The 69654-nt window shown below is 51.3% G+C and overlaps 2 protein-coding genes across 4 annotated transcripts; both read left to right on the forward strand.

The window, feature by feature from the left end:
• Positions 1 to 5302: 5302 nt before the first annotated feature.
• On the forward strand, positions 5303 to 47839 carry SRRM4 (serine/arginine repetitive matrix 4). 3 transcript variants are annotated; one of them, XM_069871283.1, is made up of 13 exons: positions 5303 to 5442; positions 24971 to 25114; positions 27474 to 27557; positions 27860 to 27931; positions 29414 to 29440; positions 30149 to 30199; positions 33303 to 33401; positions 34386 to 34548; positions 42370 to 42707; positions 44287 to 44508; positions 44772 to 44882; positions 46438 to 46581; positions 47185 to 47839. In XM_069871283.1, exons 1-13 carry the CDS (start codon positions 5312 to 5314, stop codon positions 47447 to 47449), a joined length of 1851 nt encoding a protein of 616 aa, XP_069727384.1. In that variant the 5' UTR covers positions 5303 to 5311; the 3' UTR covers positions 47450 to 47839. The 3 variants fall into 3 exon arrangements, with proteins under 3 accessions (XP_069727384.1, XP_069727386.1, XP_069727385.1); XM_069871285.1 differs by having other exon boundaries at positions 44311 to 44508; XM_069871284.1 differs by having other exon boundaries at positions 34392 to 34548.
• An 8313-nt stretch (positions 47840 to 56152) lies between these two features.
• Positions 56153 to 60184, forward strand: HSPB8 (heat shock protein family B (small) member 8). The gene is given in 4 exon segments (XM_069871297.1): positions 56153 to 56952; positions 56955 to 57044; positions 58199 to 58262; positions 59433 to 60184. Coding segments are annotated over 4 exon segments (600 nt in total). The 5' UTR covers positions 56153 to 56666; the 3' UTR covers positions 59593 to 60184.
• The last annotated feature ends 9470 nt before the right edge of the window (positions 60185 to 69654 follow it).

Genomic DNA, 69654 nt, shown 5'->3' on the forward strand with positions numbered 1-69654 from the left:
CAGGGCTGGGCAGCTTTGGTAGGTGAGCAGGGAGGAAAAAGCACTTATGCAGGAGTGGGTGTGTGAACAGGTGAGCTGTAGACCCCTCTCCTGCTGATGGAGAAGCCAACTGCCTCTGCCGAGGCCAGTGCAGAAAGCCAGGGTTGGAGACCTTCATGGGAGCATCTGGTCCTGCTGCTGTGGGTGGCCTTGGGGAGGGGGATCCAGTGAGTTGGCAGGTCCATATGATCCATCTGGAGATGATGGAGAGGTGTTCTTGGGATTGCTGTGAGGCAGCTGTGGCCTGGGGGTGACTTTCTGCATCATGAGCCAACACTGATGGAGGGGATGTAGGCACTCTCATCCTTCGTTGCCTCAAACCATCCATATCCCCCTAATATCAGCTCCCTCCATCCTGCTTCCCGCAGCCCCTTGGTGCCATGGCCAACATCCCAAAGCTTTTCAGCCAGGCGCTGATGGATGGTCCCTGCCAGCAGTGGATGCACCCCAGTGCCTGTGGCCTCGGTGCTCTTCAAGGAAGGCTGCAGCTCTGCTCCCCAGTCTCTCTCTTATTCATCATCTGGAGAGGCACAATGCAGGGTCCGGAGAGAAGGGACAGGGTGGCCACTGTCACCATCCCCTTACAGCTGCCCTAGGGCTGTGGGTGTTCCTGGGTTTCCAGTGGGTGAAAACATCTCTTCCATCGGCAGAGAGAGGAAGGACAGAAAAAAAAAAAAGATATCTTTGGGAAGTGCTTGTCCTTGGATAAACCAGGGCATGGGGATGGGCAGAGGGGAGACCTCAGATGCCAGGCTCTGCCCAGGGCTGCACAGGTTGTGGGGCTGGCTGGGAGCCTTTCAGCAGGGAGAAAAGAGCCATAAAACAGGTATTTCCCATGAGAAAGACGATGAATGCGCTCTCACAATGATTTGACTCTTCAAAATGCATTTACTGAGATAAAGATTCTTTGTTAGTGGCACAGGGCTGCTCAGTTACCCACCACCCTCTGAGGGCTTTCTCCAACTCAGCACACAGTGCTGCACGTTGCCCCACGTCTGTTGACGCTTCCCTGCCCCACAGCCTGCTCAGTGCCACTTTTCCTGGGAAAACCAGCTCCAATCCAGCCCCACTGAGCATCTCCCAGCCTCTCTGCCCAGGCTGAACCCGCTCAGCATCCATCTGCACCTGCCACGACATCCAAAGCAGAGCCGTGCATCACCTTGCAAGTTCACATCTGAGTTGCAAATATTATTTTAAGCAAGGAGCCCTTCTTCCTTCTCCTCTTCCTTTCTCCCTGGCTGAAGCAGGAAGAGGTTGCAGCAGGCAGCCGTGTTGTAGCCTTCGGTGGAGAATCTCCCTCCTGCCAGGCAGGGCTGGCTTAGTCAAGGGAATAATTGGTAGGTGCTTCTGAAGTGTCACGAATAGAGGGCACTTGTAGCCTTTGTTTATTGACTCTTGAGTGATAATGAATACTTGCAAAGATAATTATTGATTTTCTGCATTTGCAGTAAACCTATTTGGCTGGGGAATGGGTGGAGGTGGGAATGGGGCGGTTTGGGCAAAACCAGGCTTGGGCTCTTCCCACTGGGCATAAGATGATAGTAGTAAAAACCATAAATTAACATTGATAAAAAGAAATATTTGTGCAGCTCCAGGACAAACCTGGCTTCCTTCTCTCTAGAAGGGGGAATAGATTAAAATTTAATCCTAGTTAAACACATTTTCTTCTTTCCCTCCCCTCGGGTACATCTTGAGCATACACAGCTTCACCCTGCTGATCATTTCTTCCCTTGGCCCAAGAGCTCGTTCTCCTTGACAGTGGCTGAACGCCTACAGTAGGCGTTCACCCAGAGCAGGGACTGCCCTTTTTTCTCCATCACCCCAAAAATCAAAGCCTGGGGGTGGGAGGGCATGGGGAGATTGGTTTCTTTAAATGTAGGAGAGGGTAAAGCAGGAGAAAGCAGGGCTGGGGATCCTGAGCATCCTCACCTGCTTCTGAGCCACGTGGGTCCCTCTTAGGTTTCTTAGGGGTTTTGGCCCAAGTAGGGGCTTTGAGGGGTGGGGTGTGCTGTGTGTTTGGTTCTGTGGTGCGGGTGGTTGCAGGGCTGGGTGCAGTGAGTGGTGCTGGGCTGCTTCAGGGAGAGCCTTGTGCACAGCCCCCCTCCCTGTGCAGGGGAGGGGGAAGCCCAGAAGACCACGACCACCCCAAGAGTGCGGGACAGGGAGGACAGTGTGGCTCCGTGGCACCGTCCCCATGGCCCTTCACAGGGGAACCACCCTGGGTTTAGAGAAACGTTGCCAGTGCTGTGGGCTAACAGACACTCTAGAAATGTAAGAAATAATTTCTGCTCATGATATAGTGCTTTTTCTGGGTATCTTGTAATGCTTTTCCAGGCTGTTTATTTATGAGGCAATTTATTACAGCGCAGTTATTCTATAGCTGGGAAGTCTATTCCTAGGAGCCTCCGTTAACTGAGCCAATTGCTTAATTGGCTCACTGATGTCTCCACAAGGTATGCCAGGAGAGAGGGTTCTTGTAACGATCGCAGCCTTCCTCCTGCCCACACACCACCCGTGCTGCTAATTTAATAGTGCAAACATTTATTATTCCTTTTATTTGGTAGTTAATTTTGGGGCGTTTAGAGCTGTGCCAGGATCGCAGGTGGAAGAGGGCAAAGCATCCTGGTTGCAGCTGGGGGGTAGTTGGGCTCATCCTGCAAAGCCCGGGGGGGATGCAGGTGCTGATGCTTTGCAGTGTATTTGGTTAATGAGACAGAAGCAGACAACTGAGGCTGATGGTGCCGGCAGGGCTTCTGTCTGACCCCAGCCCTGTGCTTGAGTCCTTCGCCAACAAAATGGAACAAGACCAGTGCACGTACATACTTACACTGGATCCCTCTTTGAGTCTAAGGGGCTCTGAAGGGAAATGGGCTCCTAAAAAATAGGCTGTGTATTCTGGGAAGGGCTGCAAAGACCAGAGGAAACCCAAGCTTGGATTTGCGGAGGCGGTGAGTGCTTTCACGGGAGAAGGGTGCTGGGGTGAGTGGCAGCACCCGCTGCTGCTGGCTGTGCCGAGGGTGGTAGGTGCTGCTGGGGATGCTGTCTGCAACCACCCCCCCAGCTGTGTTCTTACAGCTCTAGACCTCTCAAGCCTTTTCCCTTCTTGCTCAGCCCCACCGTTTGCTGGCCATGGCTGTCCCTGGTGGGTCCCCGCTGATGTCTCCTGGCCATGGTGCGTGTAACGTGCCCGAGGCTCTAGCAGAGCTGTAGCTTACAGCTGGTCTTTCCCAGCCCCAGCGCAGCGCCCGATGCCTCTGGGTGGTTTACTGGGAGGAGCAGCCTCCAGCGAGCATCTCTCTGCCATGCATGAGCGTTGCCCTTCCCAGTCAGGCTTTTTTAGGCGACGTCTGGCAGATCTGACTGCGTTTCTATAAAGCCGTGCTGGATCCATGCCCGCTTCCACTGCTGCTGCTTCCCCAGCCTCTGTCTCCAGCCGTTCACGGCCTCGCAGCACAAAGCCCGTTGCTGCTGGCCGGCGCGTGCCACCGAGGCTCTCGTGTTGCAGCTCTCAGCACGGGGACACGGCTCACGGCCCCCGTCCCCGGGTACTGGTGTGGCAGAGCCCTGGCACCAGGGAGCAGAAAGCAAAAAGGGGGCAGGGAAGGAGGATTTTGACAGACAATGCTGTCAGAACGAGCTTGCTACTAATTTTGTATTTATTGCAAGAAGCTGATCAAGTTTCTCTGTGATTTTCATTCTTTCTCTGCTCCCACTGTCTATTGTTCCTGGCTCTATTATCCCCCCATCGCTTACATAAATGTATCGTGCGGGTTTCTAAGGCACAGTGGAGGGAGACTCATTAATCCAAGGTCACCGGCTTTTACTTGCGCTCCAAAGCATCTGGTAGAAGAAGAATTTTCTCCTAAAGACATTTTTATTGTCCTCAGTGCAGAGGCTAAAGGCAATAGCACCACTGCACTTGTGCCGCCCTAGCCCTTCTCTTCCCCCTCTTCATGCGCCTGGTCATGGTGGGTCAAATCCTGCCCTGTGAGGCAAGGTCTTATTTTCTGAGCTGGTTAGGACCCTGTCACTAGGGTCAAGAAGCAACACGACCTGTCCTTGCAACTCCACCAGCACTCATAAAATGAGAAGAGGAGAAAAAAGTGGTTTTTTTCCAAAATCTCCTCCTCATATAAAATCCCAGCATGGACCAGTTACAGAGTGGTCTCCACAGCCTCCTGCTGCTTTCTCCATTGACCATCTGAGCTGGTGAACTCTGGACGCTCACTCTTTCTTTACCTGTGTCCAGTAATCAGTTGGGAGTGGCAAACACAGTGGCTACTGGTAGCCTGTTGGGGCTCGGGGACTCGTGGGTGCCCAGGCTGGTGCTGCGGCATCCACGATCCAGCAGCGAGCTGGAAGTGGTTCCTTGGCAGGGGAACGTCTGGGGGACCATGGTGATGGGTCTGTAGAGTGGGAGCCACCCGAGACATCTAGAAACGAGCTGGAAGTGGTTCCTTGGCTGGAGAAGGTCTGAGGGATGACGGTGATGGGTCTGTAGAGTGGGAAGCAACCAAGAAATCCAGAAGCAAGTGGTTCCTTGGCTGGGGATAGTCTGGGGGACTCTGGTGAAGGGTGTGTAGGGTGAGAGCCATCTGAGACATCCAGAAACAAGCTGGAAGTGGTTCCTTGGCTGGGGAAGGTCTGGGGGACCCTGGAGATGGATCTGTAGAGTGGGAGCCACCTGAGGCATCCAGAAACAAGCTGGAAGTGGTTCCTTGGCTGGGGAACGTCTGGAGGACCATGGTGATGGGTCTGTAGAGTGGGAGCCACCCGAGACATCTAGAAACGAGCTGGAAGTGGTTCCTTGGCTGGAGAAGGTCTGAGGGATGACGGCGATGGGTCTGTAGAGTGGGAAGCAACCAAGAAATCCAGAAGCAAGTGGTTCCTTGCCTGGAGATGGTCTGGGGGACCCTGGTGATGGGTGTGTAGGGTGAGAGCCATCTGAGACATCCAGAAACAAGCAGTTCTTCGGCTGGGGAAGGTAACAATGAGGATGGAGTGAAGAAGGTCCAGGGGACCGTGGCGATGTGTCTGTAGAGCAGGAGCCCCCCGAGCCCCCCAGGAGGCCCCCGAGCCGCCCGTGTTTCCCGCAGGGAAGCCGGCCCCCCCGGGCGCTGCCCCCTCCTCCCGGCGGGGTGCGGGGTCCCGGGCTGCGGGAGGCGGGGCCGGGGAGGGGCCCGGGCGCTTCTCCCCGCCCCAGCGGCACAAAAGGGGCCGCGGAGGCTGCCGGCGGCCGGGGCGGAGCGGGGATGTAGCGCCGGAGCCGGGGATGGCCAGCGTGCAGCAAGGGGAGAAGCAGCTCTTCGAGAAGTTCTGGAGAGGCACCTTCAAAGCCGTGGCCACGCCGCGCCCCGAGAGCATCATCGTTGCCAGCATCACAGCCCGCAAGCCGGTACCCAGGTAAGGGCTGGCAGGGCTTGGGGGAGCCCAGGGGAGCCCCGTTATCCCGCCTCCCACCCCCGGTTTGCACCCCCCAGCAGGAGGGGCTCCTCCCCGCACCCCTACTTAGGGGATGGAGGTGCTGTAGGTGCTCCCCGTGCCCGGCCCAGGGGGCTCTTGGCTGGCTGTCCCCCTCCTCGGGCGGATGCTGCGTTATGGGGGGCAGCGGGTGCAGTAAACTTTGGCTCGGTGATGCTTGGAGCTTGGGCAGCTGCGTGGCTGCTGAACCCCCAGGTCTCAAGGGTCTGCATGCCTGGTACCTGCCTGCCCTGACCCTCCTGCTCCCAGGGAGGTTGTTCCCCTCCTGTTTGCCAGTGGCAGAGTAATGGTCAAAACCGCTGGAGGGGTCGCCTTGTACCCCCCGAGCTGCTCAGCTGGGCTATGGCATGGATGAGGATCAGTGTGGCTTCCTCATAATGAAGTCTCTAATTTAGACCAGGTTTTGTTTTGCTGACTGTCTCAATAGTGGTTAAAAATATCCTCTTTGCACTGTTTTTGTAAGGAATGAAGGCTTATGCTGGTTCTTCTCTCTCTTTGCTCCGTATTTCCACTGCTGGCTGCTTCCTACCTGTGTGAGGAGCAACCCAAAGTTTCATGAAGGTGATGGACGGGTAGAGGAGAGGGGCTCGGTGTTAGCGGACTGGGTGTCAGGGGCTTAGCCCGTACTAAAGAGCAGAGAGCTTGCAGGGAGTGAGTTGTTTCAGATGCTGCCTGTGCCAGTGGAGGCTGTGAGCCACATCAGTGACAGGGACACGGGTCCTGCTGCTCCTGCAATGGGGATTCGCTTCTGCCCTGCAGCCCAGCTGCCTGAGCCTGAATTTTTTTAGGTAATTGTAGGTAGGTAATTGTGAAAGGCACAGCTTAGGCTTTCAAAGAAGAGCAAATCTAGTTTCCATGGGCAGCATTTGCAGGGCTTCAGCCTTTGTGAGTGAGAGGAACCACCACCGTAGGTTTCTTTTCTGCTCCATCAGGCTACCGTTGGCACCCAAAGGGGCCATCAGTGGCTGAGTGAAAGCTTGCACTCACTTTCTTCTCCTTGAATGCGCCTGAGTGAGCCGTGCTGCTTAAATATCTCACAGTCAGAGATGTAATACAGCAACAAATTAGGACATTGGGAAATACAGCAAGCCCAAGTACCAGGGATGATGCATAGCTCTGAGCAATTTGCATTGCTGTGGACATCCCAGCCGAGCTGAGGACTGTGGCTGGAAATGTTTGCAGCTCCATTAAAAAGTTAACAAATGCGTGCACCTCTATTTTGCTGGGGATGCTAGTTCTGGCAGGAGGGGAACTGTCTGTGTAGGGCAAAATGGACCCGCCAGCTCAGCTTTGCTGCGTTAGGTACCTTGTCACCGGCAGATCCTGTGCGAAAGGGTCCCCAGGCTGGGATGTACTCTGCACAGCCGGCTGTGATGCTGCTGGCTCCCTACATCAGTGTAGCCCAGCTCCCTTTGTCTCCTTGCAGTGTGTGCCACCAGCTGGGACCCAGGATATTCCCTGCGGTGCAGCCATCTGCACTGGTGCCCTCGCTACAGGTGTCGAGTGGGGTCAGCCTGACGGGGCTCTCCCTTGGGTCTGTGGGGTGTTTGTGCTCACCCCTGTGCCTCAGAAGGGCTACGCTGCCTGAGGAGCTGAAGCTGAAGGCTGAGGGAGCAGGGGACCACAGCCCATGGCTCCTTTCCTAAAGGTTGCCAGCTTGGCTAGCATCACCTGGGGCTCTGCTGGGAGCCTGAGGCTGTTGTCTTGGCAGGATTGCATCCATGAGATGTAAGATTTCACATCCCCAGGGCACTTGTAGTGGGTCCCCATCAGGCAATGTCCTCAGCACCCTGAGCCGGTGCTCGGTTTGTAGCCCAGCCAGAGCCAGGCTTCTGCTCCCCAACCACCAGAACAGCCCTGAGGCTTGTGGCAGCTCCTTTTGCAGCCGTCTCTGTGCCCGGCTCCAGTCTGGGTTTGTTTTTCCTGAAGGTTTTGCTGCGCCGCTGCTCAGATCGGTCTCTCTTCTGTGACGATGCTCCTGGCTGATTTAAGAGCAAACGACTGCGGTGCCAGCGATCGGAGCGCACAAGAGTGGAGACGGGGAGACCAGTTAGCCAAATGAAAAATTAAGATGACCATCTGGATTTCTGTTTTCTCCCACACTTGACAGCTGCTCCTCTGCAAATACTGCGGATCTCTGCCCTGGATCCAGCCCTGCACTTCCCCCAGCAGTGGAGGCAACAGCGTGGTTTCTAGGCCAGTGCTGTCCACCTCCCCATCAGTTTTGTGGGCCAAGCCTGTGCCCTTGGGGGGTGCCAAGGGGTTCAGCTGTGGCGTGGGTGTCCTGCCAGGAGCCCCCATTGTGGGCAGAGCCGAAATCCATCCCCACAGCTAAGGATTCAGTCCTGTGTCCTTGCGGGGCATCAGAGGGCTTCCTGGGGCAGAAGGTGATATTTCTTTTTTTTTTTGCTTTTTTTCCTTCCAGCGACTCTTCCTTGCGCCCCATCCCTCGCCATCATCCTGCTTCTGGTCACAGAGATAAAGCCTCTTTCATCTAAATTCCCAGAAGGTTCGGAGGGTTAGAGCTCTGCTAAACCCAGGGTTCATCCTGGAACAAAAGAATACATTAATCTGTTCCCTCCCATTTGCCTGGGCTGGGGGCCGTGTGCTCTGGCCCCCATGCAGCTCTATGCCCGGAGCAGGGTTCTGCCAAAGTAAATGGATTATTGACCAGTTTGCAGTGTGAAAGGAAAATACGAGGTGATGGGGAAAGGGGCTTTTCCAATTAACATTTCTCCATGTAGGGCTCAGCGGGGTTTTGCTGTGCAGCTTGGTGCTGTGCTTTTGTGGTTAGGGGCTAGCAACCCAGAGGTGTGGGGAGGCTGGGCAGGGCTGGAGCTTTGCCAGGCAGTTGCTCCGGCGCGTAGAAAATCCTGGGGTGGTTTGAAGGACTTCGGTGCTGAGAGGGTTGAGCTTGGGGTTAGGGACACCCCACCCTGCCCCAAGTGCCCTGAGCTGAGCCAGGGTGCCCTCACTCCCTCCCCTTGGTGTATGAGGATGCTGTGGTTCCCACCCGATGGCAGCTGTGAGGGACTTTGGCTCTCATGAACTGAAAATCTCTAAACCTTATGTGCTGGAAAGGTGCCACCAATCTCAGCCCAGCCTTTGGGGACAGGTATCATGCTGCGACCTGAAGATATGCAGGACCCCGTTTCTTCCTTCTCGACAGGGTTTTTGCCTGGGTCTCTTCCCTGGCTGTGACCTCAGCCGCGGTGTGGGAGTTGGGAGCCCCTTTACGCTTGGCAGTTTGACTTATCCCAGTGCTGCTGGGTATTTAATTCGCATCTGTCTGCCAGGGAGCCTGCGGGTGCCAGGGACAGCCAGGCCAGGAGATGCTTCAGGGTCCCCCTGGGACCTGGAGACAGTCTAGGGGCTCATGGGATGCTTTTTTGGGGTGTTTGGGTCCTTGCTCCCATACCACCAGCCATGACAGTGTGGCACAGGCTGTCCAGCACCCCCAAAATCACCCAAAATCCACTTCTATGTGGAAAGCGAGGGCGCTGCTGAAGTTGGGGGTGCTGGTATCGGCTCCTGGGGAAGCCGGTGATGCTGGGTGAAAGCAGGCTTCTGCATCCCTCCCTGCCAGATGGCCTAAGTGGGTCACATCAGGGCAGTGCAGTGGATTTGTTCTTTAACCCTTAATCCCCCGGGGATGTGCTGTGCACAGAGAGGGAAGGAGGGCTGTGTTGCTGAAGTGGGATTAAGTTCAGTTTTGCTGCCTGCTTTACCATTGCAGGCGATCTCAGAGGTGGGTCTGGGTTTTGTGTGTCTCCCCAGCTGTGCTGGGGCTGGGCAGGAGCCGCTGTGGCACATCAGTGCTGGGAGGTGACAGCATCTTGGGGGTGCACATACCCACAGGTAGGGCAGGAGGCAGCTGTAATTTCCCTGTGGTCTTTACAATGACTTTGGGCCCAGCAGAGAGTCTCTGATGGGCTGGGGACCAGCTCTTTTTCATTCTGACCTCTGCCTTTTTGGTAGCCCCAAGCCCCTTTTGTCCCCTGCAGGCTGGCAGCTCCCCAGCATTGGAGTGTGCTGCTCAGGAGGAAGCCCCGCTGACAGCCTCGCTGTGCCCGTGGCCCCCGGCTCTTGTTAATCCTCCCCCTTGTTAGTCGGACATCTGCTCTGCGGGAAGAGGCGGTGGCAGGGCTGGCCGCGCCAGCCGCCTGGCTGCCATCTGCTCCCTCTCGCTCCCAATGAGCCCAAGCGCTAATGAGCCCATGGCCCCAGCCCAAGCAGGGGGGAGAGGGGCTTGAAAAGGAAAGCGGAGGGGGAGAAGAAAAGCCCCTTCCTGGCAGGGGCTGTCAATAGAGAGGCTTTTGTCTGCCCCTGCCCTCCAGCTCCAGCTGGATGGCGTGGAAGGAGGAAGAGTTAATTAGACAGCTCAGGAGCTGCTGGGAGGCTGGGGTAGCCATAAGTGGGGAAGACCTGAGGATACCCACGGAACCCCCTCCCTGCTGCTCACAGAGCCTTCATCTTCCTCCTTCACCCCAGCCCCATCCATCTGCCTCTCCACTGAACTGATACTGGGGACCATGTCTCTGTTGGCCTCCCTGGTGGAGCGGGGAACACTTCTGTCCCCAGGGTGGTGGCCCCACAGGCATTTCAGGGGATGGATGTTCCTGCCAGGGTTGCTTGGGATGCAGTGAGTGCCCAGTAATGAGGGTGGGCTCAGAACCCATGGGTGCCTTAGCCAAGCGAGCTATGCCACAGCATGGGAAGGTGTACAGGTACCTAAGGATTTAGGGAAAAGGCCTTTGGAAATCTCTGTAGGAACCCCAGTCTCATGGATGGGTCTTTCTTAGAGCCACCGGCATACCCCCAAAAGTACCACTTCACCCCACTGTGGTCACCACATGGTGTTTTGTCACCTTTGCCTAAAAGCTTCCAAGAGGAGCCGTGGGGCTGAGGGTCATCCCCAGACCAGCGCTGCAGGGACTGGAAACCTGATGGGCAGCAGGAAACTGTGGTTTTGAGGACAGGCAATTTCTGACCTGTGAAAGTTCACTTTAGAGCTTTTCTGAGCTCTGCTCAGGGCCCAAATCTGGCCCCATGTCTCTAATTCCCAAGCTTCCCAGCAAGAACATGGGCAGAACCTGGTGTTGCTGTTGAGAATGAAGGTCCACAGCACCTTGTGGGGAAACACGGGGTGCAGCTCTCCCTGAATCTGGGTCTTGGCTGCTGCCTCCATCGCTGGGGGAGTCTGTGGTGCCCATGCAGTGCCAGGAGAAGCACCACATCCCATCTCCTCTCCTCATCCTCCTCTTCAGATGAGGAATGAAATCGGGTGGAAGAAAGCAAAATAGGGGAAAAAGTCCACTGGCTGGGGAATTGTTTTGTAGAAATACTTGATTTCACCCTTGAACAAAGCTGTCTGCAGATGCTCTCCCGGCTGCCCAGGAGTCTCCACGTCTGCAGATGCTGCAGGGGCTCAGCCGTGGATGCCAGATTTGTGAGTGCAGCCCCACTGGAGCCTGACATCTCATGGGGCTGTGCTGACCATGGGGGTCCTGTCCCTGCTGGGCTCAGTGCCGTTCCAGTGCTTGGGTGAGGCTGCTTCATAGAAATATCAAAGTGCAGAGCATGCAAAATGTGGCAGTTTAGGGTCTTGTGGGGCCAGGGTCCATCCGTGCTTGGTACAGGGAGAGCTGGCAGATGCCCCTGTAGCAGCTCCAGCCAGCCCCTGACCCTGCCCATCTCCCATCCCTGGTGAGACAGGGGAGCAGGGCCCTTAAACCTTGTGTCCCCATGCAAGTGTTCACATCCCTCCCTCAAAGTCTGACTAATAAATATTTAGGGCTGCGATGACCCTGGTGCCAGGGATTGCTAAGGAGCTTCTGGTCTTGTGGCTGCTCTCATCCCCTTGCCATCACTTTTTTGCATCTGCTTTCCAGGGCAGCTGGTCCTGCTGCTGCTTGGCCCCAGAAAAGTGCTCTACAGACCCCACTCTTGCTGCATGTGGGGGTCTCCACTCTCTCCTGGGGTCCCTAGGCACAGGGGATTTCTCCTTCCAGAGGGCCATGGCTGGAGCTGAGCCCTCCTCTGCTCAGCCCTATCCTTATCCCTTCCCACGCCTCTGTTTCTTGCAGCTGGACCCTTCTATCCATACCTTTTTCTATAAGATGAACTTATCAACGGCAAACCCCGCATCACTGAAATGAAATAATTTCATGCATGACCACCCTTTCCTTTTCTGTTTTTTTCCCCGTCTTCTCCCTGTGGCAACTGAAACCTCTTCATCATTGCAAAGCGCGACCCAGGCCACCCAAGTCCACCTGCTCTTCAGCTGTTAGAAGGGTGTGGGTCCACTGTACCCCATGGTCCTGCCCTGTCCCACTGGAGACCCACACCTGGCTAGGTTCTCCCACCCCGGCAGTGCCACCAGCTGGAAAATGGGGCTGGGTGTGATGCCCAGATCTGAGTCCTCTGGCATTCCCGGCCAAGGGATGCCAGAGCCCGGAAACCAATTTGCTTTTACAGCCCTGCTTATTGATTTTTTCATAGGTACATGAAAAAGCACAAAGGTCATGATGGCTGAAATCCAGTAGGAGTGGTAGATCCCAACAGCACAGCATCCATAACAGGGCTTTGCTGTGCTCTGGATTTGGTGTATAGCAGGGGAATGTGTGGGCTGGACCATGACCTCTGGCAGCGTGACTGCCCATAGTGCCCGTGTCTTGGTGCCATCATCACCTGGCCAAGGCCACACAACCCTTTGTGGGATGCAGAGTGTTGCAAAACTGGCTTCTCCATCAGCCACTTGAGCCAAAAGCGCTGACAAACACTGGGAGTTTAAAAATAGCAGGTTTTTTTTGCACGTGGCAAGAGCGCTTTCCCTGCCAGCACGGCAGGGACTGCAGGAAGGGCTTAAACAAAAAAAAAAATTAAGAGTATAAACTTCTATTAAAAACTCTGTTGGTGTTCAAGGCCAGCTGAGCTGGGTCCCAGCCTGGAGGCGGTAAGGTTTGGGCTAACTGCTTTGCTGATGACCTGTTTGACGCTTCATGTTTAATTTATATTGTCATTAATGAAAGATGAAGCAGCTGCTGCTGGCCAGGGGCTTCGCTGGGTGAGCAGAGGGATTGGGATCCTGCTGCTTGCGGAGTTCTTTCCTGGCTCCTGCTTCAATGCGCTGGTGTGGGCTGTGAAGATCTTTGTGCTGTTGGATTCTAGGTTCAGATGTCCATCACACATGCAGGTGGCTGAAAATGCTCTGAGGCCCGTGGGCTGTGTTGGGAAAATGGGCTTTATATGCTGCTAACACCAAAATCCAGCAGCGCATCATCATGATGCAGCTCAAACAGCACTTTGGCAATGGGCTGGTTGTATTGAATTTATCTCTGTGCCCGCGTGTGTTGGGGTGTGACTGAAGGAGAGTGGGGTGGGAGGCTGTGCTTTTAGCTACGTTCCTGATGGGATGAAGGGTTAGCTATTTCCCAGCAAGAGAAATATTTTTACATTAAGAGAGATTTCACAGTTAAAGACCACCTGCAGAATTAATCTGTGGGTCAGCTGGAGCTGCCGTATAACCAACCGCCTGCCAAAGTCGTGCATACATAACACCAATGTATAATAACATGTAAATATATAATATAACTTAGTCTCTGCTGCTTCATCATCTGCAGCCAGCGGAGCAGCCCTCCTCGGCGGGGCGGCTGTGGGTCTGGAATACAGAATGCAGGAGGGTGGTTAGAGCTTTGGCCCTCACGGGACGGGGGTAATTCCCTTTGAGGTTGGTGGTTTCAACTATGGGAATCTATTGCCTAGAAAGCATTTGACCCCTTCAAATCCCTCTGCTTTGATCAGAGTGAAGCTGGAGTCATTACGATGGGGAGAAGCAAGGCAAGTGGGTTCAGCACTGCTTCTTCCAAGAGGTTTTTATTTGCCAAATAACTCCAACTCCAAGATCAGGAACATATTGGGGAAAAAAACCCAACCTCAAAGTATCAGAGTGCCTACATTTCACCTGCCCTTCCCTGCTACATGGGTCAGTCTTTGTGTTTATCTGCCTGCCCTGTCCCTCCCTTTGTCTGCCCATCAGCCGCGCATCCGCTGAGTTAATGAAGGACAATGGTGAGGGGCCACTGGAGCAGAAAGGTGGGTGGATAACGCGTGCCAGGGAGAGGAGGATGCAATGTGGTCTGGGTGGGCATCACCAATGGAGGAGGAACAAAGGGAGCTATTGGTTCATCAGAGATTCGAGTACTTTGTAGCCCAGCCTGTCGGAGAGCAGTGGAGCACGTTGGCTGCATCTCCCCCAGGATCCTGGGGCATCCCCAGACAGATAGAAGGGGCAACAGAGTCTATCTGATGCGTGGAAAAGTCATTGACACACTTTTGGACTGGTCCTTGTGCTCTCCCAGATGTTTCCCACACGAGGTTCAGGAGCCAGCACAGGTGAAAAATGTCCTTTGGATGTTTTGGAAGGGTTTCTTTTTGTTGTTTTGGAGAGTCCAGGCTGGCAAACACAGCTGTTTCATGCTCCAGGCACATCCCTGCCCTCGTATATGTTGGGACCATGTGGCTGTGCCTCTGTCCCTGCCCTCATGTGCATGTGGCACATCTCAGCACCTGCAGGGACAGAGCTAAAGGCACCACACCAGCTGCACGTGCCAGTTGCAGGTTTGGCTCCCACTGTCTTTTGCCTCGTGGCAGTAGTTACTAACCCATTGCTCTCAGAGGTTCCCCAGAAGCTTGTTTTCCACCCACAGCCCAAATTTGCCCCATCCTCATCCCTCTGAGAGTGTTTGGATGCTCAAGGGGAGGCGCTCAGCATCGGAGCTGCCACAGTGGGGATGGGGGGGTTAATTTTGCGCTGGAGACTTGTGGGTCAAAGAGCTAGCTGCTGGCTCTGCTGGGCTTCGAATGCCACCCAAGGCACGTTCATCCCTGATTAATGGAAACTGAAAAGCAGGATCCTGAGGACCTGCGGCTCCCCTGCCCCCTCCTCACCGCAGGCTGCTGCTGCCAACCCTCGCCCTGCGCTGCCACTGGGTTTGTCCTGTGTGGAGCAGAGGACAACGGGTCTCACTTTGTCTTTCTGCAGCAGAAAAGCAGGCAGCAAAGCCCATAGCTGCAGCCTGTGCTCTGCTTGCAGAGTCGGTGCTGGGACACGGCCACTGCCCTGCTCCCCCACTTGCCCTCCCCACCGCGTCAGTATTGATCTGACCTGAACTCCCTTTAACGTGCTGTGATTTCTTTCAATTATGCTTTGAGTGAGGCCTCTGTGGCGTTCGATAGAGCTGGCCCCAGCACAGTGCTTGGACCAGGATGGTCCAGAGGGAGATGCTTGGGAACGCTCTTGCATCCCCAACAAGAGCATCCCCCTGTGTCTTATTTTTCCTATGTCCCGCAAGGATAATCCCACATCTTAAAGGTTGCTTCTTGTTCCCTTTGCATTTCCTAGCTCTTGCTATCCCTTGAACTGGTGGATTTTGCTGCCCCAGCCCATAGGACAGATTTGTCGCATTGTTAGCTGGTTTGCTTTCCTAATTTAGATGAGCACCAGACCCGCGTGGTTCCCCCTGCTTTGTGCAGGAGCAGCCCAGCTGCCAACCAGCGCTAAACCAAACCCGAGCGACTCTGATCTCCTCATCCCCAGCAAAGCTGACTTGCTTTCCCCTTTCTCCTTGGTAGCTGTCATCTCCTCGGGGACGTACTTAGCCGAGTCAGGGCTTGGTGTCACATTGTTTCCGGCAAACTAATGGGCAGAGTGCTTGTTTTCAGAGATTGTATAGGGCAGAAATCCTTGCACTTCATCTCCAGCTGCAATTACCGAAGCCAAGTCGATGCGGTTGATGGTAATAGGATGGTAACACTGTCTGAATTTGTATTTAATGCTGATTCCAAGGGTCTATAATTTTCATCAGCACCACATGACTTTTTATAGAACAGAAAAATGTGAGAGCAGTTAATGAGCTGTAATTCTGGAGAGCTTCTGCCTTGATTGGGACTAATTATTTTCTTTATAAAAATAATTAACAATCCACACAACCTATAGAGTGAAAGGCATGTGGCATTAATTAAACCATGCAGTATTTTCAATGCACCTTTATCTCCCCTTTCCCAGCACACCCTGAACAGACGGTTGCGTTGCACTGCAGAAAGCCAAGCTGGGGCAAAGGCTGGGGCAGGGGGAAAAGGGCAGGTCCTGATTGAAAGAGCTGCTTCCAGATCCCACCTCCCCCGCCTTCTGGCCCTGCATGTCCTGCAAAAATACTTATTTGGGTAAGAAAGGCTGTTTTGGTTAGAATAAGGTGATGGTTTTCACGTGTGGGCTGTCCCTGATGGGTGTGGAGGGGACATTGGGGATGTCTCTGCAGTTCTGGCTGAAGAACTGCAGCCAGTGGGACCCCAAGGCAGGGTCAGGGGTCTGTGCTGGGTGCTATCACACTGTAGAGGGATATCCCAAAACTGAGATGCTTCCTTTGCACAGGCTGAGCCCTTGTTCTTCAGCACTCTGAAATCCTGGGATAAGTCCCAGGTAAATGTGCCACTGCACCAATACCATGTGGGTCTGTGCATGCTTAGACACACATTTACATAAAATATAATTGTTAACAAGACTAATTCCTCTATTTTCCAGGAGGTATTCGGAGAACTAATGAATATATTTGCATAATCTTGATTTTGTTTATGAATAATTCTGGATTATCCAAATGTGAATAACACCAGGGCTTTGCCGTTCTAGATGCCTTTCAGCTAAGGATAGTAAAGCATTTTACAAATATTAGTTCAGCCTCACAAAGCCCAGCAAGCAATAAAATTATTATCACACCCAATTAAAGATGCATGTGCTGAAAAGTGAAATGATCCTCTCCAGCCCCTCTTAGCAGGATCTGCCATGGGCCGCAGGAGCCTGAGGAATCTCTTGCCTCCTCCAAACCTTCCCCTCTAGGGAGCATCGAGTCAATAAATATCCTCCTTTTTCTTTCATAGAGTTATTTAAAACAATGTTGAGAGTTGCAGGGTGGTGTGGTTGCTGAGGGGCAAGACCTGGGAGTGGAAAGGGATGTTTCTTTCTGGCTCGGACTCCAAAACCTCCCTGGGTGCTGTGGCACTGAGTGCACCAGTGCCTGCTGTGTGGCAAGGTGGGCATGGCTATACCAGCCTCTGCCTCCTTGGAGCACAGCAGGAGGAGAAAAGGCTCTGTCTTCCATCCCAGAAACTCTCCTTAGCTTAACACCCCCTCCTCACCAGGCTTTCCTGGGCAGCTGGCAAGACCACCAAGGTGTTTTAGCTGACACAGGATGTGTGATATAGGGAGGCAAAGGGCTCAGGAGGTAAAAGACTGCTTGTTGCCCCCCTTCCTGCTTGGAATGCTATAGGCTTGTCTTTCCAGCAGGATGAATGTGTTGCTTAATTCCTTTCTGCAGGAGCTAATTGTGCCCACACATCCCCATGCTGGGACATCTGCTCCTCACGGTGACACTGAGCCCTCCTGGCCCCATGCTGCCCTGGCAGCATCACCCTGGGTTTCGGGGCAGGATGGATGCTCAGGAGACGAGTCCCAGATGGTTGGAGGTCCAGGGACCCCATCACGCCAGACCCCCCAAGCAGTTTCAAGCGGAGTCCTTGGGATATTTGGTCATTAGCTGCAGGCAGGCACACATGCTGGCACATGGGGTGGCTCAGGGAATTGTTTATGAATGGGATGCGATGACCTGAGTGTTTCTGTCCCTAGCCTGGATGGATGGGGTAGCTGTCTTCTCCACACTCTCCCCATCAACAACAGTCATTCCCAGGGCAGCTCTGCAGGCAGGCAGCAGCTGCCTGAACAGGTTGTTTATTTGGAGTTATCTGAGTGTTGGGATTTTCAATGTGTTTTCCCCTCTTCTTCCAGTGGCAATTCAAAGAAAGCAAATAAAGGGAGAGGAGGAAAAAGCTTTATGTGAGTGGCAAAGGGAGCATTGCTGCTCCAAGTGGATCTTCTCCAGCCGCCTTCTCTTTGCTGTCTCCACCATGCCTTATTACTAATTCATTTCTAAAGTGATCTCTCAGCACTCCCAGGAGCGTTGCTTACAATCCCCTATTTGATTAAAATTTAATGAGCTATGTTATTGGCAAATACACTATTTCGCTGCTGTTCGCCATGCTGAATAGCAAGGGTTTTTTGGACAGAGGAGGAAATCGGTGCATCACAGAGAGCACCCGTTACGACTGAGCACTGTGGTCGTGCCCGGCCATCACTTGGTAGCACGAAGGGTGGGTTCCTTGTTAAAGAGTGAGCCCCAGCCTGCTGGGAGGGTAGTGATCTCCACAGACCCTAGATTAACCTATGCATGGGACTGGAATTGTGTGTGCGAGCACGGCCCCATCCGCAGCAGCCAGCACCAAAGCAAGGTTTGAAGCTGGGATGCTGCAGTGGCACAGGGATGCTCCCTGGGTGAAGAGGGTGACACTTTGCACCCCCTTGGGCATGGTAGGTGCTCTCCTGACCACATGGCAGACAGCAGCAAAGTGCTTCTGTTCTGGGACATGCTTCAGTTTATTTTTTTTGTTAAAACCCGCTTAAAACATTAAGTGTTATCTCCTGGTGCTCCTCAGCTTCCAGTGTTGTGTTGGGAAGCGCTCAAGCACAGCTGCTGGGCTCCCTTGTGCTGCCCACACCCTGCCCTTTGCCTGGCAGGGGTTCGTTCACCTTGTGCTGCTCGTGGGAGAGCAATTAATGAGAAATCTGAGCTCAGATACAGGCTCTGTATAGACTGCTTAGGGTTGTCCCCGTGTCTGCTGTCAGCTCTGCCCCCTTCTCAGGGGAGCAATTCCCCCAGGGCAGTTCCAGGCTGCCTGGGAGATGATGGCAGGGATGGGATCTGGGAGGGAAGTTTGCGGCCAACTGGCAGGAGAATGGCCATGGGGCTATGGTTAGTTTTGGTGTAAGCTCTCAGCCCTGGTCCCTGCCATACCAGGAGCCCGGAGTCCCTGAAAACAGCAGTTGGCTGTGCAGGGTTGATGTGCCATGGTGCAGCTCCGGTACTTTCAGCTCTGTTTACAGGCATCAGGGAGAAGCCGAGGCTCCTCCTTTCCTATTCCCTGATTGTGGAGAAAACTGGCTCCTTTACAGGCATGGGAACCTGCAGGGTATTTGTCTAAGGAGGAGGATTGTTCCCCCAAGAGCTAGCTTGGCCTGGCGGCGTGCAGGTGCTGACGAGCATGAAGCACTGTGGGGACCTCCGAGCCGGCAGCGTGGGAGGTACAAGATGCCGAGATGGGGCAGCAGTCCAGGTTTCCTTTAGAAACAATATGACCATATGCCATATTCCTCAGATTTATCTCTGCTGTCGCAGGCAGGCAGTCTGAAAAGCCGTCCAGGATTGCTGGCACAGAGGCAAGGTGACACTGAACCCTGAAAGGCGGCTGTGTGCTCAGGAAGGTGCCCTCAAGGAGGAGGAGATCCAGTTGTGGGGAGCAAGGAGAGGCTGTGCTCACTCTTGTGCCTGATCCTACCTAAGAAAAGTGGTCCATATGAGCATCACTTTCCTCTGTGGAGTTTGATGCTCCAGAGTTAAAGCCTTCCATCCCAGGCTGCGCAACGGGAGCCGCCACTGCTGCCAGCTGGTACCTGGGATGGAGCCCTCCCCACGGGCTGCGACCACACAGTATCCCCAGAGCATCTGGCACTGACCCCACAAGACTACCAGCTTCCCTCTTCCAGCAGGGAAGCTCCTCTGTTCTTATTCAACCGTGCATAGCAAATCAACTGCTGGAAAATAAAGAGCCAAGCTGCTTCTTTTGGCCCGGGATGCAATAAGAAGAATAATCGTTAAGAATGATCGTTAAACGTTTCTAGAGTCCAAGAAGCAAAAGGAGCCACCGCTGCATTTGGACTTGCAGCAGGACACAGGGTTCCCAGGAGCAGGAGGGGGAGACGAGTCACGGCTGGGAAAAATTGGATGAAAAATGTATGTTACAGAATTGTATTTCTCTTCTGTGTTTAAAATGCCTCAAGAAAGCCACGCGCTTTCCTGCAGCTGGTGCCTCTGCTGATGCACGGAAAAAATAGCGGGGAGAAGATTAAAATTGAACTGGCTTGGAGTCTGTGTAATCAGGGAAAATATCTCGGTGATTTGCTATTATAATTTTCAATAACAAACTGCAGGGCTCCTGCTGCACTAATAATAACAGTTTGAATGCGGTGGGGAAAGAACCTGCCATGGGGTGTTTGTGTGTGTGTTTGTGGGAAGCACTTACAGTTTTCCCCATCTCCTAATTTTGAAGAGGTATTTTTAGTGCATATTTCAAAAAGCTTTACGTAAACACATCTGCTGGATTTTGTGCTTGGAAATGTCTTTACAATCTTCTTTTCTGCTCCCTCTCTCGCAGGACAAAGGAATGGTTCAACCATTTTCCTTTTGCAATCAATCGAGCAAAAGCTAGAGGGCAAGTGAGAAAATAAAAGGGTTGTTTTGCCAGAGCCAAGAGGCTTCTTGGCCCAAAGTGGTGGGTTTTAGAAATGTTGTGAGCAGCTCAGCTACCCTCGCCAGGGCCAAGAGCCCAGAGCAAAGGCACGTTGGAGGTGGCCGTGGCTGCAGGGATGAGGGAAAGTGGCGACTCCAACCCACCGCCTGCCCCCTCCTGCCCAGCCAAAACCTCCAGGTAGGAAAAGGAGAGGAAAGATAACTTATTCAATCACATATCCACACACTTTTTATATGCTATTTAGGAGAAGCAGTGGGAACATCCCTGGTGCAAGTGGCTGTGGGCACAGGAGTGGTGTGTCTGCCACGGCCGCCTGTGTGCTTCGTCAGGCTGATGTTCCCAGTGCCCAGGCAAGACATCCATCATTAGTTTAATGCCAGTGAAACATTCACAACTAATAGGCTCATCAGAGATGCTTTAACCTTTTACATTTTCGAGGCTTCATTTGGCTGGGGCCGCTCTTGCCCACTGGGAGCTGTAAAGATGACGGGAACATGGAGCCAGCTAGGGCTGAAAAGGGCAAGGTAGTAAAGTCTCTGTATTGGCTTTCCCAAATACCCTGTCCTGAGTTTGGAAATGCTGTCAGTGCAGGTCTGCCAAGAGCAGACATTGCTCGGGGACTCCGTTGTGCCCTGCAGCACCACGTTCCCGCGCGGACTGTGCATCCAGCAGCTGATCCAGCTGTGTGTGCAGAGTAGAATAAATGATAAAAATAAAAGGCTTGGTTAGCATGGTCCAAGCTAATGTGCTTACACTGCTGCTTGCGAAGCAGCTGGGAAGGGCAGAGGATCTGCGGCCGGGCCACCAAGGGCTGGGACTGCTGGAGCTGCTGAGGTTGGAGAGGTGGCTTTGTGGCAGGGTCTGGCAGCTGAAAGGTCACTAGGAAGGCAATTTTCTTGCTTTTCTCTCCTCCCAAGAAGAGGAGCTGAGTTACTGTGGGGGAAAAGGGTGATTGATGGAAGCTTTGTGGCAGGAGACTGCTGCAGGGCCAGGGCAGAGGAGCTCGCCTGGGACGCGGGAGCCTGCAGGCAGGGGAGGGCAGCTGCCTGGCCCCAGCAGTGCTGAGATGCCAGCTTACAGGGATTTCCAGCGCACACCAAACCTGCACTGACTGCCTGTCGCTGCAGGGCCGGAGGGGACGGGTGTCGTTGGGCTCAGCTCCCGGTGAAGCATGCGTCACCAAGTGCCACATTTCATGGCTTGATGAGATGGCGCTTGGCCATGGCACTGAATGCAGCAGCCCAGGATGGAGGAATGGGGATGGGTTGTGAGTTTGCTTGTCTCCCTCAGGCAGCAAATAACCTGTCCTCTGTGAGGGGAGTCAGGAATTGTTAATGGACAGGAAGGGCAGTGCAGTCCTATGGGGGCTAATGAGGAGGGGGAATATTTCCCCATGGCTGGGCTGGTTCAAGCCTCCAGGATGCCCCAATGCCCTCTGTTGCCAACACAATCTCTTTGGTCCTGCCCCTGGGCCAAAGGTTCACTCACAGGGCTCACACGTGGCTCTGAAGGCCATAGCTTGTCCCTGAAAAGCTTCCTTGCATCAGGGGTCTTTGCCAAGCTCGACACATCAACCAGATGTGGATTTTTGCAGAGGAGACAGAAAGAAAAAAAATAAATGGGTGCAAGTAATTTTCTAATGGAAATAGAGAAACTTGGAGAGCAGGCAGGATGGGTGGGCCACTACCTTGTCATGGTCAGGAGGGCGTCTTCAGTGACAAACATAGAATCACCAGGTTGGAAGAGACCCACCGGATCATCGAGTCCAACCATTCCTATCAATCACTAAACCATGTCCCTCAACACCTTGTCCACCTGTCCCTTAAACACCTCCAGGGAAGGTGACTCAACCCCCTCCCTGTGCAGCCTGTTCCAGAGCCCAATGACCCTTTCCATGAAAATTTTTTTCCTAATGTCCAGCCTGAACCTCCCCTGGCGGAGCTTGAGGCCATTCCCTCTCGTCCTGTCCCCTGTCACTTGGGAGAAGAGCCCAGCTCCCTCCTCTCCACAACCTCCTTTCAGGCAGTTGTAGAGAGCAATGAGGTCTCCCCTCAGCCTCCTCTTCTCCAGGCTAAACAACCCCAGCTCCCTCAGCCGCTCCTCATAAGGCCTGTTCTCCAGCCCCTTCACCAGCTTTGTTGCTCTTCTCTGGACTCGCTCCAGAGCCTCAACATCCTTCTTGTGGTGAGGGGCCCAGAACTGAACACAGGATTCGAGGACTGGCCTCACCAGTGCCGAGTACAGAGGGAGAAGAACCTGTAGGTTGGCAGAGAGGCTACAGTCATGCTCTGAGGGCAAAGTGGTGTTGGATGCCCAGAGGATGGGTATGCAGACAAACCCTGGGCAACCTTCCTTCCTCCTCTTCCTCCCACCTGCTCTGGTGCACATCTCCGCGGGCAGCACATCCCCTGTGTTAGGCAAACCCAATACATCCAGCTGTATTGCCCCGAGGTTCCTCACTGCCCTCCTGGGGCGGCTCCAGCAAACCACCCGCAGAGGCTTTTCTCCTTGGAGGGGAAAGTGTGATAATCTTCTCCTTGGAGGCCAGAGTAATCTTTTACACCAAACTGCAGGCACTGTTATATCAGTCATGAAAGACACGTAAGACGACAAAAAAATATATGTTTTTCCATATATATTCAATCAATGTCTGTGGAGCTTAATGCAAGGGGATTACCAACCAGTTTAGAGTGTTAGTGACTCTCAGCATTCATCAGAGGAGAACATTTGGTTGAATTGAAGCCAGCCTTTGATGGGATTGGAGAATAATTATTTCCATCAATAATGACTTCCAAGCCCAGAAGAAATGGTTCCTAGTACGTTGCCGGACAGGAGTCCTTGCTTGCCTCAGAGCCAATAGGTTTTAACCCCACAACCTGAAAATCTTATTAGTGGGAGAGGGGGCCAGGGCGAGAGGGACATAGCCAGCTGTGCCCAAGTCCTTTCTGCAAAGCAGTCGTGCCCCAGCGTGCTGCCAGCCTGAGGAGGAACCCTCCTGCCTCCACTGCTGGAGCTGATCCAGCCCAGACTTTGCACAGGTCATTAATTTGGGGACATTTTTAATGGATCTTAATGATTGAGCCTCAGAAGGCTGTTCTTAAAAGGGGCTCAGGAAAGGCCACCAGCTAATTAGCTCTCACAAAGAAAGCAATTAACCATGTAGCTTCTCGGATTGTTAAAAATAACATAGATGTTGGGAAGCGACTGAGGGATTTATTACAAGCAAAGTAATAGATTTTTAAGGGCAGAGGGACCATGGGATCAGCCAGTGTCACCTGCTGCGTGTCCTAGGCTGGAAAAATTTCACCTGGCTTCCCCCCACTGACCCCTGTCTCTTGTATTTTGCTGATGCACATCCTTAAATATCCAGGGGTTACAAAATAGGCTCCAAGAAAGAGTCAGCTCTTAAAGAAAGTGAGGGTTTGGTAAGAGGGAAAACACAGGTGGAAAGAGAAGGGTGGTCTTACTTCTGCAGGTGCTTCTGTGCCAACTCCAGCCCTGAAGAGCATTACTCATGGCTGGGGCAGGCACCAGGACGTTCCCTGGGACATGCAAGCCTCTGGCCAAGCCTAACATGGGCTAACGTGCTGTTTTAGCATCATGTTGCTCTTTAACCACGCTGTTGGTCCCACTTAACCCTCTAGATGTGCAGCACGCACCTGGCCCTGACCCTTGTTCCTGACCCCACACGACTGTGATGGTCTCTGCAGCCAAGACACCCTCCCAGCACCCCTAAGCCACCGTGGCTGTGGGGCTTGCAGGAGCACATCTCAGCCTCCTCTTGCTTTGGTGGTGCTCACATAGCCCAGGAGCTTCAGTACGGTGCTTTCTGAAGGGAGTAGGTAGGTCGAGTGGCAAACACAGCAGTGGGACCTTGCAGAGCTGACCTGCAGGTGTCTAAACCCCAAAGGAGCACCCACAGCCCCTTCCTGTGATTGACTTCAAAATGATAATGGGAAGAAACTTTCTCTGCCAGCTGAGACCAAGGTACCATCAGTACCATCCCACAGCCAGGTTGGGCTTGGGCATGTCAGTACTTGCTTTAGTTATTCAAATAATACTCTGAATGACACCAAAAACACAGCATTCTTAGAGCCCCTGCTGGGTATTGTTTGTAGCTTTCCATTAATCTTTCTGTGAGATAAACCTCTGCCTGGACTGGAAACCTATTTACCATCCTCCCATGTATCTGAGCTCTGGCTTGTTTGGGTTTGTTTTCCCCACTTGGTTTCTTTTCTCTGTTTCAGCTTGCTCTGTCCAGGCTTTAGTGTTTCTTGAAAACCTTTCACCCCTAGGCTTTCCCTGCCCTGGCTCTGCTCCTTGCCATCTATTCTGGTCTCCTCAGGGCTCTTATAGGCACCTGCCTGGCTCAGGTGGTTCCCCTTAGTTCTTCTGGGCCGTCCCAGATTCTCCAGTTCGGTCTTTCAGCAGGAACAGGTGTGTTCACTGTCCCACTATTTGCAGAAGTGGGTAGAAGGGCTGTTTCCTGGATTCCAAAAGTCTGCTTCTCTGTGGGTGCTGGAAGGGAGGATGAGGATGTGTGGTAAGGTACTGGCAATGCAATAGCAGGTTTGGGAATAGCGTTTGAATTTATCTTTTTTCCTGCCAGAGTGTGAGACCAGAACTAAAACCTACAGTCGGGAGGAAGATGCCCTGGTCTGATTATCTACCATTGTCCCTCGCTGCTGTGTTGGATCCAGACCCTGTACTGTCCCTGCAGGGTGGGGTTGTCCAACTGCTCCTCATCTGCACAATGCTTGTGGCTTAAAACTGAGCGCAGTGCGCCCATGCTGGGTCACAGCTTGGCTTGGAAATGGTGTCTTCCTGGAGCCTTGTGGGAGCGTTTCCCATTGCAGAGATGAGTGTTGTGGGCTCAGGAGGCCTGAGAGCAACCTGCAGCTTTCCTTCACAGCAGCACAGCTCCTGCCTGCAGAAAGGAGACGGGATTCCCCAGTAGACAGAAAAGCCTCAGCCAATGAGCTGTGCTGAATGGATAGTTCTTTATTGTTCTTTTTCACTTCTATTGCTCCTGCAGCGGGACGCTCGGCTGCCTGCCGTACCCTGCAGAGGACAGACGTTCTGAAAAGCTGAGTGGCTGTGTGGTCAAGGAGGCCTCCACCACCAACGGCTGTGCCAAAGGCAAGGAGAGACGAGACCATGCTCGCCGTAGGTCATACAGGTAGGAGCCAGGGCTGTGAGCAGGCTCACCCTGAAGCAAGGGGATGGCAGAGGAGGCATCTGTGACTATTCACTCAGCCTCCCTGGGGTCTGTGAGAGTTGGGGATGGCTTAAATGGCCATGTAGGCATACAGCAAATGTATGAAATCTCTGTCCATGTTTGCAGAGAGAAATCTGCAAACCTGTAATTCACTTTCACTCCACATGTTGCTTTTACAGACCCTTTGCAAGCAACCCTGGCTGGAAGACAAGGAGATCTGCCAGCATCCCTGTGTGCTAGCAGGTCTGCAGGGTACCCCTGGCTGGGCATCACTCTTTGCAATCCCCCTCCTCTACCCATGTCTAGATCAGACCAGTAGTGCTGGCTCCAACAACTTGAGAGGGGGGAAAAATTAATTGAGCATTGTAAATTAAGCAGCTAGGGTCTCTGAGCCCTGCCTGCTAAACTGTCTTTGGGATTAAAGCCTCCCTGTTTTGGTTAAAGACACTGGAAAGAAAGAGCAAGAAAGTACATTTCATATCTTCAGATTTCAGGCTAACCATAACAATAATCTAAAGCGTATTTTTAATTAGACTTCGATTACAATCGCAGAGAAACAATTAAAGTCAAATCAGTGCAGGGAGAAAACTCCCACATCAAAGACAAACGGCTTTATCTTTGGAGAGGGAGAAGGGCTTTGTGCAGAAACTGCCTGTGGCCACACTGCATGGTCAGAACTTGCTCTCTGCTCTCTTTTGGTCGTGGCCCAGGACAAGGGGTAGAGAAGATGCACCCAGACCTGTTTGCTGGAAAGCCCAAACCTGTGCTAGAGGAAAGCGCGTGAAAGCTAGGGCTGAACATCCTGACGACTGAGAGGCTGAGATGCGTGCTCAGGTCCCTGGTCTGGGACAGACCCTTCGGGTGTCTTAGGGCAGATGGCTGAGCTTGGAAAACGCGTTTCTTCTACCTTAAGGCAGACGAAAGACACACGAGGCCAAGGTGTGCCATATCCCCTTGGCAGTGCTTCTGCCAGCCCAAGAAATCCTTGAGAGGAGATAGAGAAGAAGTATTTGGATGCTCCTTGGGGCCATGGTGTGGCTGCCTCTCTGATTTACTGCACCAGAAGCAATTGGTGCTCAGTTAGTCACAGTTCACAACTGAAGCATTAGCGTACAGTTGGATTTTGCAGAGGAATTTAAGAGTCCTAAAAGCACTAAGCAGTTGGCTTTTTATGACAGTGTAATTTTGGCAGTAATTCAAGCCCCAAGTGAACGTGTGTCAGGCAACGGACGCTGAGTCCCCTTGCCCCGTCCCCCCGTCACCATCTCCGACAGCTCAGTGTGTTGTGACATTTGCTCTGCATTAGGACTCTTAATAACGATAATGTTTGTCCTTTCTGCAGAAACAGCTCAATTTTTGGCCAGCTTCTGCAGCAATGTTCCCGCAGCATTTTCCAAACATGCTGCCTTTGCAGGTTCCCCACCAGCAGCATAAGAAGTGGGGAAACTGAGGCCCAAACCTAGCTCCTTCAATTCCAACAGTGATTTTGCAGAGCCCCCAGGGAGCCAGCTGTGCCCCCCAAAACCTCATGCATGGATCCACCTGGGGGTCCATTCAGATGTGGTGATCGTTTAGGGCATCCACAGGCTGATCTGGGGATTCACCTTGGGATCAACAGGCTGCGACCTGTTGATGACCATTTACTTTGGTTAATGAGCAGCCACAGAGTATCTGTCATACTTTTAGCCCAGTGCTCTGAATTAATTTATCCATGGTATTTGCTTTTCATTTAAGTGGAATACAAATTCAGTGTTTTACGTTTAAAAAAGAAATTAATTTACAGGAGGGTTTGGGTTTTTTTCAAGGATTTAACAAGCATGTAAGAGATGCATATCGTGTCAAATTACCATAGTCTCCATAAATATATATATATTTCTAATCAATTGCTATATAACATATGTCAAGCCTTTTATTATCATTAGATGCATCTGGTTGCAATAATTATTGTATGCAAATTAAATGCCAATTAATTATTTAAAGCATATTTACAAAGAGCAACGAATCCTATAAATCTGTTACAGAGTCGTTAACCTCAGCAAACATGTTTTAAATAACCACTGTGGTGTACAGTAGCTGTCTCATTATATCTCCATTAAACCCATGGAGGAGACACTTCATTTAAACTGTGACCAAATTATTCGTTAGAGGGTAATTAGGTGCTCGCCAGCACCCCTGGTCCACCGAGAAAACTGATCTCCCTGCCCTGGATGCCCCTGAGGTGGGGATGGCAGAAAATGAGGGTGAAAGCAGTCCCATCTGAGCTGGTTCAGACAGTGCTTTTGGATTTATTACTTTAATTTTTGTTGGTTTTCCCCCTCAGCCCCTCATACAATGAGGAGCCTGCGCCACTGCCGGCCCGCGGGAAGAAGAAGAAGAAGAAGTCAGGCCGCAAGAAGCGAAGGAGGTGAGGGTGGCTGTGTCAGGATGGATGCTGGGTGCCCTTCAGGATGGGAAGCAAGCGGGTGCAGGATGGAGGCTGGGTGCCCTGCAGGGAGGTGCGAGGGGCTGGTGATTTGCAGAGGCCCAGGAAGGTGCCACCAGTTTCTTGCCCTCTTCTCAGGGTATGGAGGCCAGGCTGGGACTCAACCTCGGGGTCCCATTTTGTCCCTTTCCCAGGGGGATGCTGCCAGCGGTGGGGTAAGGGTTGGGGTGGCTGGGGGGGGCTGTGGGGAGTCCTGCCTGTCTAAGGCCCTTCTGCCTCCTCAGGTCTCCCTCCTACAGCCCTTCGCCCGTGAAGAAGAAAAAGAAGAAAAGCTCCAAGAAGCGAAAACGAAACAGGTATTTTCCCCTCGAAAAATGTGATTCCCTGCTAGCAGCAGCTGTTGGAGGGGTGGTTAGACATCGCTGCTGTGAGGCTGTGGGTCTAGCCCCACACCAGTAGAACAGAGAGATGTTAAACTCCTGAGAGTCAAGGAAATGCAGAGCCTGTATCCCTCCAGGCAAGGAGGACACAGAGCAGGGTGCCCACCAAGACGTCAAAGAGATAAATAGGAGCTGCCAGGGTGCTGGAGAAGAGAGACAGACAAGCCAAACCAGCAGATCTGCAGAACCTCTGCCTGCTCTCCTTGCTGTCCTATTTCACGTGACTCTCATCCTCTGGGATATTGATGGGATCAGCACTCAGGGCTTGTGCCAGTCTGTTTCCCTCCTCCCCCAGCTGTGCAAAGGGTCAGTGTTTGGACTAGGGAAAGGCTCAGCCTAGCTCCACAGGTCCCCATCTCAGCCTTCCCTCCCACCCTGGGTGACTGACTCTGTGTTCCTCTTCTGAAGCCCATTTTTAATTTAAAGAGCCCAATTAAATTTTAACGTTGCGCATATTTCAGTTTTCTCTCAACTGTTAAACCAATATTTGAAGAGAACAGTGGATGTTGGCTCCCTTAAAGTTCATGTATTTATAATGTATTGAACCGAAGAAAGAAGCTACCAAAAATGGATAACAGGGTGAAAAGCTGATCTTTAATCTTAAAGAAAAGGGAGGGAGGAGAACAGACAATGATATAGAAACTCCTTTAAAATATTTCCCTCCCAAGGAGGGATTCTTATGCTCTTTTATGGATGCCACCTACTGACAGCAGTCCTGGGACAGGTGTTCCTTGACTTTGAATGTTTAGTACCTATTTATGCCCCTAGAAGACGTGGATAAGTTGTAGCTGGTCCCAAAAGGCAGCATAATTAAAGCATTAGTGACCAATGGAGGTTGTTTCCAGATACCTGGTACCACATCAGCTACATATCGCAACTGACCATGCCCCAGGCAGCGTCACGGCCCCTCTAGGCAGGACTTAAGGCCATGCCTTCTGCATGATGTGGTGCTCCAAGCTGAGATGGGACACAGCGGGCTGTGCAGTGGACCGGGGCCTTGCTGCAAGGAAGAGTATCCTACATACCTTTTTTTTTGCCTGCTACTTGGTCCTTCACACAGAAAACCAGAGACTGGATGCACCTCTGTTCCCTCAAACTAAACGCAGTGCAGGACTGGAGGCAGTAGCAAAGAAAAGGGACCTACCAGGAACAGGGGATGTATTTGATCTCTATTGACTTGTTATTCTGAGGATCATAGTCTCAATTATTTGCAGACTGTGATAGTCACTTCCACCACACTAGCATTTCTCAGCTACTGCCTTGCCAGCTGGCTAAAGGAGAGCCAAGGCCATTCTGCCCAGCCTCACGGTGCTCAGGTTGATGCTGGGCCTAAGCACATTGTCTCTAACTACAGTTTTATGAGACCCCGTATTCAGTATATGTATTTGTGTCTTGCAGGTTAACCTCAAAGAAGAGAAGACACAGGTAAGAGATGAGCAAGTGTGGGAGGTGCCTTAGGAACATGATTTTAATGGTGTCTCGAAGATCTCACAAGGCTGATGTTAGCTGTGTAGGGGCAGAAGATATTTTTGTTTTGTGTCTCCTTGTCAAATCCCTTTGGCTTCCCCCATTCCCTGTGGGTCTGAAGCTACTTTCTGCCTGTTCAGCCTTATATGTTCCTCAAGCCCACAGGAATTGGGTCTCCAGCCCACCTGTGCAATCAATCCCATAGACCTCTTGGTATAAACTAGCCCCTGGCAACTTCATCCCTGTTGCATCCATCCTGCATCTTGAGTCTTCATTTCTCTTATGATTTTATTTGCAAACAGTATGGCATCCCCCAACAGTGCTCATCTTCAAAACATTCAGAGTCAGTGGGTTTTTACGTGTGTACTGGTAGAACAACTCTCCTAATTCCAGTACGTGTTTGTACTGTATCAATAACTATTGTTTTTTTCTGTGGGAAAATGCAAAGCTACTAGGATGGCTGATCCCTTTGAGGATCCTTTTTTGCCAAGCCCACAAGCCAGATTTGTCAGCAGGCACTCAGACCCCCTGTGCTACGGCAGAATCATTAATCCCTTTCATTTTTATCACACGCTCTTGGGCAAACTAGCTGTAACATTGATGTGTGATTGTGCAGCTTTTTATCAGAACAGAAATCTCCGAATTAATTAGCCATTTCTTATTTAGTTCTTCAAGCCCCAAAAGTAAGAGAAAGGAAGAAAGAAAACACAAAAAACAGTAAGTAGTGATTCACGGTGTTCCCTGCACTACCTGCAGAGAGCTGTGGGGCCAGAAAGTGCTTGATGTGGTGGGTCCCCTGGAGTTAACGCTGGCTGCACAGCCTAAAGCAATTCTTAGAATTATTTCACAGCTAAAACCACGGATTCTTGTTTTGCTGGAATTGAAAAAGACTTGTAGAGGCTTGTAGAGGGAGATTTCCTCTCCCTCTCTTTTGTGACACTTCATTCGGTACTTTTTGTATCTCGTGGGGATGTAGAGTGTCTTTCTTGTTCACGCAGTCCTGAGCACCAAACCCCTGGTTGGCTTTGCTGGAACCTGGGATAACTTACTTGAAACAGAATCTGAGCTAGCAGATGGAAATCTGCTGGTTTGTTTGGTATTAGTAGGACCTCTCCTTTAATTCTTCCCAACAAAACTTTTAGCTCTTAGGTAGAAAGGAGACAGAGCCCTGACACAGCCGATGTCACCCCAGTACACACTGGGACTGAAGAAACTGGGAATTTGTGAGATGCAGTGCATGTTGTACTGCCTGCACAGGCCATCTCTGTTAAATGCAGAAAGCTCATCTATCTCCGTTTCTCTGACTTCTACATGTTCAGTAGTGCAGCCTTTTTCTCTCAAACTGGGCTGCTGTGTACCTGGAAATCTCAGTGGTAAAACTGAGGCTTCCTGCGTTATCAGTAAAAGCAGACATCTCCCCAACCCAGTGTTACACTGGCCAGTGTACAGTAGCCTAATGATGTGGTTAAAGAAAAGATGATATGCCCTGCTGGTATACACTGACCTAGGGGAACAAGAGCTGCTAGAACTGCTCTTTGGAATAAGCCAGCCAAGGCATTTTAGCTCTTTTCAACATTTCAGCTCACAAATCAGAGCTGAGCCACTCCCAGTTTCTGCAAACGTTCTTACTGCTCCCGAGTGTGGATCAGATACATCCCATGAGCCATCTCGGATCAGGATTTCTGTATAATCGCACTGCTTTGGCTTATCTTTGTGTTGAGCAACTGGTTATCTAAATCACACAGGACCAGTTTTTCTTCCTGCAGAAAGGGGAAACTCTTAAACTGGAGGGACTGATGCAGACTGTGAAGAACAAACATGGAGATTTTCACACAAATCCACCACGTGAGGGAGAGATGTTCAGTGTTGCTGGTTTCAGCTGTATGGAAATAAGGAAGGATGACTCCACAGTGTGAAGTTTTTTAAAAAAATGTGATCATAGAGTGTGAAAAGCTTCAGAGAAAACCACCAGGTGGAGCTGAAGCAATTGCCCTGGAGGTTGCCCTTTTGTCTTAAAGGGGTGCTGCTCTCAAGCATTTGATTTGCTGAGTTTTTCTAGCGGCAAATTACTAAATGCTGACAAGCAGGTCATATTAATGCAGTCAGTGACTGGTAGAGTGGGGCTATGAAGCCAGACTGTTCCCACCAGCTAACACATCGTTAGCTTTGCCTGCTGGCACGGCGAGGCCGGCGTGAGCAGATGGCTGCGCTTCCAGATCTGAAATAAATGCTGTGGCGGGCACGACAAGAGGGAATGGGCACAGTGGGTGATAGGTAGCCTGCCACCCACATCACCCTCCTCTCTGCATGCAAGACTTCAGCTGCTGGCACGGGCAATGACAGCCCTTCAGTAACATGGCCAGGTAATCCATCAGTCACAGCCTGGATGGAACAAAGGGAAGCACAGCAGGGCACTGAAATTGGGTACCTGTGCAAGATTTGCTGGTAACTGTCCTGTGGCCCTGTCAGAGAGGGGAGCAGCAGTGACTAGACATCTATCAGAAATGGCGTGACCAGTAGGTCCAGGGAGGTTATTCTCCCTCTGTACTCGGCACTGGTGAGACCGCTCCTCGAATCCTGTGTTCAGTTCTGGCCCCTCACCACAAGAAGGATGTTGAGGCCCTGGAGCGAGTCCAGAGAAGAGCAACGAAGCTGGTGAAGGGGCTGGAGAACAGGCCTTATGAGGAGTGGCTGAGAGAGCTGGGGGTGTTTAGCCTTGAGAAGAGGAGGCTGAGGGGAGACCTCATTGCTCTCTCCAACTACCTGAAAGGAGGTTGTGGAGAGGAGGATGCTGGCCTCTTCTCCCAAGTGACAGGGAACAGGACGAGAGGGAATGGCCTCAAGCTCCACCAGGGGAAGTTCAGGCTCAACATTAGGAAAAAAATTTTCACAGAAAGGGTCATTGGGCACTGGCAGAGGCTGCCCAGGGTGGTGGTTGAGTCACCTTCCCTGGAGGCGTTTAAGGGACGGGTGGACGAGGTGCTGAGGGACATGGTTTAGGGATTGATGGGAATGGTTGGACTCGATGATCCGATGGGTCTTTTCCAACCTGATGATTCTATGCTTTTATATGAAGCCAGGTAAAGCGGTCCTGTCTCTCATACCCGAACTCTACATAGGGCAGGCTGCAGTTAAGGAACCTGTACATTATGTTTATATAGCAACTGTAAGAACTGCCTATAGGACTGGTTGCACCCTCCCACCCAGAGAGCACGCGGGAGGCTGGCTGTCCTCAAGTGCACTGTGTTATTTGGAGGCTGTCCTTCTGCATCGGCTGTTTAACAAGGAACCTGCGCTACAGAGAGGGTTGGAGCAATAAGTGTGAAAGTTGGAGCGTTGCAATGGCTTGCCTGGAGGGACAGTGCTCCCCCCAATGAGGGTCAGCAACTGGAAGGTCCCCAGGGTGTTTCCTGGTTGTCTTAGGGTAGGATGCGGGATGGAAGGGCAAGTAGAAGGGCCAGCAAGCGCATAGCTCTTTAAAGTCTTGAAAGCAGAAAGGATTGGTGTCGTCTGCTGCACTCCTGCATCCTACTCCATAGATCTTCCCCCAGCAGGCTACAGAGCCGATGTAATAGCTTGTAGTTAAAATGCTAGCATAGATCTCAGTAAGATGCCTTGCCTTAATGTCAGTGTAGCTAGGAAATGGAGAATTTCTTATGCCTTGGTGGCCTGCACACCGTTTCATACACCAGTCTCTCTGGGTTAAAACTCAGAGCTCCTTTCTGATTTGAATGTTACTGACTTCAGCCTCCAGCTGCTGGCTCTTGCGTCCACCGCAGTCTGCTAGCCTAACGGTAGTTTTCCCCTCTGCTTCTTAAAGCTCTCGTGGGCGCACCCGAAAATCTCATCGCCATCGTCACCGCCACTGCCATTCTCGCTCAGAGAGCTCTGACTCCCACTCTCCCAGCTGCCGACGCAGGTAACGTCACCGCTCCCTGAGCTAAGTGTCCTGCAACACTTCCCAGTGGGCTGAAGGACATGATTGCAATAACCTGTGTGACCCTCAAAGTCTCTGCAGAGCCACATCCAATTCTGGTAGCAGCTATGTCACATACTGGGGGTTGAGTTTCTTGTGATATTGGCCATAGAAGGGTTTTGCCTTGAGGACCAGTGGCTGCAGCTTTTTGGTCTGGCAGTCACTTTTAATCCCCATGGCTGATGATCAGCCCATGACAGCTGATTCCAGCCTAGTCTTCCTTCCCCAGCCCAAGGGCTCTGTACTGCTGATGTCCCAAGAAACCCTTAAACATGATCCTAGCAATGGAAATATATTTGCCCGTGGCAATTTATAGCCACTGTCTCTGACCTGATTAAAATCTCCGTCCTGTGGATGACAGATGCATCCTGGGGCCAGCTAAGTGGATGCTGGTGCTAGAGCTGGCATCACTGCAATAGCAAGTTGCGTAGTTTATACACATCATGAGTTCATGTTTCACATTTTCTGAAAGCACTTGAAGAAACCACCCCCATTCTCCCACTTCACTCCTAACTACTGGGAATTTTCTTATGAAAAACCCATGATCAGTGCGGGGAGGAATGCAATCAGTAAGTGGAGGGGTGCTCATGCGAGAGCAGAGCATGACTTCTCTTGGAGGTGTATCACCATAGGGACATTCGAGGCTGTGTGAAAGTACGATTTGCCTCAAGCCACCATGAGATTGTGAATTGGAGCTGAAATCTGAGCATAAAGTCCAAAGCCTGGATGCAAAGTATTTTTTTAAAAAAAGTAGAAAAGCAAAACACCCCTTTTCTCTCCATCGTGACTCCACAGAGCAGTCATGTGGAAGAGCTTCTCCCACACACAGTGGCCTAACACAGAGCTGCCAAGGGTTTGTATGGAGCAGGTAACGGGCACTGCTGCAATACTGAGGAATAATGGTGTGGCTGTTCATGTCTTCTGGAGGCACAGAGCCAGGTCTCGGGAGGAAGGGCGTAAAACACGGCGAAGACACTCCCGGCACCACTCAAAGATCACAGCAAGGCGAAGCTCCTCTGCAGAGGTTCAGGCCAGCCAAAAAGCCAGCCAAACCCTCCCGCTCTACAGCTTCCTCTCTCCTAAGGAAGTCGTAAGTATTACATGCTGTGCTTCTTTGCTTGAACTAGCCACGGGAATCTGGGCAAGAAATCTGATATGAAATTTTTATAACTCAATTACAGTGATGTTAGACAAAGTTGGTTAAAACTGTATTATTTATTAATGGTGCTGTTCTCTGATGTATTTAAAGTCATTCTTTCCTTCAGCACTTTCACACCAAGGGTGGGGCTGGAGAGGGGAAAAACTGGCAAAGGCTCTAGCCTATGAATAATGAATTGAGGACATTTAACAAAGAAGTGGCCTCCAGCAATGGTATTTTACAGGGAAGTGTTTGTTATGCAGTCTTTGCTCAGCTGGATGTGAACTTACTTCACTGGTCTTCGTGTCCAAAAGTTTACGTTCTTCAGGGGAAGAAAGAGAATCAAATACATATGAAGGAAACATTTACATTTAATGAGTTGGTGATTATTGGCAGTGGATGTTTTCTGACTATCAAGATCCTTCTAGGATCACAGTTGCTCTGGACTGACAAGCCCAGGAGCCAAATTTGGAACTTATGAGGAGCTCTCATTGATGCTAATGGGAACTGTATGTGCAGCTGAGGGTAAAACCAGGCTTAGTGCCTTGGGATGTTTTTCCATATACATGAAAAGAGATGATATAATGCAGGGAATTGAGGGAGCAAGAGATGGAGAGAAATATCAGATGCAGATTGATATGAAGTCTTCCTTTTCCATGGCACATTTCTCCGTTGTTTCTGGTAGCCGCAAAGCGGAGGTTTTGATGCTCTTTGATTGTGGTGTCAGTATCTAATAGGCCTTCTGAAGAGATAAATTGTTACATAGGACTCGAGGTAGAGCACAATCTGGTACTCACGCGTGTGGATATGTAAGGTTAGAGGTGTCTTGAGTATGGAGTCCTCTAAACCTCAAAGTGGTATACAGTAGGGAACTGATCAGTCATCAATTGGAAATAGCTCAGCCATACGCAGTAGCTACATCAGATATGAGATAGATCGTGCCAACAAGAGGAGAGACTTCATCCGCTCACCCACACAGACAGCATTCTGATCAAAATACACGGAGATTATACGTGGGTACAGACAGGCACAAGCTGTCTCTCAACATTATAGATATGCATATTTGCTCTCGTTACATATATCTACTGAGTGTATAGTGCACATGTGAGTCATTGCTTCTAAAACCATATAAGGTAGAGTGGATAGCAGAACCTACACACCACACTTGGATGTGTGCATGTGTGCACACGTGCAAAGAAAGAATAATAAGGTATTAAGCTTTTATTGCCTTGAGACTGGGGTGTTGCCCTCTGTCAACTTGTGAAAGTAGGAATGAGTTAAGAGCTGCTTCCAAAAAAGCAACCAGCCAAAGACTGCATCATGTCAGCAGGGTTTGGTTTTGTTTTTTTTTTTTTTGTTCAAGCTTCATATTTTACATGAATGTTTTCAAGTCTAAGCCTGGTTTTCAATTGATACTAGGTTTCCTCTCTCTGAAGCCAGGCTCCCTGAGTCCTGTGAGGCCAACTGCCAGCTGTTCTGTTCCCAGAGCAAGAGTAAACTCTAATTTAAAATTGTAAAACCTTTCAAATGAGCTAAACTCAAGCATGCTGCACTCCCCTTTCCACTTGCTTCATTTGGGATAAATGAGCACACAAGCTGCAGGGCAGGGAAAATCAGAGCTTAATGGTTACAGATGCAGGGGATGAACGCAAAGTAAAAAGTCATCAAGCCCCTACAGCATCCTTACTAGTAAGGGTTAATAAAGCAGGCAACTATTTCAATGACTAAAAGACATTGATACCTTTACTATGCAACTCACTACTGTCCTGTCCTTTTGTTCCCCAAACTAGTATGCTCTCCTGGGGCATCATTCAAGAGCACATTTAAGCACTTGTTTAAATTGAAGCCTATGGTTAAGTGCTGTCCCTGAAATTTTCCTGAATAAGGTCATTAAATATCGTGTACTAAAAACTGGCAAGGGAAAAATGAAATGGAAACTTCTAGTCTCATTTATTAATGACTATATATAATTCTCTGATGCCTCTCCTTTTGTGAGTTAAATGATTGCTCTGTAACTAAGCTCAGTTTCATCAGAATCTACTTTGAGAGCAGCCTGGATTTGTTATGAGGTGAAAATAGACTCTTGCAGAAAATCTTGATCACTTTTCAAGAGTAAATTACTGGAAAAGAACAGATTTTGTGGAAAACTCCAGAACTGGGATTTAAAAATGCCATGTTTCAGTCCTCTGTGGAGGCTGGTGTGTCAAACTCCCTGCCCTTCCCTGTGGGCCTGGGCTCCCAAACTGAAATATCCTTACCTGGGGAGATGTGTTGTCATATCTCCAGAGGAAAGAGATTGTCCAGGGAGGATCCCAACATGCAAAGGAGACCCAGAGAGACAATGCGCAAATTCCCATGAGGTAATGCTAAAGCATTTCCAAATCAAAGATTTTGCTTTTTAAACCAATTTTTATTCTATATTCTTTTTTCTTCTGAAAAGTTGAAGTATTTTGTGGTAAATTGTGCCATGCACCCACAGCATAACACACACACCACCCCTCCTCCAGTTTGTTTTCCTTCTTTTCTACTGGAACAGCCACGTTTTCTTACTACGTCTACCTGTAATTTATAAGGGATAAAGCATACACAAGAATGCCCTGCCCATGCAGCTACCTTGCTGCTTCTTTCCCTCCTGCCTTTATGCATAAGCTGATGCACGTTCACGCATGCACACATGCAGAAACACAAAGTTCCTTGCTACTTTCCTTTTTGGCAGTGACTTTCCAAGCTTCTCCTTCTCATTTTTCCTTTAATCCCATGCAAACGCAACAGCCACCTGCTGAGAATAGGATTGTGGGTCTGTGCCTTGGCATGCCGAGGAACCATGGGTAATATGCAGCAGCTATTTTTAAACAGAATGCCCCTAACCTGCTGCAGACAGTTTATTCCACATTGATACAGATGTATTACATGCCACTGTGCTTTCTGTTGAGCAGTGCAATATAAATACCTGCAGGCTGTGAATCTAATTGCCTCTGTACCTGATGAAGACAACTGCACACTGCATACACTTTCCTTGCCAGCTCCTTCGCTTCCACAGAAACTCATTTATGATATCACAAATTAACATAGGCTTGAGCCAGATTTTCAGGGAAGCTCAGTGGGGTAGGGTTCCAAATGATGCTGTTTGTCTTTGTGCTCCTGCGTCTGCAGAAAGGTAGGAGTGGGGAGATGTGTGCGCAGGAGGGCTCAGAGAAACCAATAGCAGACCTGTGTGTTGGCTTGCTTTTGCTCTCTGATTTCTAGCTTTGGTTTTGCCTTACAGAGGAAAAGCTGTTTGTTTAACTGCTAGGCAGCATGTTTCTGACAACTAACAGGGTCATAGAAGAGCAGAAAGGCAAAGCCTTCCATTAATATGGAAGTTGTTCTCTTCTTGCTTCTGCTTTTTCCCCTCCCAGCCAGGGGACTGGAGTCATTGATGCAAGATCTTTATTCCTTTCATTACTCCCATGGACAGAAAAAGAGAGAATGGGAGACATTATGCACCTCTGAAAAAGATAAACTCTGCTCTGAAGCGAGTTACAAAATAAGAGAAAAAAGACCCAAGAAAGAAACCCTCCAACTATAAGTGAGGCTGTGCCACGCTGCTCATTGATGGGTCTCGGTCCCCTTATGACTGAGAAAATGCATAGTCGTCTCTCACCCCAGGGCTGTTTGCAGCACAGTAAATGGACTTGTTCTGTTTAATTGGAAGACAAGTAACGATTATATTTTTGTAACCTATTAGACCGCACTGTCTCTTGGTCTAGGATTGCACTCAAAATTACAGTCTGGAAGTATGAGTGAGTGCCTCATTTCGACCCCCTCTTCATCTTGATTAAATAATGATTTGAAACAAAAAATCCAATAAAAATATATCTTGGGTTCCCTTGAGGGCAGCTCTAGGTCCCTTGCTGAAAGCTGGAGGAAGCAAAGTTCACTGAGATTATTTAATTACTTATTAGAGAGGAGAGAAAAGAATCAAAATGTTCGCATAGAGAAAATTAGATCCATGAAAGAGCGGACTCTTTTTAGGACACTTAAAAAAAATAAAAAGCCATTAGAATTCAATTGAGTTCTGCACAGTGTTTTCAGACGTGGTGCTTGGCTTCCAACTGATGTGGCTGCCGTGCCTTTTAGAACATAAAATGGCACCAGAAGCAAAGCCCAGGTCATCAGACGGGGAGTTTGTCTCTGAGCAGATGGGCGAATCAAGCATCTTGAGACTTGTCCTCACCACAGGACACACATCTGCCTTGGAGCCTGCAGGAAGCTACTGGCTGCAGCCTGGTGCCTCGAGGTGGTGGGGTTGGGAAGCTGCTGTCCCTCCCCTCGGCATTTGCCTTTCCCAGGCCAGACCATCCAGCCCTCACAAGGGCTGTGGGATCTGTATTTCACTGGTATCTACATGTTGCCTCTTCCCAGAGTACTGCTACCACAGATGGTGAGCTACAGAGGAGCTTGTTGATCCCCCTCCCCCCGTCATTTGACAGATTTTGTGATGTGCTGACAGCAGTTGCTACTTTGAAGGTAGACGTCATAGAATCATAGAATCGCCAGGTTGGAAGAGACCCACCGGATCACGGAGTCCAACCATTCCTAGCAAGAGTGTGCATCCCAGGTCCCAGCGGCAGTCTTGAGAGCTGTTTTGGAAATGCCAAGAAACTGCTGGATTTCTTGGCAGAAATAAAGGCCTTTTGGTTTAAACTGGAAGGGAACAGAATTGGTAGCATTTGCACGTGCAGTGCTGGGCTTGGTGTCCCTTGGTGCAGCCCACTTCTTGTCCCAGACCTTTCCTACCCCTGCAGCCAGGGAGTACCTCACATGATATTTTTGTGCCTGTAAGTGCAAGATAGTCAAAAGCTGGTTGTGTCTTGATTAGGGTGCTGATCTAATGCAAAAATCTTTTAAAAAAATATAGTGTCATATTTGAAATTGCAGTCGTGTCTCTTCTAGGGTATGGATGTGCTTCCATACAGTGCTTAGGGACATGGTTCAGTGGTGGACTTAGCAGTGTTAGGTTTACAGTTGGACTTGATGATCTTAAGAGTTGTTTCCAACCTAAATGATTCCATGATTTGTAGCAAGGAGGACAGTTCACTTGGGGCTCTGGATTTGGCGTCAGGGTTTCAGAAAGAACTGGTGAAAGACAGAGAAAAGATGGATAGCTGGCTCTCTTATGGCTTTAACATACCAGTTTGTACTGGAGCTAGAGACTCAGCTAGAGCTGAGAAGTAGCAAGGAACAGTACCAGATACAGAAATGAGATTTTGCAACTTGTGCCTCCACTCGTTCCTAGTTGGGAATATTTGAGAGATGTTTCTGCTCTGGCCAGGGCTTCTGCATTAAAGATACAAGTTGGCTAGTAAGGAAGGATCATTTCATTTCCCATGTCTGCTGCTGGAGCTCCCAATGCCTCCAAGTTAGGACTGAGCACAGCTTAGAATTTCGTATGAGGTGGGGATGGGTGAGTCTTCACCTCCAGTGTGGATTTGTAGGGATGAACTAATTCCTGTCCCTCTTTCCCTTATCCCAGAAGCAGTAATGCCTCTCTCTCTGGCAACATAGGAAGTACTTGGAGATCCTCCAACTCCAGGTGTTTTCAGAGCATGAGGATGTTGTGGGCAGTCATTGTTCCATGAACTGTGCTGAAAGCCACTCTGTGTGTTGGCAGCTCCACTCTGGTTTCAGTTGCTGCTGGTTCAGCACATGAGTCTGAGTCAGATGTCCCCGTCTCCATTAGAACTTTTTGAATTAGGTTGAGAGCAAGCCCCTGCCCCAGCGACACAGATTGGCAGGAAGGAGGATGTAAAGGCACCATCTGATGGGATGAAGGAGCTCTGCGTGAACGGTGACAGGATCTGTAGGATAAGAGCAAGCCCTGTCCCCGTGCCAGCCAGTCCAGGGCGAAGTTCTCTGTAGGGACTGTCCCTGCTGTGTGACAACTGACGCAAGTCGCTTCTGCTCCCTGAGATGTTACCGATGTTGCAGTGTGGTTTTCTCTGGGCAGAATACCCCAGATTTGTGAGGGCATGGACCAGATCCCCAGTGTGGACAGCATGGCATAGAGCGGCATTGTGTGCCCCAGAGCGTAGCGTGAGGACACGTGTAGGTGGACGAGGGAGCATGGCTTGCTGGGATGATGTTGGAGGACTGTCCTGAGCAGGGGGGAACCAAACCTCTGTCCACACTCTAAGGACCCTAGACCAAATCTTACGTGTGGGAATGAGTAGAGCAGAGCATCTGAATCAAAGAGGAGGGGGCCACCCAAGTGTGCAGTTGTGCTGGATCCATGTAATTCTCCCCCCACTGTGAGGGCAGAGGTTTTATTAGCACAGCCTCACTCCCAGTTCCTGCACTGGCTCATGCAAATGCCAGCAGAGTTAAAACTTGGCTCTAAAATACTCAAATGATGTCAGTCCCCCTGGGTGGTGCCCAGGGTCCCAGGCAAAAGCCCTGCCCAGTGCAGCCTATGTTGGTTTGAGGTCCTTGCTGACCCGGTTGGGTTCAGCAACCCACCAAAACCCATCAGGACATGGTTGAACCCCCATGCAGAGGCTGGCAGGAGCAGGACTGTCGTTCCCTTCCCTGTAGGTCTCCAACGCCGCACGGGGTGGGGGATATCCTCCTGTTTTTTCTTTTTGATGTCTTCCCTTTGAGTTCCCTTTGTCGCTTCCACGACACCCAAGGGGATTTAATGCAAGCTGAAACTTTCCAGCAGAAGCAATCAGGCCCCAGGAAAGGGCTGGATGGCCTAAATTAAAGCAGAAGGGAATAAAAATGGGTTATAAGCAAGACAAGCACGCAGACGAAAAGCAGTCATGACATTTGCATAGAGGAGGTGAGCGAACAGTTGGCAGTGTGGATTGAAGAGAGGGTTTATGTTTTTTTCATGTAATTTGAGACTCTAATGATGGACTTATGTTGCCCGCTCTTCCTTTTTTCTTACACCTTACCTACTAAAGGAGGAGTTCTTGATGGGTAAGTGGATGCTATCCGCAAGACACCAGGGAATTTATTAGAGGTCACTCAAGCGCATTAGCTGTATCTTCTTCAGGGGGAAAAAAGCACACAAAGAACTATCTGTATACCTTTTATTTCCAGAGGGATTTTTCTTTTTTCCCCTTCCCCTCCTTTTTTCTTTCTTTTTTTCTTTTTTTTTTTTTGTTTCAGTGTTAAGCTTGATTATTTGCCAGTTTTTACTTTTTACAGAAGCCCTTGATTTGATTTGATTATTCTTTGCTTATTTTAGTGACGATCATTCAGCCTCTTTATTAAGGAAGCTTAAAATTTAAGAGTTTGTTTCATTTTTGTTTTCTTTCCAAGAATTATGTAGGGGGTTTATATGCATATTCTCATTTCTTTTTTTTTTCTCCCCCTCTTTAAAGTTAAAGGGCTTTGTCCTCTGTTAGAGCTTTTTACTTTAGTTAGTTATTTTGATTTTTTGGTTGCCCATTTATGTTGTTGAACTCTTTTGTTTAACATGAATCGCATGCTGATACTCTTTGCATGATCTCTAAATCTTACCGTTATCATAGCAGGGGGAAAAGAAGTTTCTTCTTACTGTGGATTTCTTTCAGGGTTATGTGCTTTTGTTTTCTTCTCCTCTTTCTTCTTTTTCTTTCTTACTTTCTTACTTTGTTTGTTTCCTTTCCTTTCCTTTTGTTTCAGTGCATCATGATGGTAAAATTTCTGGGTTTATTAAAAAAAAAAAAAAAAGCAAAGTAATACCAAAAACACCCCCTCCCCCCAAAGAAACGTTCAAACAATGCCAAATGGCTTTTTTACTTTCAGATCTCTCAGTCAGGGTCTTCTGCTGGCCTCTTTACCAAAACAGACAGCCCGCCTGGCAACCTAGCCAGCCAGAATGGAGAGTATCATGAATATGACTCAGGAAACGATACTTCCTCCCCACCCTCCACTCAAACGAGCTCATCCAGGTCAAAGGACAGCCAGGAGAAACGAAGTCTAGTCCATGATGGCTTTGGCCATGCCTTCTCGTCCGGGAAGCCCAAACTGGCCAACAGCGATAACAGCTCTGATTCAGGAAATTCCTTCACCAGTTGCTTTTCCCAGACCAAGGGAACAGCTTTGGAAAATCTGTCTCCAGATGCCCAGGGACAAGACCGAAGGTCAGTGATTACCAGTAGCTGCTGCTGGCAGCCCAATACCTGGTACGTTGTTGCTCTGTATCTCCTGCCTGCTCGCCAGTTGCAGCGGTGAGCTGGCAGGGAGGTTTTTGTGGTCTGGAGGCTGTTCGATACAAATCAGACCCACGGTCTTGCCAGTCTGGATTCCACTACCCAGCAATGACCAATACTGTAGCCTGAGGAGGAAGATGAAGACCCAGCTATCACGCCCCTGTGCCAGTCCTTCTGGCACTAATGTGGCTAATGCAGGGCTTGGCCCTGGGTTTATTGGTGTCCTAAAAGCAGCCCTGCTCAGCTGGACATGGCCATGTCAAAGAAAATAGCCACTGGCTCTTCTGGGCAAAGTCTGGAAAGGTGCGTCAAGGGGTTGCCGTGCTAATTCTCCTCCTTTGCTTACTGTGGGGAAGGGGAGTGGGGTTCATATTCGTTAAAACCATTATGGGCTGTTCTTTCACCTGTCCAATGAGCCAAATGCAGCCTGCCCTTTCCCAGCTAATTCAGGACCGGTCCTGGGTGGCAAGATAGCATCTCCTGCAGGTGGGGAGCACAGGGAGAGACAAGGACCTTGCTGGTTGTGTGATAACACAGCTCTGTGTGCCAGGGCCACAGGGCATCAGGGATGGGACCAGGAGTCAACCCACCATCTGATGCCACAGCATCATCAGGAGAGGGGAGTAGATACCAGCCTCCTCACTGCCTCTTGTTCCTGGGGGTTTGCCAGTTGATGTTGGGGATGAAGGCACTGAAGCGTAGTGGCTGGTACCCAAGGCTGTGCTCAGTTGGTGCTCTTTGGGAGCTCTTTCTGCTCAGGCCCTCAGGTCTTAAATGCTGACAGTCAGAGGCAGGACGTGGTCTGAGAGTGGGGGCACTAAATGAGAGAGCAGAGGGAGCAAGGGGAATTAGAGATGGGAAGAACAAGACCTTGATTTTCAGTCAGAGGATAAAATTGTAGGGTTGTACTTTTCACATTGTGACTCTGGTGGGATAACTCTGCCTTCACATGGGTTGAGCTGGGATTGCAGCTGGCCCTGCCTGTTGGGAGGCTGCCTCGCCACTGGGCTCTAACCCTACTTCATACCCAGGGCACTTCTGGAAGCAGAGGAATTCATGCAGCTCTGTCCAAAGGCAGGAGGACATGCCTGCTCGTGCTGCTCCACAGCCAGGCTGGAGCTCAGGCTCTTGCCCTGCCATGCTCTGGTTTTCCCTTGCTCTAGTGCTTCTCGCCTCCCTCCCTCCCCAGGATCTGCACTGCTTACTGGCCTGACCCAGGCTTCACCAACCACACACCTCTGGTGTGTTTGGAATGAGGCAGAAGAGCTGCCCCTCGCCACCTGAGACCTCTTCCACAGCCCTTTCCTGGCACTATCTGGAGCATGAGCTCCTAAGCTCTGACCCACGTGCACAAGGTCTCCTGCAACAGCAGCCTGAGCAGCTGGGAGGCTTTTATCTGGGGAATGGGAGGATGGAAGTACTTGTTGTCTGGAGCATGGTGCTCCCCTCAGCCAGGGACCAGTCCCAGTTCAGCCACAGCTTCAGTGACTGTCCAAATATATGTTCACAGAGCGTGCCTGTCCTTGTGTCTCAGCTGTTCAGAGGAGGAGAAGCGAAACTTCCTCCCGTCCCCAACCCGCAGCTCCCCGCTGAGGCCCTGCTCCCACAGCGAGTCCTATACCAGCACGGGCAGATCCTCCCCCAGCTCCATCCACTCCAGTCGCTCCAGCTCCTCACACCACAAGGCCTCTCCCAGGTACTCCCGAAGCAGGTCCTGCTCTTCAGGAAAGAGGTAAGGCCAGCTAGAACAGCTGCTTCCATTATCCTGGGCGATGTCTAACTCTTGCAGACTGGCAGGCTCCTTGCAGGAGGAGGTGTAATAATTTGGGTGGTGCCTAGGGATCCACATGGCTTGGGGTGATCTGTCCACACAGACCTGATCTGAGACCATGAAATATGGGAAATCAGTTACCCCTATAAGCCCAGATTCAGAAGAGTCTGGTACAGCCTCACCCCTTAGTGTCTAACTCTTTTGTGGTTCTTGCCTATCCACAGGTCTTCTTCACGGTCCCCCAGCTATTCCTCCAAATCCTGCAAAAAAAGTCCTGAGAGGAGGAGTTCAAGGCCTCGTCGGAGCCCCAGTTACTCCCGCTACAGCCCTAGCAGGTAAAGCTGTCCCCTTATGTGATATCTGCTGTCTCACGCTTTCCCACTGTCTCCATCACTTGTTTGGACTCCAGCACGCTTGCTGACTCCTGCCAGCCTGAAACTGTTCCTTCAGCTTCACCACTAGGTGTTTTAGTCCTCAGCACTTGAGAGGGAGCAGGGGGATGCGGAGTGAGGCATATGACAGTATGTTGTGTTGGTCTTCAGACCACTGGGAATTCCTCACCATTTATTTCCACAGAGCTGGTGCTTGTTGCAGAGGGAAGAGCCCAGAGATGAGCCTTCCACTTTTTATGGGAAAAACAGATTTGCTTTAGGCAAAGAACTGCCCTGCATTGATTCAGGGAATTTCTTACAAGGCACTTTTGGGGGTAGGCTGCTGGGAGGGAGACCTGATTTATCTTTGGCTTTGAAGCATCATGGTATGTCACATGGGGGCGTGCAGCAGGTGAAGTGACTGTTCCTCCACTCCGAGCTTTGCAAGGGAACACGCTATGGCACTGGAAGTGCACAGATGGCTGCTCGGTAGTGTTTGCCAGGGTCTCATCCGCGTGGGAGATACATCATAGGAAACCCCAGGGAGTGCCCCTCTCTATTGTGCTGGGGGGCCAGCAGACGTGTGAATGGTGGGCAGAGCGTTAGGCTCCAGTTGGGTCTGCCCACATCTTTCATCAGCAAAGAGCCCGTGCCAGCCAGCCCCTGCAGCTCTTTTTGGAGAAGGATCTTGTTGCAGTAGGGGAAGACACTCTGCTTTTCAGTATCTTTCCTGAAGACAGACTCTGTCCTTGCTCTGCCAACGAGGTGTCAGGCCCTGGGAAGTGCCCCTGCTGCGTAGGCAGATGCCAGGTACCCTCATGTTGGCACTCACACAGCCTTGCAGGGCGAAGCTCAGTTCAGGAAACTCTGCTTCCCACACAGCTCATAGCTCAGTCCTAGAGATGTCTTTAAGCTTTTTTTCTGGTAGTATCTCTGCTGCTTTGAACATTTTGCACCCCTGAAACGCTACATTGCCAGGTTCTGATTCTCACAGGCTGTGACAATCCCTGCACTGGTATAGGAGAATATTTCCTGCCTGCAAGAATCAGGCTCTTGACCTGTAACACATCACTTTGCAGATGGCATTGAGCCGGGTGTGTGAAGTCAGCTACACTCCATGGAAGGGCCTGTGCTGACGTGTACAGGAATTTAACAAAAGAGAAAACCCTCTGGCACTCCTTCTGGCAAGCTGTGCAGAGCTGCACAGCCCTGCAGGGAAACTGGGGGGGGCCTCTGCTCACACGGGCCTCCTGGCAGGGCTGTTCTTCCCTGCTTCTGCAGCACAGCCAGCAAGAGCAATTTTAGTAGAGCTAAATACAGAGTGTGTCAAGAGACAGGGGAACATGGGCACCATCTTAGCTGGGCAGCGCAGGACAATCAGCAGACACTGCTGAAACCTCTAGATACAATTAGTGGCTGACCATCTGTCCAGCCAGAGGAGTGTCTCTTTGTGCCTTCATGGGTCACCCCAAACCATCCAAAACCCACCCACAAACTCCCAGTTCTGTGCCTTCCCCAGAGACCGTGAGCGAGAGCACAAGTATGGCTCCAGTGAGAAGGAGTCGCACAGGGAGCGTGACCGGCAGCGGCGGCGGTCCTATTCCCCCCTGAGGAAACGCAGGAGAGACTCTCCCAGCCACCTTGAAGCTCGGCGCATCACAAGGTAAGGGGACAGGGTGCCATCATTTGGAGACAGTCTCGGCTGGTGCTCCCTGGGGTGAAGGCTGGCAGTTCTTGGGTCCCAGCCCTTGCTGCAGGAGGAGACCAGTTTCCCTGAGCCTGATCAGCAGGCCCTTCTGCACCTCATAGAGTGTGGGGATTTCCAGCTGGTGGCAGGGGGAGGATGGGACAATAAGGTCTCATTTACAACAAAGAAAAAAGGTTGATGAAGTCAGAGCAGGGACTCACCTGGCAGGTACCAGGCGCATCCCCTCACAGGTTTTTTGTTCCACCCTCTCCTGTGGTGTCCCACACTGTAGAGGTTGTCAACTATTGACTCTAAGCTTCACACTGAGGGCTCTTTGAGACAGCATCAGGCAGGGCCCAGCCCCAAGCCTGGTGCTTGGGGCATTCCCCGGGGCCCTTGGGATGGGTAGTTTGAATGCCAAGGCCTGTCAACTACTTGATCTCTTCCTTTTTTTTAATTTTAAAGAAACACAGTCACATTTTTGGGGAATATTGTGCAGAATAAACAGTGCTTTTTAGAGATTTTGGCGGTAAATCCATCCTTGTGCTGCTGGTAACTCACATCTTTCTATCCCTACAGTGCCCGCAAACGCCCCATCCCCTACTACCGTCCCAGTCCCTCCTCATCCAGCAGCGCCAGCAGCTATTCCTCCTGGTACAGCAGCTTTAGTCGTTCCCCGAGCAGAAGCCGGAGCTACTCCAGCTACCGGACAAGCCGGAGCCGAAGCTGGAGCAGCAGCAGCGCTGAGGGCAGGAGCCGCAGCCGGAGTTCATGCCCCAGAAGCAGCCGCAGCAGGAGCAGGAGCTATGACTCAGGAGGCAGCTCTGATAGCCTGCGTCGCTAGGGAGTCGTCACCTCCAAATTCCTGGCATTCTCCGCTTCCTTCCCACCTACCTGGCCATCGATAGCTATCATCCCCAATACCGATGCGGTGACGCTGCTGGGCTCCCCTTCCCTGGTTCAGAGTAAGAGCCCCGTGCACCGGGCACAGCCCCTTCGCTGCCTCATGAAGCAGGTGGCTTCATCCCAGCTCCCCAGGCCAGGTCTGCAAGAAGGGTCGGTGCTTTACAGAGGATCTGCCACAACAGACCTGCTCCATCCTCCCTGACGTCCCCGTCTCCCCGTCTCTGCCGCTCTCCAAAGCACTACCAGCTGGTCCAAAGGAAATAATTCAGCTCCTTGCTCTTCTGCCAAACCAGGAGGCAGCAAATTAATTTCCGTTGGAGGGAGAGACTCAGTTAGGGAGGAATTTGTTGGGAAACTTTAGTGATGAGTGGAGGGGACCTGTCCCCACCAAGACAAATATTGGTTCCCTCCAGAGTTTCTGCCCACTCTGCAGCAGGCCTGTTTCGTGAGAGAATCTTTATTTATTGCCAGCCAGCCAGTCCCTGCTATAAATAGAAGGGTAGAAATCCCTCGTGATGTAATTCCTGGGGAGAAAAAAGGCCATTCCAACTCTTTCTCCTGCCCTTTCCTAGCGGGTATGAAGCATCTTTTGCAGGGTTATTTTATTCCCCCCAGCACTGTGATGTGCTTATAAACTGCTGAGGCCTGAAGCAGGCGTGGAGCCAGTTGGGTACAAGGGAGAGAGGGGAGCTGGCTGCACTCTGAAGGTCAGGGCATGGCATGGGAGGTGAAGGCCATGGAGTTCCTTTCTTGGAGCAACCCTCTTACAGTTTGGATTTAGGTTTTGCTAAAGGGAGCCTTGCCCCGGGTGCATGGTGCTGGTGGGACTGTAAGGAGATAAAGAGATAGCCTAGCTGTGGGGTATAGCGAGAGTAAAAGGGGTTAAAGGGCATTATGTGAGCCAGGGGCCCCAATTTCCCTTCCTCACAACAGGCAGTGACTTCAAGCAGTGCCTGGGGGATTTCAGGAAATCATTTCTTCTTGCTGCTCCTGAGGCAGGATGAGCCGCCCTAGCAGCCCCATCGCAGGGCTCTCGCTGAGCTGGGGCAGATGCACTCGTGCCCCAGTTTGTTGCTGGGAGGACAGAGCAGCGCAGGGGGACAGAAGGGGTCCCCCACTACCTGCCTGGTTTTCCAAGGAGCCGCAGGCAGTGGCAGGAGAGCCCTAGGGTTCTGTCTCCCTGCCGGGCCTGCCAGCCCAGCTGCCTTGGCAATTACTGTGTTTTGCAGGGTAACAAAGGCTTCTCCCAGCACAGGCTGAGCTGGTGCTGAGGAGTTTCTTTATATTACAACACCTGGGTGCTTAGAGACGCTAATTTGGACTTAAGACTTCCCTCCCTCCTTTTTTCCATCCCCTCCCCTTCCATCCTGCATGATTATTAACGAGTTTGGGCTTAATGAGTCAAGAAGGTGTGTCATTCAAGTGTCACAGAAAAGGGCTAAGTGGAGGCAGCATCTGCTGGAGGAGAAGAGAGGGTATAAAGAAATGCAACCCCCCTCCCAGCCATAGAGTTACCTACAGACTCCAGTTTTGCTGGCAGCGGGTAAAGGGGCAAAGTTGCGAGCAGAGGAAGGCCAAGAGCCATGTGGTGTTGTGGTGGAGCTGGACAGTCACCTTAGCAAGCACCTGAATCTGTTATCTGTTGGAAGGTACAGCAGCTTGGGGTATATTTGTATGGTACAAAGGGAAGTTTTATGCCACAGGTCCCTTTTTCCCAGTCACCTTTCTACTTCTGGTCCCCCTTGCCCTGTGCCTTCAAGCCCCAAAGCCCTTCCTTTTCTCAGTCCTCCATCCTCTGCCACTCTCCCTGAAAATAATTAGGGGATGAGGGTGGCTGAGGCAGAGAGCTGGGCATCGGTGAGGTTGGTGGCTTGGAGGGAACATATGTCTATGTCCTGGGAGGCCACTTTCTAGGACATACAGAAGAACATTCCTGGTAGGGCTCGGCAGACCACTTAGGGCTGTGATCAAAAGATCAAAGATGTGGTGTTCTTGCAGCAGGGCAAGAAGCAGGGTGCCACTGCCTTCCCTCCTGCCCTGGCCCTGACAGCAGACTTTTAGCCATCTTCTGCAATGAACTCCCTTCTTGTAAAGGGCTGGAAACATCACACTTCTTCCCCAAAGGGTCTCTCCTAGTTTGATATTGAAATGCCCCATCCATCTGCTCCCCAGGAAGACCCAAAAGTAGCGATGGAAGCCCCAGCACTAGATCTACCAATATTTCAGAAGTAGCCTCATGCCCCTTAGCACCCACTAATGCTTGTGTGCATCTGCAGCAGGGAAGAAGCTAGTCAGCAGGTTAAAAACAAGGAAAGAAAAGAAGAGGGACTTTGTGCCACTGGTGTAAATATCAAAACACAACGTTTACTTGAGTTCCTTGTGGCTGGGGACAGAAGATGGGGACCCACTGCTTCAGGGCAGCTGCACCACCGACCATCGGGTAGGAGATGACTCTTAGGGTTGCACGGGGCTGACAGTGGCTCTCATACCTGTCCGGCTGATCCACGCTTCGAGGACTGCCTCTGCTTGTACAGTCCATGGCAGCTAAACGCACCTGGGGTTTCTCGAGCAGACCTGCATTGGAGTAAACCTCTTAAATTATTTATTTATTTATTTATTACTATTATTATTCTATTTTTAATTGTATGTCAGAATGGATGCAGGTGGTCACTGTTACCAGTATTTATTTATTCTTCTTTTTTTAAGCGATAAGTTATTTTTTGAACCTGTTTGTTTGTTTGAATGTATCCATGCAACTGTTCTTGTGTAAAGGTTTACAGCGCTGGCCCCTCTCAGCGAGGTGGCTGGAGGAGTGATGGTCACTCCTGCTGCTGATGCTTCCCTGTGGCTGTGCTCTCTGGAGAAGGGCAGAAAGGCCAGAGGGATGCAGGGCAGAGCTGTTTGTCTGTTTTCATATTAAAACCTAAGGTTTCTCGGTAGATTTGTTCAGGAATGCAATGGATGTCACTAGAGAAATGGATTTAGGACATGATGGAGGTGATGGCAAGGGTCTGCTCACTGGCTGGCTGAGCGAAGGCCAGTTTGCAGCCCTGCAAGGGGAAGTCTCACGCCGGCCAGGTGCCAGCTGGCTGCTGCTGCTGTTTTCCTTGGCTCCACAGTCAGCGCACATCCCGAAACCAAGCTGCTCTGCTCAGGCACTACTGGTTTCCCTGGGAGGATGCCGTCGCTAGGACTCCCCTGCCGTGTTTATTGCTGCGCGATGACCCACCCATGGAAAAACTAAAGAAATGAGGCCGTGAGAGAGTGATTTGCGCTGAAGATGCTTGCAAAATCCGGCCTCTGGTGACAGGACCTAACCAAGTCTGTGTGCATATGTGTACGTATACGTGTGTCTGTGTGTATATGTGCACATGTGCATATACCTAGGAGTTTCCCTCAGTGGTGGTATTTATTTTTTAACTTATTTAAGACTTTTAGTACAACCTGGATCATCACCTTCCCTGTCGGTGGACAACTGGGTTTTCCATTGGTTTGTGAGAAGCCCATGAGCTTTTCTGTCTCTGTGCCTTTGCCAGCACTTTTTTTTGTTGTTATTTCATTCATTCACTGCTTTTATGGACTTTTGCTTCTCAGATTCCTGCTGGTGCTCTCAGCAAAGAGCAGTGTTCACCTGGTGGAAAGGAAACTTGATCATTCCAGAGCATGGTGAATAGTTGCTTGACTGTGGCTGGCTGCATGAGGGATGCCCCAGGGCTGGCCATGGCCTCACCCAGGGCAGCAAAGCTTCAGGAAAAGGTCTCAGCTGTTTTTTGGAGGCCCTGTCTCAGAGGGGTTTGCTTTTCTTAGACACAGAGGCTCTTTCCCTCCCACGCTTTTGTTTCCATCCCGCAAGCACGCTGGTTGCCTTTCCCCGGCAGAGCGCGCATCGCATCACTGCTCCCAGATGTCCCCCTCACCCCAGTCTTGTGTTGTCAGCTTTCTTCACCCTCTGGACCAGCCTTGGCTCTGGGTTTGTAACATTGAGTGGGTCTCATCCCACCTCTCCCAACCCGAGTTTTGGGTCCAGGCTCCCAAAAACCCTAGACAATCTCAGCAGGTTTGCTGGAAAGCAAAGATAAGGGATAGTTCAAAGCACTGTTGTGGTCTTTCTTTACTTCATGGGTTACAGCACTCAGCTGAGCTTTGCTTTATGTTGACTGCAATTTCTCTCTGTTTTTGTTGTTTTGGGGGACTGAACTTGTACCAAACTTGTCTGCAACAACCAATCACTGTTATTTTGCTATGCATTGTACATATATTGAACAGGCTGAGAGGACTTGGCCTCTATTTAATATTTATTTCTTCTATTTATTGAGCATTACTTTTTAAAAGCTATTTGGGTCTTGCTGTTGGGTCTATGATGGTGGGAGCCTTTGAGATGTTGCCATATACATTGGAGAGAAGTTATTGGAGAGGTCACCTGTCACCTGCTGGTATGGAAGCGTCTGGCAGACAAATTAGGCTCATTTGGAGCCCAACCACCTGTGATTTAGGGAGGAACCTTACTTAGATGGAGATGAGCAAGGCAGGGGAAAATACTTAGTCTTGGACCAGCTTCCATTGACAAATCACAACCCCCTGGAAAGGTGCTGTAAGTTTGGAGGAAACTGGTAGTGAGGGAGGAATAACCCTGCTCTTCCTCCCCCATGCTGCGTAGGGGACCACCAAAGACCCCCAGAGATGTCTGATCTCCCACCACTGACCCTCTTTTGGCCCTCGGGGGGGGAGGGGGGTCTTGTTGCCCTTTCATTGATGCTAGGAAAGGGGTAGGGTTAAAGTGACATGCCATGTTCTCTACCAAGAAGCAAGGATGTCCACCCTGTCCCATCCCGAGACCCTCCTCTTCATGCCATGTCCTACTCTGCCCCCTTCCCTGAGCTCTGTGCCAGAGCCAGTAGCATTGCTTAGACGTGAGCTCAGGAAACATGGTCAGGACAGGACTGGGGAGGTCTCTCCTGTCATCTCCAACACAAGCTGGAGTTTGCTGCAGGCTTCTACCCTAGCTCCGAAAAAATCTTGAGATGTGTTAAAAATCAGAACCTGCCCCAGTGTTGCTCTGCTGACACCATGGCCATTGTCCTCCTCACCTGAGTGGGAGGTGTTTGTGGTCCATGGACAGAGGTGCTAGGGCTGGTGGAGCGTGGACATGGCTCTGGTGTCAGCAGGCATGTGCTCAAGCTGGGCTGTTCCCACGGAGTTAGCCAGGAGCTATCAGGATATTTGTTTGAGAAAGGGACAGATTCAGGTGCCTGAGTGAAGACTTTTCCTAGCAGTGTCCAGCGGGGTTTTATTACCTCTTTACAAAAGAACAAATAATTCTCATGACTTTGCTGCTACCTGGAAGTTTGCACATGGCCAGGAGGGTCTCTGAGGCACTGGCACATCCGCTGTTGTAGGAACAGCTTCATGGTCAAGCATCCCGGCTTTGGGGCTATTGCCTGGACCTCACTGGCCTGGGGGCAGCTCTTTGCCTTCAAAACCCAGGGAATGAGATTTAGAACAAAAGCCAAGATGTGAGAAAAGCTGCAAGGGAAATATTGTCTCTGTTTTCTCTCCTGTTGGTCAATTCCTCACCAAATGACATCAGCGCTTCTGTTCATTTGACTCCATTGTAAAACTCCCTTTGCTCTCCATTGAAAAGCATAACTGTATTCTTTAGTCTTCTTGGGGTATTTGAGTTGTTAGCCTGGTTAGAAAAAGGGTTCCAATAAAGGTTTGGACAGTATTTCCATCTCATTGCAGCCCTGTTTGTCATGTTCCTTTTGGATTGACTGTGCGCGATAGGATATTTTAGGTTGTTTCAGCTGCTCTGCAGGGAAGGGCATGTGCCTGCGCTCCCAGCTGCTGAGGACTGGCTCCTCGGGGCACTGGCTGAAGCAAAAAAAGTTGTGGGCTAGTATTTCTGGCAGCTCTCCTTTCCCTGCTGGGCCAGGCTTTCATTGCCCTTTGCCAGGCACTTTGGATCTTCCCCACCCTGTTCAGGCACTGGTTGCCCAAGCCAGAAACGCAGCCAGCTCCCCAAGGAGCTCACTGTTTGGACTCACTGGTGGTCTCCTTGGGGCTGTGCACTTCCCTGCCTGCACAACCCTCTCTCCGAGCCCTGCATGGTGCTCCCACACCACAGGATCCCCCTTCAATCCGCATCTCAGCAGAAGCCAGGGCGCTCCTTCATGAGCAACGGGGCGGTGGGGACTCTCCAGCACCCAGATGATGCCTCTCACCCTGGGGTGCTCCCTTGGACTGACTGGAAGCCCCACAGGGGAGAAGAAGCACTGGAGCAGGTCCACGTGCTGTTCCAAATAAGACCCAAATGGGCATCCAGGAACAGTCTGGCTGCTGCATTCCTAGGTCATTTGGAAGCGAAGGGAGGCGGTGAGGCCACTCCACGCTCCCCAGAACTGATGTCGTGGGGCCAGCTTGGCAGCAAGAGGCAGCTGGGAGATTTGGAGTGACAACAGGAGCTAAATTGAGATGGCCCAGAGAGGACAAGAGCCCTCAAGAGGGGACGTGTGACTAATCAGGATAAACAAGGCGACAGGGAGGATTCCTGGCCAGGGAGGGAGGATGGCCCAGGGCTACACTGGGAATGTTGGGGAGGCACCTGGAAACACGACAGGATCATGGGGCTGCCTGAAACCTCCTCAGGGCTTACCCCCCTCTGCTCATGGGACGGGGTTTGCTCGAGCAGGTGCGGAGCTGGGCGCTGCAGTGATCCTGCTCCTCAGCCACAATGAGAGGTGCCTGGCTGAGCTCAGGCTTGGTGAGTGGTGATGTCCCCCAGGATGCTCTGCTGTCCCCCCTAGGCAAAGGAAGCCAGGCAGGGCAAGGGGACAGAGGGAGGTGCTCTGTCCCTCTGCTGGCAGCTGCCTCCCTGCACTCAGGGGTGCTCAGCCAGCACCTGGGTCCTCCCCAGACATCTCCTTGGTCCACAGGAGACCCCCACAATACCTGGCTGTCCCCACACATGGAGGGGTGAAGGAACCGATCACAGATGAGCAGCCCTGCCCCGCACCAAGGAGGGGCAGCTCCCTCCCCCAGTGATGCTGTGTTGGTGCGGTGTGATTAATGCCGTTGGAGTGACCGGTGGCTGAATTGCCGTGCGGCCTGTGCTGCATTAAAGTCTTCCTGCTGTAATTATTTCCATCAAGTCTATTAGAAAAATTGCAGATGCTGGAGAGAAGGCACATAGGCAGAGCCAGGAGGGGAGGATGCAGCACGAGGAAGTGGCTCCATATGCATTCTGAGCTTCATTGATGACATCCCATCCTTCAGCGCATCCCGCTGCCCACCCAAGCCGTGCCAGAACCACCTCCTCGGGGAGCCCCTTGCTGCTACCAGGTACTCCCTGCTTGCGTGGTCGGGGCTGTGTCACTCAGGTGGATGCTTGCCGGGAGCTCACCTGCCGCCGCCACCGCCGCGCCTCTTCCCACGGCGTGCTGCCCGCTCCCCACTGCTGCCCTGTAATTAGCCCCACCACTGCGCGGCTGTGATTAGCGCCTCGCCCTGCCCGCGCACGGCACGCAGTGGGGCGAGGAGGAGGAAGGTCTCGTCTCCCATACGAGGAAAGGCTGAAAGAGTTGGGCTTGTTCAGTCTGGTGAAGAGAATGCTCCAGGGAGACCTTAGAGCAGCTTCCAGTACTGAAAGGGGCTCCAGGACAGCTGGGGAGGGACTCTGGATTAGGGATGGGATAATGAGGAATGGTTTTGAACTGAAAGAGTGGATATTCAGATTAGATATTAGGAAGAAATTTTTCACTGTGCGTATGGTGAGGCCGTGGCCCAGGTTGCCTGGAGCAGTGCTGGCTGCCCCATCCCTGGAGGTGCTCAAGGCCGGGTTGGATGAAGCTTTGAGCAACCTGATCCAGTGGGAGATGTCTCTGCCTATGGCAGAAATTTGGAACTGGAAGGGCTTTAATGTCCCTTACAGCCCAAACCTTTCTGTTATTTCTATGAAGGTGCTGAGCAGCACCACAAGGACCCTGCCCACCTGCTGCCTGGGGTCCCTCTCCTCCCTGCAGTTATTTTTCCTGGTCTGACCAACGAATGTGACCCAGAAAGCAGGTCTGGTGATGGACATCCCTTGGAGCACATCTTTCTTCCTGCAACCCACAGTCCCACTCACACCCAAGGTCTGTGGGCAGCCCTGGGTGACCAAGATGCTGCATGGTAATGGTCGCAGAAGGGGTCTGTCCTCTGCCCCTGCATCACCCAGACCCTCACCCGTAGGGTCCCACCACCCTCCCAGTGCCCCGCGATGGGTGCCACCAGTGACCCATTTCCCAGTACAGTGGGCTGCTTGGTGACACAGGGACACGTGGCTTTACAGTGAGGGGAGCAGCCTGCCCAGCTCCACCAAGAAGGTATTTTTAACAGGTGACACTGGGGTGAAAGCAGCTGGTCCTGAGCTCGGGGGCTATTTTGGGTGCAGGGCAGTAGGAGGGGTGGCGGGGGCCAGGGCAGCTGCTGAAACACTGTGGCCCTGCGGCAGCCGGGATCCTCGGGCCGGCAGGAGAGGTCAGATGCCGCAGCCCAGATTCTCCACGGCTGTTTCATCCTTTCCAAAATACTTGGCTGACAGGGCAGGAATTGCAAAACACACACCCCCCTCCTCCCAAATCCGTATAAATAGCACTCGCCCGGTGGCTGGAAGGTTAGAGAAGTTTCTCGGCTCCGAGCTCAGGCATTTATTGCCGCTCTCTCCCAGGAGCGGCAGGGAAAGTCGCACATAAAGTGCTGGGGAGCGAGAGGGGAGAGAGAAGCTTTTTAATCTGCGGATATTTGGTTTTATTATTTTTTTTTTTCCCCTCTCCCAACGAGAAGTTTTATTTTCCCCTCCCCGGTCCCTGGGATCACAGCCAGACAGGAAGCATTTTCTCTTGGCCACAGAGCTCTCTCCGTCCTTCCTGCACTCCTCCAGCTCCCAGTGATTCAGCCCTGAATTGATTTTCTCCGTCATCCATCACCTGGTGCTGGGGAAGGAGGGGACCATCCCCACAGCACCCATCGCCAGCCGCACGCCTTCGTCCCGCCCGGGGTGGATGCGTCTCCTCCGGGACAGGCTCTCTGGGCAAGTTTGCAGCCAGGAGCGGCCGCGCAGAGGCTGAGGCTCTGTGGAAGAGCCCCAGGAACACGCTCAGACCCTTCGGAAGGAAGCCATGGCCGACAGCCAGATGCCCTTCTCCTGCCATTACCCCAGCAGGCGCAGCATCCGCGACCCTTTCCGGGAGCCCGGCTTGACCTCACGTCTGCTGGACGATGATTTCGGCATGTCACCCTTCCCCGGGGACCTGACAGCGGACTGGCCCGACTGGGCTCGGCCACGGCTCACCACCACCTGGCCGGGGCCCCTGCGCACCGGCATGGCCCGTGCCTCCACCATGGCCCCCGGCTACGGCGCCCGCTTCGGGGGGTACCCCGAGAGCCGCAGCCCCGTGCCTTTCCCCGCGAGCCCTGGAAGGTGTGCGTCAACGTGCACAGCTTCAAACCTGAGGAGCTGACAGTCAAGACCAAGGATGGCTACGTTGAGGTGTCAGGTGAGAGCACTGGGGAAGAGGAGGATGGGGCATGAAAACCAGTCGGTCTTGTCCTGCCCATGCCAGCTCAAGAAACTGCTGTAAAATGCAAAATTGCCTTTATTTTATTCTAGCGGTGGCAGCTCCATGCTTGGGAGCAGGACCAAGGCTGTGAAAGAGCTTTGGGGCTGCCCCATGGGCAGTTCGGGGGTGCCATGGGGGGACCTGACTCACAAACTATGATGATTTGCTGCAAAAGAGAAAAGGACAAGCCTCCTTTGGGGTCGATCTCCCTGCTTTCCACCCGGGCAGCCAGGGAGGCACCGCTGCAGTCAGTAGCACCCTACAGCAGGCTGCCAAGAGGGGCCCCAGCTTGGCTGGGTTAATTATAGCCAGGGTGAGGCTGGCGCAGAGGGAGATTCCCTTTAAAGGGGCCAAGGGAGAGGCAACTCCAGTGCTGGGAAGCCGGGGGCAGCCATCCTGCAGCCCCCACCCCAGCCCAGTCCCAAGATGCCCCAGCTTTGGGATGAGTCGGACAGAAGCACGTCCCTAAAAATTGAATTAGTGGTGGGGACAGTGAGTGCGGGGTGCACCACATCTGGGGTGCCCATGGGTGCCCAGTGCTGAGCATCCCCTCAGCCAACATCCTGCATTGCCCCCAAGCACCCCTGGCCAAGGTTCCCAGGGAGGGTTGGGCGCTGCCGTGTAGCACAGCCCTGGGTATTTATTTGGGACTTGCAGCATCACAGCAGGAAAACCAGAGGTCGGGGGGGTCCAGGCTGCAACTGGTATGGTTTTAACTTCAGAGATGCTCAAGGCATGGGAACCCCCAGCCTGACAGCAGCAGCGCAGGGGAGCCCAGTCTGAGGAGGGGAAAAGAGGAGGATGCTGCCATATCCAAAGATTTTATCACATATGGGGGGTTTCTCTCAAGCCCTGGTTCCTGACAGCCTGCAAGACCCCAGGCTCTTACTGGAAATACGATTTTGCTGTGTCCATCATCTCCTTCTCAACACAGGAGAGGCTCCCTGAGCCTTCCCAAGAGGGATGGGTTTGCACTGGGGAAGGGAAGAAGAGTTCCTTAGAAGAATTTCCTGTCAGGTTTTGTTGTTGTTTGTTGGGAAAAAATAATCTCCCAGTGAGGTTGGTAACATGGGTATTGCCCTTCCCTGCAGGCAAACACGAGGAGCAGCAGGTGGAAGGAGGGATCGTCTCCAAGAACTTCACCAAGAAAATCCAGTAGGTACCAAAGGAGATGGGGCATAGGGGGCTGCCACATCCCCTCAACCAGCACCCAAATATCGCTGTGTGGACCTCGTCCCTGCAGCGCAGGTGGCTTGCAGGCAGCACCGGGGTGCCCCTGGCAGCAAAGGGCTAAGCTTTGCCAGCTCATGCGTGCAGGGAGTCCTGTGCCTGTTTTCCCCTCAAAATCTGCCCTTTTGTAGCATGTGCCTGGCTGCTTCGGGCCACATGGTATTTTCTGGAGGGAGGTAAAAGAGGGGGAGGTCTTTTTCTGGGTGCTTTGTCAGTCTCCTCCAGGCCCGGGGCTGTGTTTGGAGCTGGCAGGGGCCCCAGGAGCAGGAGGGGTGGAAGGAGCTGCGGGGTTCAGCAGGGCATGATGGGCTGACACCATCATCAGCCCCAAAATACATCCCTCTGTGCGAATGTGTATCTATGTATCTCTCTATCTGAATGATGTCAGTTAGATTACTATCGTGTTGACTCACTGCGACGGCAAGAACAACAACAGCAAAGAGCAGGGAGGAAAGGCGAATCTGGAGACAGGCAAGCCCCAACTGTGGCTCTTCACCCACGCCAGGACAGACCCCTGGCCTCGGGGCTCATGAGGTTAACAGGGAGAATCAGCAAAGCCTAGAGCATGGGAAGGGTTTCCTCAGCTGGCTGCTGCTCAGCTTTGCTTTTCCACCCCAAAGGAGCCCTGTGCATCCCAAACTCCCACGGGAAAGCTGGGGTGAGCACCACACTCCCTCCTGCTCAGCACTCGGCAGCCGGCGGCTCCTTTTACGGGCAAGGCTTGCGGCTGACGCGGGCTGCAGCGCGGCGATGATTTACTCCTGCTCTGCAGAAGCCAGGGCGGCACAAGTGGTGGGTGACATCCCGTCAAACACATCTGCCGGGGAGATTAAACAGAGCGCCCAGAGGGGCCAGACTGGCTGGGAGGCCACTTTAAATATCTCCAGCACATTCCCAGGTGCTACATTAATAACACGGGCTTTGCCGACTCCTGAGCTGGGGCTGCTGGCTCAGCATCGATGGTTCCCATGCGTGGGGGTCCTGTGTGGGCTTCCTAGGGATTGCTGTCCACCAGGGATGTGGCATTGCTCTGAGTCGGCAGCTGCCCCAGCCCCCCATCTCCTAAACCATCTCATCTTTCCTTCCCTCCTGCAGGCTGCCCTATGAGGTGGACCCCATCACGGTCTTCGCCTCCTTGTCACCGGAGGGGCTGCTGATCATCGAGGCTCCCCAGATTCCTCCCTACCAGCCGTACGGCGAGGGCAGCTGCAGCAGCGAGATCCCTGTTGAGAGCCAGGAGGCCACCTGTGCCTGACCTGCACCCCTCCTGCACCCCGGCATCCCTCCTCCCCTCTCCCTTCTCCCCTGGACCCCCCGGTCCCCTGTGGTGCAGCATCCTGACAGCCTCCGGCAAGGGTGACGGGTGCCGCTCGCAGGGACGGCAGCACCCACCACCCCACAGGGGGACCAGCTGAGAGCCGGGGCACGCGTGCCGGGTGTCAGGCCACCGCTCCTGTGGGCTTGTAGTGGTCTGAGGTGCCGGTAGAGATTTTGTGGCCATGGAGCCGAGCAGAATGGATGTCCTCGTTACAGTTATTTTTCACTCAGAGTCGCTCGGATGAGATATTTATAATAGCAAAAAGGGGCCCTTTTTTTTTCTCTAAAAATGTTGTGGAACCCCATAGCCCAATACCTTTTACTCCTCAGTGGGTTGGGGTTTTTAACCACCTCTCTGCAAAGGACACGCATCCGGCGGTGGAGCTTGATGGCACGGCCTCCGTCCTGAGAAACACAAACCGTCCGCATGTTTTGAACGTTGGTTTTTGGATTTTTTTCTTTTTTTTTTTTTCAAAAGAGAACTTGTGCTTCTACTTGTTAAACCTGAGGAATAAAACCTAGTCGATGTTCTTAGCCTCCACTTGTCTTGGCTGAACCTGGCAGGGTGGGTGTGGGGTCGTGGGAGGACAGTGGCAAGAGGGGGGATGCCACCGTGTGCCATCTCCTCACCCAGCATGGGGGAGAAGGAGAAGAGAGATATAAGGGGATGTTTGCACTGATGGGCAGCTGAAGCATTTGCTCAAGCCTTTTCTGCAGCCTGTGGATGCTAAATCCCAGCTAACACCAAGCTGGGGAGGCACTGAGCCTGGCCAGGACCTTGGGCTCGTCCTTTCCTTATCCTCTTGAGGGATCACAACTGTTTTTTCTTGCTTGAGGATTCTAAATCAGCCTTTGAGGTGGGAAAGGTGTGTTTGCACTATTCCCATTTCCATCTCACCCTGCCAGCTCCCTACTGGCAGCCCTGCCGGGACACACTTTCCAGCTAATTCCCCAGCAGAGGTACCAGCAAATGGCTTATGCTGAGCTCCGATCAGAGCCTTAAAACCATTCCACCGGGTTAGGTTTGTGCCTGGGGCTGGCAAAGCAGAGCTGCCAAGGGGCGGCAGGAGTTTTTCCATCAATCTGTGCCGCACCTGGACCAAGCACTCAGTTTTCCATGTCACCAGGACCTCGGAGTTAAAAATACAACCTCACGTGCTCCATTCTGGCTCTTTCAGGATGTGGTTACCAACAACAGCCCATCATGTGCTTTACACCCTGGCCCTGGTGCTCAGGGCCACAATGGTACGCACACTCCAGGTCATGGAGAAGAAACTAGGGGCTCTCACCCTGGTTTTATGTATTATATTTAACTCTCAATGGTTGTTAAAGACCCTGGACCCACAGACAGTGCACAGCACCCCACACCCATCAGCGGGAGCCAGCACCAGGCTCAGCCACGCCAGGTCTGCCAGGTACGGCTGTGAGTACAGCAATTTTTATTCATAAACTATGATCCTTGAAATGTAACACTGACACCAGGGTGGGAAGCAAACAAAGTCATGAGTCACATCTCCAGCCCTGTGTCCTTGTGCCATTTGGAAGCATCACGCGCTGTGGGTGACACCTCTCCAGTACAAACTATCCCCCCTCCTCCTCCTCCTCACCCCTTCCAAGAATTTTTTTTTTCAGTCTTTTGCAATGTCCCCAGCTTCACAGGCTCCTCAGGGCCAATACCACATCTGCCCCCAGTGCTCCATCCTCTTAATGCACCTTTCATGGGTGGGGTGCTGGAGGAAGCCCATGTGTCCCTGTAGCAACTTCAGGCTTCAGCTCCCCGATGCGAGAAGCTGGATGTGGCCCCACAGGAACCCTGACCATGCACCCCATAATCAAAAAAGCATTAAGGTTGGAAAAGAAATCTAAGATCATCAAGTCCAACCATCAACACATCACCACCATGCCTGCTAAACCATGTCCCACAGTGCTACATCTACAGGGTTTTTGAACGTTTCCAGGGCTGGTGACTTCCCACAAGTTGGGGGTGGGGGTGAGGACAGCAGGTGGGAGGAATTGGCCACAGCTGAGCCCCTCTCCCACCCCAGGGTATATGGGGAGGAGCCCAGGTTGCAGCTGCAGTGCTCAGGATCATTTTGGTGCTTCTGCAGTCAGATGATGGCTCCCAGCTTTCTCTCCTGCTGATCCTGCAGTTTTTGAGGCAAGATATTTTTTTTTTCTTTAATCACTTTCTGGTTTATTTGGTTCTGCTTTCTGATGAATTCTTTAATAACATCTTATAAAAGCTGTTGTAGGGTGCATTAGTGATAATTTCTTAATGGCTGAGGCTGGTATTGGCAATTAGCGCTAAGGACCTTTTCTACAGGCAGTGTGCTTGGGCCTGTGCAGTAGGGGCTTCTTGAGCCATTAGATTGTCTGGGCTATCACATATTAATGAAATAATTGTAAGTGGAGAGCTGTTTTGGTTTTTTTTTAAGTATGATCTGATTATTGAAGTAAAGGAGGCTTCAGGAGATGTAATCTCTGCTGGTGTTTCAGCAAATGTAAAAACAAGTTTGGAGGCTGCATCAGCATCTCCCACTGTGCCCAGGGAGGATGGGGTTGGAAATGTGTATTGCTGGGGTACTAGGGTGCTGCAGGGCCAGGAGCAAGTTGGAGCTGTTGGCTTGTTCTCAGCCTGTGTGAGAGATAATAGCGTGAAGCCGTTAGCCCCATAACGAAGCGCTATAATGGCCGCTCTGCCGATTACATTACATTTCATGGGTTTATAGCAATTACATCGCATCGGGTGGTATCATAACACATTACAGTTTATAGCTTAGTATCAGCTCTAACAGGGTGACACTGTGCGCAGGATGTGGTTGCAGGCAAGCATCCTCCGGGCAGGGAGGAGTGAGCTTTCTGTGAGTTTGACCCTGGGGCTGGCCAAGGGGGCTCCACAGGGACCAAGACCCAGGGCTGTGTGTTTCAGGGTCCCTCTTCCTCCTAGGAGAAGGGCCAGGCTTGTATTTAGCAGCAATCCATCTTGCACAGGGCACCTCTCCTCCTGTCCTGCTCAAAGTGCTCCAGGAAACTGATGTTCCCTTATTTCTCCTTCTGGACTCATGTTAGATTTATCAATATCCATGTAGTTCCCACTAAAGGAGGTGGAGGATCCATTCTAATTGGACCTTTCAAATCGTGCTCTGAGCAATGCTGACACGGGGCAGTGCCCCCAGCCGAGGAGGGGAGAGGAGCAGATGTTTGCAAGGTTTTATTTTTGTCTTTCTAAGAAATCAGTTCTGATAAAAAACAAAATCCTGTCCAAAAGGGGCTGGTGCAATTAAGCGGCCGGATGCTGGGCAATTAGCATTAGGCTCTTTGTTGCCACTGGTGCTGCTTTAGCAGCTGGAGCAAGGAGCTCAAGGAGCGTGTCTGGTCCAGGGAGAGGAGATGCTGGGGTCAGGGCTGAGCTTGGAAATCCAGCAGCTCTTGTGCACCTCAGGGGCACGAGCCTACAAGTTTGGCCCTAAGCCCTGGCAAAACTCTCCTGGGCAGCTGGAGGGAAATACGGATGGTTCGTGTGGCTTTCTTGTTTTGGGACTTTCCCAGCTTCTTTGTAGTGGTGATCCCTCCTGCAGGACAAGCTGGTGATTCCCAGCACTGGGGATGCAGAACTGGGATAAGGCTGATGGGGAGGGCTGGGAGCGCAGTATGGGATGAGGGGGCTGCATCATGGGAAACTGCCCTCTGAGGAGTGGGAAGAGATAAGGATAAGGTCACCAAAGCCCTGGGAGAGCTTGCCGGGTGGCTCAGCAGCAAGAGGCTGAATAAACCTCTTGGACGTGTCCTGCTGTCTGTCCTGAGCTGCCAAAGAAGCCACAGAGTGTCTGCCAGCCCTTGGCACAGCAAGGGCATAGGCCAGCAGTTTCTGAGCACTGGTTTACACCCCACCAGGGTGGGCAAGTGTGTTGCTCCTTGAGGTCACCAGCTCCCAGTCTATCCCAGAGGATTTATTTTCCTAAAAAGGAAGCAAAAGCTGAATTGATTTATTTTGGTTGCTAGCATGCAGAGCAGGGTAAATAAGCCACAAGAGGCTCCAGAGCTGTCCAGAAACACCAGGCATCTTCAGATGCCCAGTTTCTTCTCCTAGAAGAGCTGGGTTCATTTTATTTTCTGAATCCCCAGCTCCCATGGCAGGAGCCAGCTCATGCCTGGGCAGAGCCATGGCCAAGATCCAAGCACAGCAGGTCCAAAAACTGTGTCCATCTCTGCTCTGAGCAAGCATTGCTCTTGCATCCATGCATGCCCATAGCTTCAGACATGCTTGCTGGCTTATACGAGGTGCATTTAATGTCTCCTGCTTGTTCCCAGCACACAGATCATGCTGTGGGGTCCTCTGTTGGCTACTGAGACTCTTGTTGGCTGATGATGTTTGTGCTTTCCAGCTAGTCTGGGAGCCTCTCTGCACAGCTCTGAGCACCATGTGTGCTGTAGGTGTACAGGAGCTTGGCTTGTTTTCCTCCAGCATCTTCTCAGTCAGTCCCCTGTACTACAGTCATCCCCTTGGCCCCTCTAGCCAATGTGCAATTCTCCACATGCAAGTTTGGCTGCTGGTTCTTATTCCTGCAGATTATCTATCTGAGTTTGCACAGGGGAGCTGACAAGTTTTGTGTGGGTTTTTTCCTTCCAAGAGCCCTCCAGAGTATCCCCTGCTCCCCACAGGTTTCTTACTATTTCTCACACAAATCTGAGCCCCTTGAGCACAATGCAATCTGCTTCCCCACCCTGAGAATATCCCATAACCAAGCAGATATTTCTCTGCTAAAGCTGAGGCCTTTGGGGGGTTTTTAACGTTTAGCTCTGCAAGTTTCTCTTCTGTTGGAGATATTGCTTTGTTGTGGTTTCAGTTTCTACTTGCAAAGCAGATCTTTAGTTTGGATGTCTCCAAAGAGAAGACATTGTCACATGATGGCTGTGGGGACAGAGAAAAGGGGAGGGGGGGAAAAAAAACTTTGTTTTTCTCAAATGAAAGACCCCAATATCATAGAAATAACCCACCCTGGCTGACCAGATGGCCACAGGTGCCTCTGTGAGCTACGACATCTCATAGCCATGAATTCCTCCACTCAATAATGAGCTGTAGCAGTGGGGGAAAGATACTTTTCTCCGATTTGTTTTCTTTTGTCAGCCTTTAAACCCAGTTGCAAACACTGTTGGCAATTAAGGGCTGTCTTACCATTTGGGTGATATGCTGAAGTGCAACCCCCTGCTCCCAGCCAGATGCTTCACAGCAAACCCATCCTTGAGGAGAGGCAAATTTCACCTTAATTTTCTTCTTTCATGTAGCAACAAAAAGCTGCTTATCCAAGGCACCCTTGGAAACCTCTCCATATTAAAAGATCTCCTTGAAATGTATTCTAGCAGCTGAGGAGGATGGTTATGAAGCACAAAAAGCCTGCAGAAGAGCTCATTAAAACAATAAATTACAACTAATTAGAATAAATCAAGCTAAATCATCTCCAGCATGAAGGTAAAATGAGGTGTGAGTGAGTGTTTTTAATAAGGCTGGTGCAACTCCCAGGCTCCTATTTAAAATTATGGTGAGTTCTACTGCAGTGATGATCCCACTGCTGGGATGAAGGCAGAAAATGGATTCAGACAAAGGTGTGAGGAAAACAGAGCTAATGGGATTTTTAGCTGTTTCCCAGACTAAGCCCCTGGTCCCTAATTACAGTGGGTGTTGGGGTAGTGCAGCATCTGCGGTGGCTCACAGAGGAGCAGGCACAGAAGAAGGTGTTTGGGTTTGCTCATTTGGAGTTCTTTCTCTTTAAGTTATGATGCACAAAAGTGGTGCTGTGGTGTTTCATCTCCCTCCCTCGTATCACTTCATCACACACAGCCTCAGTTAAATGAGATCTCTGCATAATTAGCAGTGAGATCATTGGAGCTGTCTTGGCTCAGAGTCTTATTTGTCCTCCGGTCTCCAAAGAGCTGCTCAAAACAAGGGAGGGGAGGGAGGTGGGGATGGGGAAGTAGTGGAATGGGTGCCCTACTGGTGCCTAGGCAGCCCTGAAGATGGGTGCTGGAGTGGGACACCTTGGACACCTTCTCCTGCATCAGTGAAGGGAGGTTTGGGAGATCTCACTGTCCTCCTCAATGATGTTAATCCTTGCAACCTTTGGCTCCAGCAGCAATATCAGCAATGCCAGCCTGACCCATGCAGACAATGGGGCTCCCCCCCCAGTGAGGTGCTGGGGAAACCCTTCTGCAGTGTGTTAAATGCTCACATAAGACATCATTGACTGTAAGGTCTTTGAGATGCCAAAGAAAAACCTTTCCTGCTGAAATGAGTGAGTTGCTTCTGAACGCACCTGGAATTTGGCTCAGCTTTTGGGAATGTAGAGCCCAGAGCCAGCACAGGTGCTGGTGCCGTAGCCAGGGTCAGTAGTGAAGCTGCTGAGGCACCATGGCTTGAATCTTCCTGGCTGCCGCTTTCCTCCAAGGGATGAGTGCTTCTGCTAGTACTGGAGAAATGTATTAGTTTCATTAAGCTTAAATGATTAGCTCCAGGCCTTGATAATGATTCTTAATGGATCTAATATTTTTTTGTGATTATGCTGTTGTATACAGCGGTGTATATCATTAATAACCTTCTTTTAACCTCCTTGCTTTCACTATTGCTAATTATGTTCAAACCCTTCTTCTGCCTAGGCCCAATTACCTGCCAATAAGGAGGCTTTACCCCAAGAGGAATGCGTGGCGGCACCAGGAGAGACAGATGCAGATGTCTTCAGTTACTGGCCAGGATGATGCTTGGATTCGGCTGAAGGAGCCACAGGCTGGATCCCACAAGGCAGTCAGAGCAGCCACAGTGAGTGCTGCTTTCTGTAGAAGGTGGTGGAAATCCTCAAGGCAGCTCCACTCTTCACAGTCCCTTCCCCAGTCACCTCCTGAGTTTTGCAGCGAGTTGGACACCAGCCAGGGCCGTGCCACGTCTTGTGTTTTATCTCCAGTTTTATTTTATTGGTGCCCAAAGGGAGGTGATGAACAGTAGGTGAGAGTGATGAAGTCACACATTGCTCACTATTCTTCCCAGAGTGTGATAAAGAGTGCAGTAAGGATTCAGTGTTTTCTCAGGGAAGGTGTACCTACCCCTGGGACTTGTCTGTTATTGCTGGATCTAACCTGTGTGATCCCCATGCTGGATGTGGCTGGGTGGAAGAGGAGGAATCGCCACCATCTCCAAACTCTCTCTGAAACTTGCCATCACCCCTGGGAGAAGCAACCAGGCTTTGCTGCTTCCCTCTTCCTCCCTGTCTGTGCCTTCTTCCCATCTCCCTGCAAGTTGATTAATCCATTAGGATTAACCTCTCTTTAACTCCTTGATTAGCTGCATTTTAAAACTCCATTTGTTTTCCTTTTTACATCAAGCTAGAGCCAAAAAAAGAGGGCAATTTGCAGCAATACTGATTTACTGCAATTTCAGAAAATCAGGGTGAATGCTGGGAAGACATGCTTGGCATTTCAACTCCTCCCCAGCAAGCTGTGAGATGCTCCATCCGGCAGGAACCAGCTTTGGGAAGAACACTAGGGAACCAGCATCCACCCAAGTTCCCAGGGCTGGTTTCTGATGGTATCAGTGCAAACCTGGAAGATACATCCTGCATTTCAAGGACTGAAAATATGCTGCTATGTACCCTGGGGAAACTGAGGCCCCTGTGAAGCAACATTGTGGGGTAGCAAGGCTGAATCTCAGCCCCTAAATGGCTTCTTGGTCCTTTAGGGACACCAGCTTCTCCTCTGGAAATGTTCTTGACTTCCCTGAGCAGTGCACAGAGGGGATTTCTTGAGCTTCTTGCTCTAAGACCACACAGGGAGGTAGGGTCATGGATTGGCCGCATCCAGGCCTTATTTTCCAGGTGTAGCCCTGGGTTTACTGAACCTTAGTTTAGCCTGTGAGGTTAGCTGCCAAACCCCTCACGGTCTGGGAGTGTTTGACAAAAGTTTCACCCTTCTATGCCAGGAGCTTGGCTCAGCGTTGTTTCCAGCTTTACTGGTGGAGCTGTGGCAGCTCCCTTCTTGCCATGCAGGAGCATGTGAGAAAACTCAATAATATCTTCAAAAACAAGCAAACACACTGGATTTAAAATAAAATCTCTGGTATTCCTAAATGCTTGGTTTTCCCTTCCCAGTGTGCCCTTTGGGAAGGAGTGATTCCCCCTCCATACCCAGCCTGGGGCTGTCTTGGGGTCCTGCCCTTGGCTGCCTCAGCATCTCAGCAGATGTGACCAATGATAAAAATTGTGCACCCCATTGCTGAGGCCAGGGATGCTGAAACACAGGTAGCAAAGGAGCTGTGTTGGGGTGTGTGAAGCTGTTTGAGTGGTGACAGTTGTGTGGTGGGGACTGCTTGGATCCCTAAGGGAAGGAGCAGGGCTCTCCTGGCTTTAACCCTGGCTCTGTGCCCCGTGGCTTTACCCCTTGCAGGTGAAACGGGTGCAGCTCCGTGCATGGGGAGGATTGTCTGGTCACCCAGTGTTCCATCTCTTGCTGGGCACAGATCATTCCCTTGATGAACTGGCTGCTCCAGAGTTCCTCCTGCTGTATTTAAGTGATCATTAAGCTTCAAGACAACTAACCCTATACACCCACTGACCTTCCATTCATTCTTCAGTCACTTCCTCTGGCTATGAATCTGTCTGAGCTCAGGTGATTTCATAGGCAGTTAGAGGGGAGCAGCATGCCAGGATGAGTGGGGGTTCTGCCCCTCACACTGTTGAGGAGGTACAGGGACAAACAGTTTTCATAGGGCTGGAGAAACTGGCTGAGCTGTGGTCATTAGAGTTTGCCTCATGATCAGGGGTTCTGTTTATGTGGGCATGGGTTGAGGCTCTGGCCCAAAGCTCAGCAAAATCAAGGCTTACAGCTGGGGTGTCCCCCGCACCTAGCTGATGGCTGGGGGTCTCCCCTGGGCTGGGACACTGAAGGAGATGCCTTGAGTTGGCTCCAAAGCCTCTTTCCTCTGGAGCTGTGCTTTGGGGTTGGCTGCCTGCAAGGAGCAGCTTTCCCTGCAGCAGCTTGGAGTATCTAAGAATGGCTGATTGTAATAGGAACATCACTAGAGCCTTTCTCCTCTAGGCTGCCCAGTTGCAGGACCTTATAAGGACCTTTGAGATTTCTCTAAGCATTTGGAGTAGCTCAATGTGCTTCTATATTGCTTTGGGATGCATCAGAAACATAAGTCATGGACATGTGCACCCATATGCAATAGCTGTGGGTTCACATGTTTAGGCAAGCAGGTTCAAAGCTCTGCAAGGGAATTATTCTTCCCATTACCAAGGCAAAATGAAGCAGAGGGCTTTGCCTTCTGAGATCATGGTGCCCAAAGCTAGTGGTGTTGGAACTAGGAGAGTCTCTTGAGAGCTGTTTGTGAGATGTCAAGATATACTATAAGCTACAGTTGAGGTTTAAAAAGCTTCATGCTGATGCATGATTTAGGAGATGCATCTTGCATTTCCATAGCTATACAACAAGATTTTCTGAAATTGCAATGATGTGAGAAAATGTCTTTTAAACTGGCACCCAGATGGCAGGAGGAAATTGTGCTGTTTGAATTTTCTTCAAATAAATTGAAGCTAAAGGGATGCTAAACATTTTATAGGTTGTCTTCCCCCCCTTCTACCACCTGCTACCGAAATGACAGAGGAAAAGTCATCAAACAGAGCAAATGAGATCCTTGGGGTGCATGGCTTAGGAAACAGCCACATCTCAGTCCAGCATCTGAGGTCAATGAAGATCAAGAGATCCTGAACCTGGAAGGATCAGGTCTGGGCTCCTCACCTGCTCCTCCATGGAAGCTGGGTTGCAGGATTTCTGAAGAGGGATTAGCCCAAAGCTATTACTAAGCAAAGAGAAGGAGCTGCAGGCAAACCCCAGGTGTCAGGGCTCAGCCTTGGGGTTTGCAGTGAAAGCAAGATGCAATGGCTGGAACTGCATTTCCTCTTGGAAAGCTACCTGCCAGGGAATGCATGGACCCCCAAATATGGAGCATTTTACTATA

The sequence above is a fragment of the Phaenicophaeus curvirostris genome, chromosome 17, assembly GCF_032191515.1.
Source record: "Phaenicophaeus curvirostris isolate KB17595 chromosome 17, BPBGC_Pcur_1.0, whole genome shotgun sequence".
In the NCBI taxonomy this organism is placed as follows: Eukaryota; Metazoa; Chordata; class Aves; order Cuculiformes; family Cuculidae; genus Phaenicophaeus; species Phaenicophaeus curvirostris.

Bases quoted from the DNA above. Each gene is read 5' to 3' on its own strand.
- SRRM4 (XM_069871283.1), top strand. From the start codon at position 5,312: ATGGCCAGCGTGCAGCAAGGGGAGAAGCAGCTCTTCGAGAAGTTCTGG. The intron at 34,549-42,369 runs GTAAGTATTACA...TTTTACTTTCAG, and splicing joins TCCTCTCTCCTAAGGAAGTC to ATCTCTCAGTCAGGGTCTTC. The intron at 44,883-46,437 runs GTAAAGCTGTCC...TGCCTTCCCCAG, and splicing joins TCCCGCTACAGCCCTAGCAG to AGACCGTGAGCGAGAGCACA.